The sequence below is a fragment of the Prionailurus viverrinus genome, chromosome E1 (assembly GCF_022837055.1).
Source record: "Prionailurus viverrinus isolate Anna chromosome E1, UM_Priviv_1.0, whole genome shotgun sequence".
Lineage (NCBI taxonomy): Eukaryota > Metazoa > Chordata > Mammalia > Carnivora > Felidae > Prionailurus > Prionailurus viverrinus.
Window position 1 is genome coordinate 668,766 of NC_062574.1, and position 68,370 is coordinate 737,135.

Genomic DNA, 68,370 nt, shown 5'->3' on the forward strand with positions numbered 1-68,370 from the left:
TGCTCCTGAGGTCATCTGGTTGTGCCTGCCCAGGCACTGGGCCTCCTTCAGGTGGGCCTGGCCTGGTAAGGAGAAGCCTAGTCAGGAAAAATTTCTGTGCAAAAGGTGGGATGTTCCCATTTTTAAACAGTAAAAAAAAAGTTTTTAATGTTTATTCTGGGGGGGGGAGGGGCAGAGAGAGGGAGACACAGAATCTGAAGCAGACTCCAGACACTCTATGCTGTCAGCACAGAGCCCAAAGCGGGGCTTGAACTCCCGGACAGAGATCATGACCTGAGCCTAAGTCGGATGCTTCAACGGCTGAGCGCCGGCCCCACCCCGGGCGCTCCTCCCATTCTCAATTTAAGTCAGTTTACAGTTTACAACTACAGGAGAGTATCTTTGCCCATCATCCTGTCCTCCTTAAGGCACAATTGTTTTCATTCTTCCCTTTCTTGTGATGGGAGGGGGGCAGGGACCAGACAGTTCTGGGACTGCTCCCCCCCTCAGGTCTCCCCGACCAGTGGGAGAGTTCCCACCCCCAGCGGGACCGGGCCTTGCGGGGGAGAGCCCGGTGACCCACAGCCCACGTCAGTGGTCTCCGGGGTAAAGTCCCCTCGGGGGCCGCAGCCTCTCTCCAGGCCGCACGTCGCTCCTCTGGGGCGGGGTCAGGGGGCTCTCGGACCCCGCGCTCCCCCTGCGGCCCCGCCCCACCGGGCAGCAGAGCCCCGCTCTCCCCCTACGGCGACTCCCCGCCCCTCCCCCCACCGAGGCCCCGCCCCTCTCGGTGCCCGCCTCTCCCGCCTCCCGAGACCCCGCCCCCGAGACCCCGCCCCCGAGGCCCCGCCCCCGCGCGGCGCCCAGTCGCGGGGCTCGCGGGCCCGCCCCCGCCCTGTGCCCGCCCCTCCCGCCGCCAAAGGCCCCGCCCCCTCCCCGCCCACCGCCCTCGGCCCCGCCCCCGCCCGCCCCTCCCGTCGCCCCTCCGGCGAACCCGGCCCGGGGCGGCCAGTCGCGGCCCGGAGCTGCGGAGCTTGGCTTCTCTGCCCGCTCGGACGGCGCGCCCGCTCGGCCATGGAGCAGGGCCCCGACCCCGAGGAGGCGCGCACGGTGCGCGAGGCGCTGGGCCGCTACGAGGCGGCGCTGGAGGGCGCGGTGCGCGCGCTGCACGAGGACATGCAGGGGCTGCAGCGCGGCGTGGAGCGGCGCGTGGCGGAGGCTCTGCGCCTGGCCGGCCCGCTGGCGCGCACGGTGGCCGAGCTGCAGCGCGACAACCAGCGGCTGCAGGCGCAGCTCGAGCGCTTGACGCGGCAGGTGGAGGCGCTGGGCTTGGCGACCGGGCCGTCCCCCGCGCCCGGAACGCCCGGCTCGCCCGGCTCGCCCAGCCCCCCGCCCGCGCCCGGCGTCCCCAGCCGCGCGCCCCGCCTGGGCACCGCGCGCTTCGCCAGCCACGCCACCTTCTCGCTGTCCGGCCGCGGCCAGGTGAGCCTCGGGGCGGGGGACGCGGGCGCCGGGGGCGTGGGGCCGCGGACGCGGGGGTGCTGGGCTGGGGGCAGGGCCTCTGCCGGCCGCGCGGGGACTCACTCCGGGGTGGGAGAGGGCCCTAGAAGCCTGCCCGCTGCACCTGTCTCCGGCTCCCGGCCCCCTCCTTTCTTGGGAGCCAGGCCCTGTCTGCCCCGAGTCCTGACTCCCTCTCCCCTTTGTCCCATGACGCTGAGGGCTCGGGCGCTGAGGTTCGGCCCCTGACCGGTTCAACACCGCCTGGGCCTCGCCGGCAGCCCCCGACTCCCCCACCTCCATTCATGCGCCCCCTGCGTCGCCGCTTCACTGAGGCCTGACGGCTCTCGTTATTAATTAACCCAGACTGAGAACTCAGGCCCGTGTGTGGTGTGTGTGTGTGTGTGTGTGTGTGTGTGTGTGTGTGTGTGTGTGCGCGCGCGCGCGCGCGCGCGCGCATGTGAGGGGAGGCCAGGAGGACGCAGTGTGGTCGGGGCGGCAGCGTTTGGGAACTCGCAGGGGGTAAAGACAGATGGGAAACCAGCCTGGAGCAGTCTCCAGCTTCCTGGGGTCAGTGACCCGCGTGGGGGTGGGGTGGAGGCCGGTGTGGACCAGCACGCCCAGCATGGGGCCTCCTGGAGAGGCAGGTTAGAATGTTTCCATGGTGTGCGCAGTGGCCTTAGGTGGGATTTTCCACTCTGCTCAGGCATGTGCTCTGGGGTGCGGTTTCCAGGGTCCGGGTCTGAGAGCTTTGCACCTGCTGCCCCTCCTTGGTTCCATCCGTCATCCGTGCAGATCTCCTGTGTGGGCTGGGCTGCACCTCGGGGGCCAGGAGGAGGGGGATCCCATCAGCCCCTGGAGGTCCCAGCCGGGTGGGAGGTGGCCCCAGACAGAGCAGTGCCAACAGTGTGGGCAGCTGGACCAGATGTTGGGCCCCAGTCCCTTCCAGGTGGGTGTCCCGGGAAGGCTTCTGTGCGGGAAGCCCAGGGCTGGCTGTAGCTGCTGCTGCAGGTGCGGGTGCGATGGGGACTGTGCACATGCAGGCTTGGCGACGCTTTCGGGGGGGGGGGGGGGGGGGGGGGGATGGAGAGGGGGGCTGGTGGGACTGAGAGGGGAGGGCTGAATTGTGAAGGCCCTCTGGGCGCTGGCTAAGGGAGCTGGGCTCTGTCCCTGGTGTCCGGTGCTCCGTGTGAAGGGTCTGGAAATGTGGAGACACTTAATTCTGTGCCATGAGCACAGCATACTACACATCCGTGGTATAAAATCGCCACGGTGCGGTGAGCTCACACGTGCCTAATCAACTGTGTCATCGGCTGTTTCTGAAGTTGGGTTTTAACACACGTTTGCTACTTGTCTGCTCACGGAAGCAGCTTCCCAAGTGTCCAGAGACATAACGTCCCAGTCATATGTGTGTGACTGCAGGTACGCACGTGCGTGCTCATGCATGTGTGACAGGAGGCTTTCCCGTCATCCAGCTGTCTCGGTGGGAATTGGCCGTTCTCACCTCAGGTGACTTAGTCATCTTGCGTATCACGGGGGTGGTGGGTGAGGGGCACTGGGCAGGGAGGGACAAGGTTCTCCTTGTTCCGCAAGGTCCGGCAAGGATGGATGACGGGTTGGAGGGTGGCTGGACACGGGGTGGGTTAAGTGGGATGGTCCAAGGAGAGGAGACGATCTTCAAGGGGGAGTCGGCAGGGAGGCACAGACAGGAGCCGTGCCTGGGGAGCTGTTGGGTCACAGATCGGGGTTGGGGAGGATGCCGGGATCTGTCTGGGTCCTGTCCAGTGTGAGGGGCTGCGGGACATCCAGGCCAAGCTGTCCCAGAGCAGGTGCAGTCCCTGATTTGGCGAGCCAGGAGGAGTCAAGGCTGGACTTCAGGGAGACATCAGGGCAGAGCCTACAGCGGAGCCCTGAAGCGGGTGAGGTGTTCAGGTAATTGTGCAGCAGGACGGGGAGGAGCTGCTGGGCAGCTAGGGGGGCCCAGAGAGCCCGCCCCTAGAAGTCAAGGGGACAGCACTTGGAGGAAGGGGTCAGGGATGCCACGGCTCTTTATGGGATAGGGTTGGAGTCACGAATGGGAAGTGGGTGTGGGCTTCAGAAAGGTATAGATGGGCACTTGGGTGGGGGATGGCCAAGGTCTCCGGGGGGGTCACAGGTTGTGCAGCCCCCTGCATGGAGGCAGCACCCCCTCTGCTGGCTTCAGAAGCGTTGTCCCCACTTCTCCTGCAGCCCCCTCTCAGGAGCGCCGACGGGCGGCCTCCAGCCAGTTTCTGGCGGCAAAGGGGACTGTGGAGACATCTGTATGTCCCCACTCTAACAGCACACGACTGGGTGCTTAGTCACGACCTGGGAGTCAGGGCTCCAGGCTGGGCCCCAGGGTGGCTGGTTCTGTGTTTCATGCCCCGGGTCTGTGTCACAGCGGGGAGGGGCCAGTTACAGCCGAGGTGAGGCCAGCGGGGCCCTCTGTAATAAGCGGTGAGATTTAGAGAATCTTGGGGTTTCTGCTGTTTCGAACTTGGGGCTGTTGGAAGTGCATCATACTTAGCACGTAAATGGGTCCTGAACTCCGTGCAGAAAGAGTCGATCATGGAATCCACTTCTGAGTGCACAAGCCTTGACCTTGCTAAGTGGTAAGGAGACAGAAGAGTAGCCAGGGCGGCTCCAGGAGGAGGGAGAGGGCAGGGCCATGGAGTGGAGAAACCGAGGTGGACTTCCTGTAGGAGGCCCAAGTCCCGAAGCAGACAGGAGCTGCTTTTGTCATGTTTGCTGTGAGGCCTTGGGAGCACCTCCTCAAAGGTCGACCTCAGTTTCTCAGGATCTAAACCAAGGGGGATCGGGCCAGGCTGGGTGGGCCCCTCAACTCTGAGCCGACTGGGTCCTTGTAACGGTGACATCAGCAGGGTCTGTTCACAAGCATCCACAGAGCCGCAGCCGTGGCCTCGCAGGCAGAGGGAGCCCGCGGGGGCCTGTGGTATGGCGGCAGCCTGAGGCCAGGCCGGGCCTGGAGCGTGGCCCTTGGAAATGTCCTCGGCTGGGCTGGAGGCCCCGGCCCCCCACTGGCGAAGGCCCTCAGGGCCGGCTGCCAGGAGCTCTGGGTCGAGGCCGGCTGTGAAAGAAACCAGACTCCCTTATCTGCCTTCCTTTCCCAGACACACTGTGTGATAAGAGAGGTAAATGCTTTAGGGAGATGTTTGGGTTGAGTCTTGAAAGCCGAGTGTGAGTGGGGGATGGGCAGCAGGCTCAGGACGGGCTTCTGGCCCCTCCCGGGCTCCTGTGCCCACGCGTGAGCCCCCACGCGTGAGCCCCCACACGTGAGCCCGCGTGGGGCCGGCAGCACTGAGAATGCCTGAAATTTTCCCACCCTCCCGAAGCGTCTGCAAAGTTCCCAGTGAGAGGATCGTATCTCCCGTAGTCCCTGCAATCAGACCTGTGTCACCCCGCGCCTCCCTCGCATGCTCTCAGGCCTGGGCTCCCTTATGCGGGGGCGGGGGCAGGGGCGGGGCTCTTCCTAAAGCCCAGATGGGGACCGTTCTGTGCTGGTTCCCGTCCCCAGGGCTCGCCAGTGATTTCTGCCCCAGCACACAGAGGCTGCCCCGCCCCGGTTCTCTTCCTGGGGGTGAGGCAGCCCCCTCCCCCATGCCGGGAGACGCTGGGAGAGTGTGTCTGAGGTCCCAGGGTGTGCTTGGGGACCAGGACAAGTCCTTGGTTTAAGGCCTCTGTTCTGCAAAGGTCCTGCTGGGGAGGTTATCCCCTTGTTAACCCTTTTCCTCCCCCTCATCTGGCTAAGACAGGTCTGGCAGGGGCCAGGACCCGCCCTGCCCCAGGTCCCGGGGGACACGTTTGTCCTGAGCTGTCCTCTGTTCTCTGGAAGGCCAGAGTGCCTTGTGGACAAAGTCTCAGGTTGGGGTAGGCGGGTGGTCTCCCAATGACCCCTTGGCCTGAGGGGACAAGGGGTAGTTCCAGTCGAGGGGAAGTGGCAGTGGGGGGGGGGGGGGTGGCGGGCAGGAGACCCAGGAATCTGGCTGGTCCAGAACCTACTTCCTGTCTGGTTGTGGCTCCTGGTCCCCTGGGGCGTCACGGGGGTGGGGGACCTGCTACGTGCAGGGGCAGGCGTCTGGGGGGCCCCCATTCCTGGGAACGTGGTTTCACCATCACCCTGTCCCTCCAGGCCCCTGCCCAGACCTGTGGCACCGGTTGGGCCAGAGTAGGAGGGTGGGGGGACATGGAGACCCCAGGCTGAGCTGGCCCCGGTGACAGGTAGGGGCTGGGGTTCAGGGTGGACCGGCTGTTTCTCCTTCTGCTGCTGATTTGGCTTCAAGTTGGGGGTGCCCGCAGGGGCCCCCCTTCTCCACAGCCTGGCCCCTCCCTCTCTGTCCTCCTGAGTCAGGACTTGAGGGGTCCCCTCCTCTCCCAGCCCCCCCCCCCAGGGCTCTGAGTCCTGTCCTTTCCTCCTTCTGCGGGGACCCACACCCCACAGAGGGACAGCCCCTTCCAACTCCTCCCCTGTCCTCCCAGCTTCTCCCCCTTCCGCCCTCTCCTGCCCCACCCCTACCTCATTCAGTCCCTAAATCACCCGCCGGCCTCTTCTTTGCTAAACCCAGTGAGCGCTGTTCAGATCTCATCTCGACCATTTCCTTGACCCGAGGCCACCTCTGGGCGCCCCAGGCACGCCTGTGTTCTTCCTGAATGTGTCCACCTGCCTCACCCAGCCTTCTCCAGGTTTTCTCCCTGCACCTCTGGCTGCCCCTCTGTAGACCCCTCTTCTCCCCCCAGGCCCCTTCCACCCCTGGCCACCTCTTGCTCTGGGCGTATGCTGAGGACACAGGACTCCTGCTTGTCCCTCATTGTTCCCTCCATCCTTCTGTCCTGTCTCTTAAACTGTAGACCCAAATACACAGCTGTGTCCTGACCTCACCTCCTGGATTTCCCAGGGGCACCTTACACTCCATGTGGCCCGAACTGAAGTCCCTGTTTTTCCACCAACGCCCCTTCCTTCCCCCTCAGGTCACTTATACCCTGCAGTCGCCCATCAGAACGCGTCACAACTCCAAGTCGTCTGTCTGTGCAGACGCTAGTTGTCCCCTCCTCATCCACCTGGCATACCCTACACCCGGCTTGGGCACTGCTGCCTCTGGGGGGCCCTCCCTGACCTGCTGGGCTGGACGCACTCTTGGGCTCTGCTCGAGGTCCTGGCTCCCCCGCCAGAGCGATCCCCCCATGGCGCAGTGGCCACCCCTAGCACTGGCTGAGGGGCCGCTGAGCCATCTGGGGCCAGGGGTGGTCTTTAGTCATCTCGGAACCTTGCAGGCAAGAGCCAGCCTGGAGGTGTCTCGGGAGAGGTGTAGCCAGCCTCCAAGTGGCCCTAGTACTGGGGGGTCTGCCCCGATCCCCTTCCCGCCAGGCAGACCCCGCCAGCCCTGTGGACACGCCAGGCCCTCCCCACCTCCCTCGCTTTGGGAGAGGCAGGAGCTTGGTGCAGGAGGACATCCCTCCTGGCCACAGATCACAGGTGATTCTCACGTGTCACTGTGGACAGGACACCTCTTCTCGGAGCCTTGGGCTTTCCCTGCCGCGTGGGGGTGTTAGCACGCACCTGAGAGGACGGAAGCACATTGGCGTAACTGGTGTGGCCAGAAAAGGGCCTGATGCTCGATGGATGCTCTGCAGTGTGCCTCCCTTGTCTCAGACGGGGACACTGAGACCCAGCAGCGGCATGACCTGACCCCCGGCTCCCCCAGGGGCTCCGGTATTGGCTCCACTGAGGTTCGGGGGGGCTGGAGGGCCCTGGAGCCAGTCAGACCCTCGTATCCCGGGCATCCAGGCAAATCTTGTGACCACGTCCCATGGAAGGTCCTCAGCACGAAGGCCCCAGTGCCTTCTGTTGGCCCAGAGAACCTTAGGGTTCTGGTTTCAGCGCCCCTACACGGGCATCCGTGTCGGCTGGCCACGCGGGGGTGAGAAGGGCCAGGCTCTTGCCGGAGCATCTGGTCCAGGCAGGGGAAGGGTGGGCCACTTTGCGCCCTGCCAGGAACCCCATTCTGATCTTTGTCTCTAGTGCTTTTGGAGTCTGGGGTGAGCCCGGGAGAGTCGTTTGCCTGGCAGGATCGTGGGGGCTCAGCAGCCGGGGCCGGGTCCACGCCAGGTCGCTGTGTGGCCTGTGCCCAGTACCGTATCTCCCAGGGGCTGTCTCACACGGCAGTGTTACTTGTCCCTAGAACTGGGGGGGCCTCAGACAGCAATCTCGGGAGGGGGCAGCCGGCCCTGCCTGACTGGGCCCCCCTGGTGCGTGTGTCTCCGTAGAGCGTGGATCACCAGGACGAAGCCAGCGAGGTGGACACAAGAAAGGCCTCAGACTCGTGCATCGTTGAGAACGGGCACCAGCCTGGGACAGGTAGGGGCCGACGGCAAGGGGGGCCGTCCCGCGGCCGGGAGGGGACGTGGCCCTGAACCCCAGCAGGCCGACAGGCTGCCCGGAGGGCGGCTTCACTCGGGGTGAAGTAGAACTCTGTCAACGCAGAGGCAAATGGGAGGTCTCGAGGGGATGGACTTCCCTGTTTCCAGAGAAAGCAAGTGGGCCCCGAGGAGATGTCCACGCAGCGGACAGCACAGCGTGGCCGACAGGCTAGGTAGTATTTACTGAACTGATGGTGACAGCAGTTTGGAACAGACATAAACTTCGGTTGCATTGAGGTGTCCCCAGAAGAGGGAGGTCAGGGAGGCCTTCCTGGAGGAGGTGGGAGGAGGGTTCACAGAAGCTAGAGTCCTACTGGGGGGGGGGGGGCGGCCTGAGGCCCCTGCAGATGCCTTGGCTGACTCCCCCCACCTTCCCCACTGGCCTCGTGTTTCAGGTCTGGGCGATAGGTCCCCAGAAGCCGCTGGAACCTTACCAGCACCAGAGCCCCCCAGGCCTCGCCCCGTGAGCCTCTCCCTGCAGCTGCCTCACCAGCCGGTCACGGCCATCACTCGGGTCTCGGAGAGGTTTTCAGGGGAGACCTCGGCCGCGGCTCTCTCGCCCACGTCTGCCGCCATCCTGGGGGGGCCCCAGCCCGAGCCCCAGTGAGGCCACCGCACCCCGGACTCCAGTTCCCAGCGGTAGGAGCGGGAGAGCATAGCCTGGGTGCAGACCCCACGGGGGTGGGGGGCTGGCGAGAGACTCGGAAAACCTGGGACCGAGCTGCCCACCTGTGCCCGGTCCCTGTGACGCGCCCTTCCCTGCCTGACTCCTTCCAGAGATGCCGTGAACTGGCGGGCTTCCCTCAGGGAGACCGTGGCTTTCATTCCGGGTCAGGCTGTGGTGAGGACGTGGCTGGCACCCTGCGCACTTGGCTGGGCTCCGCCAGCCTGCTGTGGGCCTGTGGTCAGGGCCTGTGGTGTGTGCTGGGGTGGGGCTTCCAAAATGAGGGTCTGGCGACAAAGCGTGCTGCACCCTGGGACCTGTGCTCCCCAAAGCAGCCGGGAACACCTACAACACCTTTTATGTCCGAGCTCTGAGCTCCTAGCCCCTCTCCCTCAGCTGTTGGCCGTGGGGGGCCAGCCTGGGGGGGGGGCTGCCCATCCAGGGAGCGGTGTTGGGTCAGGGAAGGGCGCCGGTGGCTGGCCCTCCCCAAGGCCGTGGCTACTTCTGTTCCTCTCCTTGTCCTGCAGAGAAGAGTCCTTCCGCCCCGAGGTTGAGCTCTGGCTACTACAGGGCAGCATCGGCCGGCAGGAGCGACAGGTGCGTCAGGGTGAGGCGGCCGGGTGGGCTGTGCTGTCCTGGGACTTGGGCTCCCTGTGCTGACCTGGACCTTGGAGAGCCGGGCAGCGGGTTGCAGGGGAGGCCGGGCCGCGGGGCTCGCTGGACAGCCTTGTTTGGAGAAATGTGGCCTCGGCTGGCTTCTCTGTGGACCCTGCAGAGCGGGTCTGTGTGGAGGTGGGAGGGGGTGTCTCCATCCCCACAGAGGAGGGAGGGTGGGAGGGCCTCTCCATGCGGGTGCCCAGAGAGGCCCTGCCCCCCTCGTGGTACAGACCCCCTCCCCCAGCCTGCAGCTGTCCCCATATTCCCCCAGGCCAGCTGGCTGGGGGTGGGGGGCTCGCTTGGCTTTTCTTTTAATAATAAAGGAAAATGGTGACTTTCTGGCAAACCGTTCAGGAGGAAACAAAGAGGGTCTTATCTAGTGGTGGAGAGGGGCCTGGTGGGGCTGGTTCGGGGTCCACCTTCTGCCCCAGGAATTGACACCTGCTGAGTGGTGATTATGCCAGGCATTGGGTGCCCCCTGCAGCGGGCCAGACCTCTCAGTCAGAACCTGCCCAACAGGTTGTGCCTGGTGCTGCCGTGCCTCCTTTGTTCCTGCCTCGGTCACTGGGGGGAGGGGGGCCCTGGGCCCGAGTGGGCTGGGATATTCCTGACTCGGTTCTCTCTCTCCTCAGCCCACCCCTGGTGACGCCTCCGTCTCCACCAGCCACCGCCCAGGCCCGGCGCCGGGAGCTGGTCAGGTCGCAGACGCTGCCCCGCACGTCCGGGGCGCAGGCCCGGAAGGCCTTGTTTGAGAAGTGGGAGCGTGACACCGCGGGCAAGTACGCACGCTCGCGCCCAGACCCACCCGCGCAGGAAAGCCGGCCCAGTCCTCTTCCCCGGGGGCCGGGCGCAAGGGCAGGGCCCATGATGAGAGCCCCTCGCCTGCCCTGTTCCAGAGGTGCCCCAGGCCGCCCTCCCCGCCTCGCCTGGCAGGACGGGGAGACCACAAGGGATAGTGGGTTAGGATTCCCAGGGTGGGGTGGGGGGGGCTGTGGGGTGACACCCTGCCCCCCTTAGGGACAGGGCTGGTCTTTGAACAGGGATCCAGTCGTCAGCATGACACCTGCTGGGTGCAGGGTGGGGTCCCAGCCTGTGTGGTGAGGACGCCCCTAGCCCCAGCTTCCTGTGACCAGTGAGGGAGACCTACCAGGGCAGTTTCCCCGCTGAGCCAGATCTGGGCTGTGTCCTTGGGGCCACCAGGGGGACCACCCTCCCGGGGCTAGGAGGCTAGGAAGGGAGCTGTCAGTGAGGGTTACATCTGGGCTGCTGGGGCGAAGGGAAGGGAGCAGAGGGCAGGGGCCTGAGGCCACGTGGGCTGCGGTCCCCTGTCCCAGGATTGCCAGGTGACCCCCGATTCCCAGTGTGGGAAATGGATGCGGGCTGGCGGCCGGAGGGAGGGTGGTCCTGCCAGCGGGGCGTCTCCCCGGGGTGAGCAGAGCAGGCGGTGTGCGGGCGGTGGGGACCCGCGGCCCCACAGCAGGCAGGCGCTCTTTGCACAGGGGGAAGGGCGAGGTGCGGGCCAAGCTGAAACGGTCGCAGAGCTTCGGTGTGGCCAGCGCGAGCAGCATCAAGCAGCTCCTGCTGGAGTGGTGCCGGCAGAAGACGCTTGGCTACCAGGTGGGCCCAGACCCCGCCCCGGCCCGGGGGCCCCTGGTCTGCTCTGGGAGAGGCTGGGAGCATCTGCTTGATGGGTTAAATTGGGGGGGGGGCGCGGAGGCGGGACGGGACCCCCGCTCACGCCCCTGTGTTGCCCCCGGCCCGCCGGAAGCACGTAGACCTGCAGAACTTCTCGTCCAGCTGGAGCGACGGCATGGCCTTCTGCGCCCTGGTGCATTCATTCTTTCCCGACGCCTTCGACTACAGCACCCTGAGCCCCGCGCAGAGGCAGAAGAACTTCGAGCTGGCCTTCACCACGGCCGAGTGAGTACGGCGGGTGCTGAGCCCCGCTCCCGCCCGGGGGAGTCGTCTGCAAGGGTCCTGAGGCCATCCCACGGCCTCCTGTACGGATGGGGAGACTGAGGCCTGAGGGGCCGCCCACGCTCGGTGCACCTGCCCCTCTCGCTGGGTGCCTGGCCTCCGCTGTGTGGTCTGGGAGGCCAGCCGCGGGCTGGGCGCGAGGGACTGCGGGGCGGGCTCTCCCGGGGCACCCAGCCTGTCCTCTCAGGGTTGGTGGGGAGACACTGTTGCTTGGGCAAGCAGGACGTTGAATAATGTCTGCCTCGGAAACATTTTTAAAAATTCTCCACTAAGTAGGTTTTGCTTCCCTAAATGTTGTCCTAGCGTGTGCTACGAAATCGTCTGTGTTCCTAAGACTGGCTCCGGGAGGCGATTGGGTGGGGAGAGATTCTGGGATTCCCTTGGCACTCGGGAAGCCAGTCTGGGATTTGGCTGGTGGCTCAGGGCAGCCCCTGGGGCATCGGGGTTCTAGCTGGGGTCGGGAGGTGGGGGTTGCAGGCTGTCCCCTGGGGCTGGTCGGCCTGACGTTGTGGGGCCCGGAGAGCAGCTGTGTGGGGCGGGCTGGCTCACGGGCTGTGCGTGTGGGCAGCGGCTGGACCAGCTCACGGCGGCTGGCAGGGAGCTGGGGCAGAGGGCCTCCTGTCGGTTGGTCACAGTCCAGAAGCAGAGGCTCAGGGGAGCCTGGGGGCGGGGCTCAGGGGATGCTCAGGGGATGCTGGGGGCGGGGGGGGAGGAAGGTGTCTCCTGCCGCAGCCTCTGTGCCTGGACGTAAGCCCGTGAGCAGCGCCTGCCCACCAGGTCTGCATCCCCGCTGCCCTGACCAGGGGGAGGCCTCGCTCCAGACCTGTGTGCCCTCCGCACTCCGTTCCTGGACCCCAGCCCCGGCCGGGGAAGGGGTCGGAGCCTACGGGTCAGTCCTGGGGGCAGAGGGGAGCCGGCCTGAGTTGTGGGAATGTCGCCGTTGCCCCCGTGCAGTGGTCTCAGGTGACATGCCGGGACTCTCGGCCCCCGCGGGGTCACAGAACTCCTTCTCTTTCTTGGCTGCTCGAGCTAGCTGTCTTCCTAATCGCAGAAACAGCTCTGGTTGGAGTGTGTTATGCAACTGGACCCAGACGGCGGTGAACCAGAGCCAAGGGGGACAGCACAATGTCGGGGAGGGACACCTCGCAGGGGGAGGCCCGGCTGCTCGGGCCTAGAGACGGTGGCTGTCAGAGCAGACTGAGCGTGCGGGGCGGGGGCTCTGGTGTGGGCACTGCACCCCAGGACCCACCCCGGAAACTGGGCCGGCGAGGCCCCACTCGGGCCCCTGGTGTTTTCTTCCACAGACCAGGCTGGGCTGGGAGAGGGGGCCCTGGGCCTCAGGGTGGTGGCCCTGCTTCCCAGATGGTGGGGAGCACAGCCCCGCCCCGACAGCCAGAGCCAGATTGCTCTGTGGCTGTGCTTTCCCAGACGTGGGCACCTCCAGTCTCGGAGCACAGAGCACGTTCCTTCTGTTCCTAGCCTGGAGGGTCAGGGTGTGTGCAGGCCGCTCCACATTTTGCCTCCCTCCTCCCCAGAGCAAACGGTGGGGTGGGGGTGGGGGGACTGAAGCCTGGCCCTGCCTCTTTGTGGCCTGAGTATGGCTGGGGAGGGGAGGGTGGTCTGCCGGCTAGGGGCCCAGGGCAGGCCTGTGTGGGGAGCTTGTTTGGGGCCTGGGAAGGGACCTCCCCTGGGAGTCCCTGGGGGAGGTGACCTCGCAGATATGGGGGGGAGGGGTAGGAAGGTGGCCTCCTAAGAAGACAGCAGCTTGGGTCACCTGGCTTGCTCCCGGGACAACAGGCTGGAAAGAAAGCACAGGACCCCTGCTGGACGGTTCTGGCTACCAGTTTCTTAGCAGACACTCCCCAGGTTTGCCAGCGAAGGTCCAGCAGACTCATGGGCCCGCAGGCGGCAGGAGCAGGCTGTGCGGGGTGACAGGGGCCTGGGCTCCATGGGGTCACAGCCTTTGCACAGGAACAGAGGACAGACAGGCCCCTCAAACAGGGGGTTCACCCCCCCCCCCCCCCCACACACACATCAGGAAGGAAACGTTTGCAGACCCTTCTGCGAGCGAGGGCCTTAAAACCACGAAGACGCACCGGGAACTGGGTGGCGTGAGCCGTGTGCTACCCGCCCTCCCGGGAACTCCCGGCCCCGAAGATTCCCCGCGGCCTAATCTGTGCGAGCAATGCGGTGTTGACAGCAAAGTACGAGCCCTTGTTGGACAGGTGTCCCGGGCTTGGAGAGCGGGAAGACCGGTCCTTTTATGGAAGGGGTGCGGCGGTGCGCGGGGGGCCCTGCCCTCCGCGCCCTGCGCCCCACATCTCCAGGCCGAGCGCCCGCCCAGAGCCGGACGTGTGGCCTGAGGCTCCCGCTTGCCCTGCAGGGAATGTGTCCTGCTCTCGGGTTACGCCCAAGCAGAAGGGGCTTCGGGCTATTTGTAGTGTCCATGTGTCTCTGTCTAAAACCAGACTGGAGGCTGTAGTCCGAGCCTGGCATCTAGTTTAGCGAAGGCTTAAACAAATAAAAATAGCCCCTTGAGCCCCTCCTCCCTCGCCCTCACAGGCCAGCCCCGTGCCGACCGCAGACCGTGACAGAGCCGGGGCAGGAGAATCCTCGGAACCTCGCTTTTAAGCCCCAAGCAAGGTGGGGCTCAGTACGTTCACTCAGAAATGATGGCACACAGGTGTCACCCCGGTTCTTGCTACTCGGTGCCATTGAGGTGCCTTGCGCTTTTCCCTTTGGGCTGTTTCGCGGCGCGGGAGTTACGCTCCTATCGCTGTTACAAACGCACTTGCTTCCTTTTTTTTTTTTTTTTTAATTTTTTTTTTAACGTTTATTTTTGAGACAGAGAGAGACAGAGCATGAACGGGGGAGGGGCAGAGAGAGAGGGAGACACAGAATCGGAAACAGGCTCCAGGCTCTGAGCCGTCAGCCCAGAGCCGACGGGGGGCTCGAACTCACGCGAGATCACTCGAGATCTCGCGAGATCGTGAACTCACGTACCGCGAGATCGTGACCCGGGCTGAAGTCGGACGCTCAACCGACTGAGCCACCCAGGCGCCCCACACCTGCTTCTTTTTAATTTGAAAGGCAATGGGGTGTGTGCCCAATAGTGTTCTGCCTTAACCGTACCTCAACTCTTTAAAAAGGGCAGCTGGGGCCTCTAATATTTTGAGACTTGAGTATTTTTATAAAAGTCAATACTGACCACTTTCCTTTTCTCATACCCGGATTCTGAAGTTTCATTCAACCCGCGTGTGCAGCTTTTAGGACTCGTGAGGTTACCGTTGTAGCTGCTGGGGTGGGGACTGGGAAGCCAGAGCCTTGCCCGCGACCTCTCGCCTGGGTTGTAGGGGTGACGGCGGGGTAAGGCCTTAGTGCCCACCCTGACCGCGGCCCTGAGGGCGAAACCTCGCTGCCCAGGCAGGGATGCCGCGGGTGGGAGCCGGTGCAGAAGGGGGTCAGCGGACCCTCCCTGCGCGGGTTGGAACATCCTAGCCATTGTGGGCGGGAAGAAGAAACCAGAAGCAGGCCACAGGAGAGGGTCCCAGGTGCCCTTTGGAGGCCCAGTGAGGGAACCAGAGAGATGTGGTGTCGGGGAAAGACGTGATAATGAAGATTCTCTTCCAACGCGTGAACGGCTTTGGTGGGGAAGAAATTAGGCAGAGAACAGACTTGTGGGGCCATCCGTAGAAAGCACCCAGCGGCAAGTGAGCATAGGGAACAGGAGGGAAACTCTCCTGGCCAAGAGCCACCTGCAGAGGGATTTGACCGCGGGGCGCTGGGGCCCGTGGCCTGAGCCTGGAGAAGAGCAAGGCCAGGCCAGACTCCCCCGTGTCTGCAGGGTGCGCTCGGTTCTCTTCCGAGGCCGAGGTCAGGGCTTTAGTACGGCCCTCCTCTAACTTGGGGACCACTGTGGCCAGCGTCGGGTAGTGATGGTCTGGTGCACATGCATGGCCCGCCCACACGCACCTGGTGCAAATTCGGGCCCGCCCCCAGGCACCTGACCCGTACGTGGCCCCGCCCACACACACCTGGTGTGTAGGAAGGGCTCACTCACACACACCTGGTGCACGTTCAGGGCCCCTGCAGGGCACGCTCACACGCACCTGGCGGTTGTGCAGGCGGCCCTGGGAGGAAGGCAGGAGCAGAGCGCAGCAGGTGCTGACGGCTCAGAACGTGAACTCAGGCCGGAGAACTTGGATTTGCAGCTCTTCGCCATTAACAAAGCACCTTCCCATGCCTGCCCTTGTCAGAGCTCGCACTTCCCTGACCCCGAACCCGGCCCTGGCCCTGGCCCATCTGGGATGCCAGGCCCCCGTCACCTCACAAAGCCACTGGATTCCGCCATTGGCCACCGGCTCCAAACCGAGGGGGAGGGGGCAGTGGGACCTGGGACAGACGTCCCCATTTGCCCTGACATTTTGTTAGTGATAGGACGTCTGGCACATGGCCAGCGCAAGATCCACCTGCGAGATCTGGCCGGCAGGCTCTGGGGTACAGGCCACAACCTTGGAGGTGGGGGTCTGATCTCTGCTGAGGACATGGCTAGCAGACCCAGGATCTGAACTCCGCTGTTTAGGTCCCAAATTCTGACGAAAATGGCAACCCCCGGGGACGTGTACTGATCTCTTTCCAGGCACAGAAGCGGTGCGACCTGTGCTCCCACCCCGCCCCGTGCAGGGGCGATGATTCCACGTGGGGGACCGGGAGCCCGGGAGAAGCCAGGTGTCTTTCTTGCCAGAGTCAGGGAGGACGGGGCCGGCCGTGAACCCTGACACTCATGCATTTGTTGACAGGGGAGGCGGGGGTCCCTGGAAGCAGGGGAGTGCCCCGTGCTCGCTGCTGAGCAGGGGTGGTCACGGACCGGAGCAGGTGTGGGAGTTTGTTCCCGGCTGGGTCCCCCAGGCCCGCCGCTCTGCGCCCTGGGGAAGCCCTCCTCAGCCTCCGGAAGGACACCCGCTGTTATTTCAGGGCGTGGCGCTGACCCCTGCCGCCGTGGGTGCCGCCTCGTGGGTCGTGGGAGTTGGGGCAGCGGGGGAGCCGCTTTCTTTCCAGGGCGGTGTCTGCACGCATGTTTCCCAGAGCGCGAGGCACAGGCCCAGGGGTCGTAAGTGGAGGTAGGCAGGTTTCTAAGCTTGTGACCCGTCAGCAGGTAGTGACAGCAGGTGAGTGTTTCGTGACCAGCGTTCAGGAACAAGTGTGGGGCAGGAGACACGACACGCCACGGAGGAAATCTCGGTGGTGAGACGTTTGTGAGCGTTGTCCGCGTGCACGTGCTGACCTGGGGTGAGAAATCGCCAAGGGTGCGTCTTGGAAAAGTTTTAAAAGACGGTTTGAGAAGCCGTGTGGGTGACTTTTATGTTTTACTTCATTTTACATTTATTTTTCTAGCTCGTGCTGATTTCCCACAGGCTGCCGACGTACGTCGAAGTTTTTAGTGAAATTTAGTTTTTAAATTAAACTGAAATTTGACTAACAAAGTTTTGACTCGCATTTACTTTTTAAGTGGATTTAGTGAAAAGTTCAAAGTGAAATTAAATTTCGCTGAAACTTGCAATAAAGTAAGTCTACTTAAGTCAAAACGTTGAGTTGTCGCAGTGGTTCCTGGACGCGGGGGTCTGGGCAGCCCGCCTCCGAGAAGGCGACTCCAGGGTCTCAAGGGGTTTCTCGGGGTCTGCTGGGGTCTCTGGGTGTCTCCAGGGCCCTGCTGGGGACTCTCAGGGTCTGCGAGGGTCTCCCAGGGTCTGCTGGGGTCTTCAGGCATCTCTTGGGGGGGTCTCCTGGGCTCTCCCGGGGTCATGGAAGGCCCTGTGGGGACACCCCTCCTCTCTCCCCAGGGTGGCGGGGCTGGCCGGTGGCTGGGACCCTGGTCCTGACCCAGCTTCTGTGTTTCAGGAATCTGGCCAACTGTGAGCGCCTCATCGAGGTGGAGGATATGATGGTGATGGGCCGCAAGCCGGACCCCATGTGTGTCTTCACCTACGTCCAGTCTCTGTACAACCACCTGCGTCGCTTTGAATGAAGCCCGTGGGGGCTGGGTGGCCAGGGCGCAGGCCCGGGAGGACACTGTGGGGCGGCCCCACGGGAGTCGCGTGCGTTCTGGTGTGAGCGCGCCCTGGCCGCTGTGTCGCTGATGTGCCCCCCGCGCGCAGGGGCTCCGAGGAGGAGGGAGCGCGCTCGGTGCTACATGATTATCTCCCTGCAAATAAAAGGCTTGCCTGTGGATTCTGGAATGTGAGATCCCTTTTCCCTTGGGCGAATTTGATACATTGGCTTCACGGGGTTACACTGGTTACCAAGTGTGTGTGCTCAAAATACCCAGAGTTTTTTTTTTTTTTTTTTTTTTTTTTTTTACTTTCTCACCGTATCTTGGGTTCCCTTCCGCCGTCCCTGGGGCCTCTGCCGGGAAGCAGAGAGGACGCCCCAGCCCAGCCTGACGCGGAACCGTTCAGTCTCCCCCAGGTCCTGGGCGGCAGATGACCTTCAAGTTACCCTGGCTGGCTGGGCGGTGGGAAGGCCGTCACCTGGTCCCCAAAGCTCCCTGTCTCGGGAAGTTAAGGCTTTGGGGGAGGACGAGGCCCTTTGTGCATAGAGGTAGATTTTATTCACATCTTTTTTTAGGGGATTTGCTGAGATATTTATGAAAAGTAACTATGTACCATTGGCCGTTTGTACATAAAAAGATGTGTCAAACTTCGCTTTGGATTGGTTGTTTCTGTTTGGGACACCTGGGGCCTGTGGACGACAGAGTTTGCATGCATTCCAGGTGAAAATCTGCTCAAATCCCCCCTTCTCTGCTTCTGCACCTAGATCGCTCCCTAGGAAGTTGACAACCACGTCCACGTACTTGTCAGTCGGGCTCCCTCGTCCCTGCTGCCGGGGGACGTGGTCTGGGACTCCCCTCGGGTTTCCAGGGGCCTCTGGGCCTTGGCTGCTGGGTCTGTGATAACGGTGGCCCACGTGTGGAGGAAGCCCACCTCGGCCGCTGCTCTATAGTCACGGCGATTTGTGCTAGGATTCTAACAACATCTTTAGGTCCTGCCAGGTGCAGTCTTTAGCTCCTTCAAGAACCATTTTCTTTCTTTTTTTTTTTTTTTAATGTTTATTTATTTTTGAGAGAGAGAGAGACAGAACATGAACGGGGGAGGGTCAGAGAGAGGGAGACACAGAATCCGAAGCAGCTCCAGGCTCCGAGCTGTCAGCACAGAGCCCAACACAGGGCTCGAACTCATGAACCGTGAGATCATGACCTGAGCCGAAGTCAGAGGCTCAACCGAATGAGCCACCCAGGCGCCCCTAAAAATTTTGTTTAACGTTTATTTATTTTGGGGGGGGGAGGGGCAGAGAGAGAGGGGGACACAGAATCCAAAGCAGGTTCCAGACCCTGAGCTGTCAGCACAGAGCCCGACGCGGGGCTCAAACTCAGGAACTGCGAGATCATGACCGGAGCTCAAGTCGGATGCCCAACCGACTGAGCCTCCCAGGCGCCCCAAGAACCATTTTCTAATTCGGTTGGACTTCAGTCACGCGCTTGCAGAATTCCCCTTCAAGCGGCTAGTATGTTCTTCAGCTGGTGCAGTTTGGGCTCCTGTGACCGCCTGGACGCACACGCGTGTCCCCCGTGTGTCGGGAGGGCAGGGGAAGAGCTCTTTGGGGCGTGAGGGGGAACGTGTTGGGGTTTTTTGGGGGGGGCAGATTTGCTTCTTCGGGACAAATTCTTGTTCCTCATTTTGGATTTCCCCACAGCGGGAACCAGGAGAGGGGCGGGGAGCCCTCTTGTTAGCAAAGACGCAGGGCCCGTTTTTTATCGTATTTTGTTTCTTCATACTGCAGCTTAGGGTTTCAAACCTAAAGCCGATGTGGGAACACAAGAGCCCTATAAAAATCATTTCTATACGTGACTGAGTATTCGCGCGTGTTAAACGGAACTCTCCGGAATTGCAGAGGTGGCCGCACACCTTCGCTCATAAAACAGAGCAGATCCTGCCGGGACAAGGAACGATTTCTCTTCAACGTTCAGAACGATACAGACCGGGTACCGTTTAAAGCAGGGTCTGTCTGTGATGATCTCGTCTGTGGTCTTCAGGGAGATCTCGGATACCTCAAGGGGTTTCAAACGTCTTTACCTCTAGGACAGAGCCTGACGGTTCCCGGGCTTGGGCAGAAAGTGCAGGAAGGCTGCACCACGGCAAGACATTAGGAAACCATCGTTTTAGGTCAGGGTTACTTAGAAGTTCCGTCTGCGAAATCCAATTTCAGGTACAAATGGCTTCACGTCTTTTTTTGTTTCCCTCCCCGGAGAGAATTACTTCTCAGCGTGCCTCTAAGATGCTCTCGCTTTTCCAGCTAGATTCCTTCACCTGGCTTTTGTTAAAATGTATCAAGTCGGACCAAACTGGCTTGTGTCTCCCTGACGTGAACGTTTCGCCAGAGCCAGCATGGGCTCTAGCCTTTCTGACAGCTGATGGGTTATTTCTCAAGGCAAGTGAGAGCTTATAAGCACTTTCTGAATATGATACAGCACATGCTGCTTAGCAGAGCACGTACAGGCCAGGTGTTTGGGGAACAGTTTGTTAAAGCCAATGAATTTCGCAAATGGTCGAGAGGATGAGAAGTTCTCCGCGTCCCAGGCCACGGTGCTCAGGACTCTGTAACCAGAGGAGGCGAGCGGGGGGCGCTATTTGCTGCAACGCCGGGTCTGTCGGACTCCAGGCGATTGGGTGGCCAGCTAAAAATGCTGGTTAAGTCGGTCAGTTGTGGGTGGGACATCTCCCCACCCAGCCGACGCAGCTCCAGACTGGGATTCTTGAACTGGTGACGGCTGACGCTTCTGTCTCCCTTCTCTTAGCCTGCTCTCAGGCTGCTGCTGATGGCAAATGTTCCGGTGTGACTGTCCGTCCCATTTCCCTTGCTTCTAGCGCCTTTGATCCCTTATCTCTTGGTTCTTCGTCCTGCTTTGACATCCAACAGCCTCCGTGGTCCTTTGAAGAGCACATTAAAGATGCCTGGGCAGGGGCACCGGGGTGGCTCGGTCGGCTAAGCGTCCGACTCTTGGTTTTCGCGGTTCCCGAGTTTGAGCCCCGTGTCGGGTTCTGCACTGTGCCGGGGACCCTCTGTCTCCCTCTCTCTCTGCCCCTCCCCTGCTCACTTCCTCTGTGTCTCTCTCACTAAATAAAGAAACTTTTTAAAAAAATGCCTGGGCATGCCTCTTCCCTAGGAAGCAGCAAGCAAGGGAAAACACCGAGGAAGGAGGGAGCCGAGAATTCTGGGCTCTCCGGGGCATCCAGGCAGCCTCCGTGGGATTGGGCCGTCTGGCCAGGTGTGATAAAGGGCCGCGAGGGGGCCCCGAACAGTAGGGCAGGTGACAGGGCTGGTGGCAGCGGAGAGATGCATCCAGACCGGCCACGGCCATCCCTCCACCGGGTCCAGTGCTGGCACAGGGCGCGGGGGCAATGTTGGACCCTCTTCCTGCCCCCCGAGGCCTCACCCGCACCTCCAGGTCCCCCGTCTTCCCGGCCTCTGTCGTGGCCCCCCTGCTCTCATCAGTGTCCCGAGGCAGAGAGCCATTAAGTTCCCAAGGTTCTGGTTCAGAAATTCACGGAAAAGCGGGAAGACGAGGTCGGCGGACAGGTGTACTCCTTTCGTGGATTGCGAGCACCGTGCCACATTCCTGCTTGCCGAGCCGTGGGTAGGATGGCACAGAGACCGCGACGCTCCCGGCCGAGCGCTTGGACATCCACGGAGACACCCACGTCCTCCCGCACGCGTGTCTGTTAGCACACTCCAGAAACCAGACGTTGATTCACCTGATGTACAGCCTGTTTTCAAATTTCTCTGATTGTCCCCACATGCCTTTCATGGCTGTTAAAAAACTGAAAAACCCCAGGGTCCCGTAGAAGTTCACGCGCCAAGTTCCGTTGTTACGTCTTTTTAACGTCTTAATCTAGAACAGTCTCCCCACTCTCTGCTGTCTATTTTCCATTCGATTCTTTTCAAGAGCCCGGGCAGGGTGCCTCCCCGGCCGAGCCCCAGTCTGCACGTTTCTGTTTCCTCCCGACTAGACGTGGACGAGACGTGTTCGGCACAAATACACCCAGCGTGGTGGCAGGTGAGGGGCTCGCGCTGTGGGCTGGCCCGCCCTCCGCCGTGGGGGGGTTCGACTGCACACGGCGCCTTTAGGGTCATCGAATGATGATTTTTACCTGAATCTGTAATGATGCCGGGCGTTGACTGGTGATTTATTTTTTTATTTTATTTTTTAACGTTTATTCATTTTTGAGACAGAGAGAGACAGAACGTGAACAGGGGAGGGTCAGAGAGAGGGAGACACAGATGCTGAAACAGGCTCCAGGCTCTGAGCTGTCAGCACAGAGCCCGACGCGGGGCTCGAACCCACGGACCGCGAGATCACGACCTGAGCCGAAGTCGGCAGCCCAACCGACTGAGCCACCCAGGCGCCCCAGACTGGTGATTTTTAAACTCCACTTAAACTCACGAGTTCTTTTATTGTTTGTTTTTGTTTCGTTTGGTGGGTTGTAACCACAATGGTCCAAGGCCGGCCTGCCCGCTGGAAGGGGTCAGCTCTGGGGTCCCTTTGACGCGTCCCCAGGCATCTCCGGGCACCTCCTGCTTTGGGCACAAGGTGCTCCCAGCTGACTTTTGACTTAAACTTGGAATCAGTCGTTTCCTTGAGAAATCCGGCCTCTTTTAGAGGGGACTCAGATTTATCTATCAAGATTCGGAAGCTGGCTGTGTTCAACGCAGGACGTGGGCGTCCCGCGGTGGTCACGGCAAGGACATTTTGTGCAGAGATGCCCGCAGAGGCCACAGTGCCTCCCGTTTAAATCCTGCACCGCACGACTCAGCCGACTGGCCTCTTTTCTTCCATTTCCTTTTCTCTGACCCTTCTGATTCCCCACGATGTCCATATGTCCGCACATTTCTTCCTCAAGACACAGACAACACTGCCGTGGTTTTACGCCGATGCCACTGCCAGTAACAGGCCACTAAGTGAGGTCCCGGAGGCCTCTGGGCGGCCCAGAGAACAGGTTCAAAGTTACGGATTGGACGCACGTTACCTTCACTTGTTTCCGCCTGTGTTCAGTCGAGGGTTTGTCTCCGTCATTTTATTTCATTTCCGTGGATCTGAAGTTCTTCGGCTAATTCAGAATCACGACCAAACGAGGTTTATTTCCTCGTCCTCCACCCAGCCCTGCTGTGCTTGTCGCCGGTCCTTCCGTCCGTCCTTCCTTCCCCTCCCGCGGCAGGAAGCAAATGCAAACCATGCCTCTATTTCCCGTCCTGTCTTACACAGCAGAAAGCGTGGCACATACTCTCTGTGGACTTTGCTTTTCATTTTTGTTCACAAGTGAAGTTTGGGGCACCGACTCTTGATTTCAGCTCAGGTCGTGATCTCACGGTTTATGGAATCGAGCCCTGTGTCGGGCTCTGATGCTGGCGGTGTGGAGCCTGCTTGGGTCTCTCTCTCTCTCTCTCTCTCTCTCTCTCTCTCTCTCAAAATAAAAAATCTTAAAAGAAACAAGTGCAGTTGTCCCCGCCCCCGGACAGCACAGCCGCGGGGCCCTCCAGCCTGTGCGCGCTGAGCTTTACTCGGGGGCGGCCGGCCGCCGGCGCCAGGGACTCTGCTGGGGAGCTCTCGGCTCGGTGCGTGTGCTGTTCACACTCGTGGGGACGAGTCCTCGGGGTGAAAGCCCAGGCATGAGATTGCTGGCTGGAAACGCCGCGCGGGTCTCTGCGGAAACGGTCAAATCTCGCTGCACCCGGTGGTGCCACCTGCACTCCCACCGCCAAGGTGTGAGGACACCAGTCTCCCCGCAAGGGAGCGTGCTCAGCCTCGTGGACTTCCGCCATTCCCCGGGCGACAGGGGCTGTCAGCGTTGTGTCTGTTTTTACTTGTCGTGTGAGCGTTTTTACATACATGTGAACCACTCCTGTGTCTTCTCCTGTGACCTCCCTCTGTTCACCTCTCTTGTCCATCTTTCTTTTATTCCTCTTGATTTTTAAGAGCTCTTTATATACGAGGAGGACTTCTATATCTCTTTGTGCTGGTTTCTCCGTCCCCTCGGCCCCGGAACCGTGTCTGGTTTGTATCACTTCTCACTCGGATTGTAATGACCTCCTAACCGGCTTCCGGACCTCCCCCCCTCGGCCCCCGTTGTCTGCACCGCCCCCAGGAAGAGCCTCTCCAATATGTGTCATCATGTCACCTCCACTGAGTGGATTCTCACGTCCTTGGGACAAGCAATTCCTTCACGGGGCATCGGAGGCCATCTGGGCATCTGGGTCTGCCCGTTACCGACCACCTCATTCGATCACTAGGCCGTGAGCTCGGGAGGACAGAGGTGCCTGGTTTCCTCGGGGGTCCCCGTGGCCTGACACGTGCTTGACACATAGTGGCGGCTCCAGGAGTGTCTCGGAGGGGTGGCCAGGCTGTGAACTCAGTGCCGGGTGAACACGGGAGGAGCTGGCTGAATGGAGCCGTTGTTCAGGCCCGTGGACCCGGCCCAAGTTTCTGAAGGCTGAGCGCTTCCTTTCGGAATTAATCGGGTGCCATTGCCTTTCTCTCCAGTGGGACGTTCTTGTTCGGGAGGGCTTCAGCTCCGCTCTCGGGGGGCTCCCGGATGCCGGGGAAGGCGGCCCGGGGGTCACAGCTGTGCTCCCGTGGGTATCTGCTTTACTCAGCAGATGTTCATACGTGAGGCCGAAGGTAACTTGACTGGGGCCCCGCTGGTTCACGTTTCCGTGCCCAGGGTGCAGCGTCACGGCCTCGGAAGAGGGACAGTTACTAGCGTCACGGGGCAACCACCATCTCCTGGCCATTATCCCCAGACTGGAAAAACATAAAATCACCTTTGGTGAGAGCCCGGGGGGACCCCGCCCTCTGGGGCTGCTGCACTCAGAACACAGGACCCCCGCCGCCCCTGCACCCGCACGACGGTCTGGGGGCCGTGCTCCCCGAGGCCAAAGCGCCCAGCAGAGTGAACAGTCGGGCCTGTGGCGGCGTGGCGGGGCCACGTGGATCAACCACCCTGCGCGTGCGGAGTCCCGGCGAAGGCTCTGGAGCCACTCGGTGCGTCCACGTGGGCTCCCCAGGGGCCGAGGGCGCTGTGTTGGGCCCAGCTGGCCGCAGCGGGCGCTCAGTGGCCCTTTGACCTGGTCTGCCCACCTGTTGACCTTGTGCCACCGTCACGGCCACGCTCGCACGTTGGGGAACTGCGGGGACACCGCTCGCCAGGCCACCCGATCGCTGAAATAACGGAGCTGGTTCCGGGGGGTTCGTGGGCTCATGGTGTGTGGAGGGTTAAACGGTTCGCAGCGGCCTCACGCTGGTGTTTCCTCTGCCCCCGGGGGGGGGGGGGTGGGTGGGCTCCAGGCGGTTTCCCTCCCGGCGGAGGCCGAGGAGTTCTATTTCAGAGGAGATCTGTGTGTTTCTTTGTTACTTTATCCACGGCTCACCCGCCCCGAGCAGGGTGACTCAGGGGAAATGGGTATTTTCAGCCAGGGGCCACCACAGCTGCTGCATCAAGTGTCTTTGGACCGGCCGGTTTCACGACAGGTGTGTTTTTATTCAGGAAAAATAATGCACTTAATTTAGAGGATGCACTTCCCTTCCAAGAACATGGCCCTTCCTCTCTCCCCACCCACCCCTCCCGCCCGTAACCCGCGGGAGGGTGACCTCGTGTTCCCAGTGCAGAGGCCGCCAAGCCCCCAGCAGGCAGACGGGGCTTCCAGTCTGCACCGTCCCCTCTCCCGAGTGGGTGGGGGCCCGCCCTGCGAGCCTGGGGGCGGGGGGCTGGGGGAGGCCGGACGCTGGGGTCCTTGCGGGCCCAGGCGTGAGGAGGCACACGGACGAGGGGGCCCGTGCCATATGGGTGTTCTATCCTAAACCCTTTTAAAATCAGTCTTACCGAGGGGCGCCTGGGTGGCTCAGTCCCGACTTCAGCTCAGGTCATGATCGCACAGTCTGTGGGTTCGAGCCCCGCGTCGGGCTCTGTGCCGACAGCTCGGAGCCTGGAGCCTGCTTCGGATTCTGTGTCTCCCTCTCTCCCTGCCCCTCCCCTGCTCATGCTCCGTCTCTCTCTGTCTCAAAAATAAAAACATTAAAAAAATTTTTAATCAGTTTTATTGAGACAACATCCAACACCCTCTTAAGAGGGTGCTAATTCTGTTAGCAAAGTAATACTTGTGCAGAGAGGAAATGGTGGGAAAGATGCCTTCGCCACCCCCCCCCCCCACCCCGACCCCTGCCAGGAGGCCTCCTCACGGTCCCTTTTCCGTGGGTTCCCTTCGTATTTGCCCGAATCTCTAGCTGGCCTTCTTTCACCTTTCTTTCTCGATTTTCCCTTTGGATGCATCCACGGATTTCCCACGGTGGGGGTGGGGGCCGCGCTGTCCCACTCTGTGGCCCCCACACGTCCCCCCCCGTGTGGTCACCTCACGAGTGTGGGTTTAAGTCACCGTGAGAGCCTGTGCGAGTCCGACTCAAAACATCCCCCGGCTGAATTCTTCTCTTCTTCCCCAGACCTGCCGGGGCGACTTCGGAAGCGTTCACAAGTTCTGTGAGTCCACGTCCATCAGGAAGGGAAACTGATCCCTGCCCTACCGAATACGGTGACTGGATTCCAGGGAAGAGACGCGGAGGCCGTGCTGTGTTGCTGCTGGGGCTGGGGCATAAAGGCCACGTGGCTTCTCGGCGCGTCTGTGCAGCCCGGGGCCACCACGTAAGGAGTCTGGCCACTCTTGAAGGCACCACACTCAGGAGATCGTGGGCAGATACTGGGGCAGGGAGGGAGGGATGTCCAGACCCCTGCTGTCCAGCCCCAGCTCCCGGGATCTTCGAGGGGCCCCGGCCCCAACCGCCAAGTGAGACACACGTGGCCGAGCCCAGTCAACTGCTAGAACCACGCGCGTTAATAATAATAGTGTGATTGTTGTCGTTTTGTGCTCTACGTCTGGGCTGGTTCCGCAGTCGGTAATGGGAACGTTGATCTGGTCGCCTCACTGAGGGCAACTTTATCCTTCCAGACCGAAGCCTGGGAAACATTTTTGACCCCATCTTTCTGCACACGTCACCACTAGTATGTCACGGAATACTTGGGCTCGTCCTTCAAGTCCACCCCAAACCCAGCCACCTCGCAGGGCCGACAGCTGGTCCGAGCCCCATCGTGTCCTGCCCCGGAGCACGGCAGTGGCCTCCTACCTGCACCAGTGTCTTGCTCCCTCCTTCCCTGGCTTATTCTCAACACAGCACGTGAAATTTCCTGCCGACAGGTAAGTCAGGGCAACCCCCCCTCTCCCTGCAGCAGCTGAGTCCCTGTCCCTCAGAGTGGGAGCCTGTCCTGGCCCCTCCTAGCCTGTGACATCATCCCCTGCCCCCCCTTCATCCCGCCCCCTCCTCCTAGAACACACTGTACCTCAGGCCCTTTGCACAAGCCATGCTCGTCATCTCTTTCCTGGAACCAATAATTACGGCTGGCGTTCTACTTGCCCAGTGCTCCACGCACCATTCGCTAATTTCCCAAGTGCTTCAGTGTTTCTGGTGCTGGTGCCACAGGCATGCTGTTTTCTCCCGTCCTTTGGGTGGTCTGTCTCCAACAGCGGTCACCCCGGCATTTCCTGTCGGTGCCCGGCTGTGTGGAGCCCGTGAGTCCCCTCCCACAGCCCTGCGCTCCGTGCACTTGCTCACCCGGCGGGCACAAGCAGAGCGCGTGTGAGACGGGCATGCCGCTCCCCTGCCTCCCTGGTCACCTGGTCCGAGCGAGCCGGAGCAATCGGTCCGTAGCTCGCTCTCACACACGATGGCGGGGGCCACTCCCCTCGCTGTGCGGTGACTATTGAGACACCGGCTGCCACCCTGGTCTTCAGAGCGGGTTTCTCCCTGCAGATCTTGCAATTTTTTTTTAAACATTTATTTCTTCTTGAGAGGGCCTAACATCGGTACTTCTCTGACCGAATTCTTCAAGGGATCTTGGCGTCCACGTTCTTTTCCTGTCCCTGCACGTGTCTCTCCTCCGGGTCCTCTTTGCTGGCCGTGGGTTGGGGGGGGGGGGTGTCTCCATCTTCAAGCTGACCCCTGGTGCTCTGGGCCGTGCACTCTTGCCTGAGCCCGACCTCCTGGGCAGGTGAGGGAGGCCGGGGGCTTGTCTGTGGGGGGAGGGCCTGCACAGGTGACCTCAGAGCTGGGACCCTCTGCCCCGGGGCCGTGGGGGGCCGGCAAGGCTGCTGGAGGCAGGAGGAGGTAGACACAGCCTTTATCCCGATTTTAGGGCCAGGCCTCCTCGAACGTTCCTGCCTCCTGCGGATCCTGGCCTCCCTTCTCCGGACCTCGGGCTCCACAGGCTGGTCCTCAGGCCTCTGCGTCCTCCAGGCACCCGCGGGACTCGTCCACACCGTGCCTTCAGCCATCGTTCCCTCCAGGTGTGCACACGCGTGTTCACTTCTTCACCGCGTCCTGGTGACGCTTTGCAGGCGGAGTGGGCAGCCGGCCACGTTTGCTCACACCTGGGTTGCCTTTAATTTCCAGAATTTGTGGGGCGCCTGGGTGGCGCAGTCGGTTAAGCGTCCGACTTCAGCCAGGTCACGATCTTGTGGTCCGTGAGTTCGAGCCCCGCGTCAGGCTCTGGGCTGATGGCTCAGAGCCTGGAGCCTGTTTCCGATTCTGTGTCTCCCTCTCTCTCTGCCCCTCCCCCGTTCATGCTCTGTCTCTCTCTGTCCCAAAAATAAATAAAAAACGTTGAAAAAAAATTAAAAAAAAAAAAGTTTATAATTTCCAGAATTTGTGTTGCTCAATGAGAAGGGAGGGAACTGGGACACACAGTCCGCGTGCAGGACGTGGACCCTCACTCAGGGCGCGTCCTTCCCCGGGGGGCCCGCACCTCCCACCCCTACACGCGCCTGGCACCCACCCTGCGGGGTCTAGGAAGTAGGGGATGGGAACAGGTGGTGCCCCCGCTGAGGGTCTGGGAAGTCGGGGGGAGGGTGAGGACAAGGTGACGCCCCCCCTGCAGGATCTAGGAAGTTGGGGGGGTGAGGACAGGTGGTGCTTCTTGGAGCCACGTGTGTCGTGAGAATGCTGGAGGGCGGGGCTCACACACACTAGTATAATTTTGGGGTGTCCTTGACTAGAGGCGCTGGGGGTGCAGTCTAACTGCCCTGAAGCAAGAGGCAGGCTTCCGGGGCCTTCTGGGAAGTGCGCCCACCCGGAGGGGAGAAGGGCATTCCCTCTGGTCTCGGACCCCCTGGTTGGGTGCACAGCAATGACACGCAGGGCGCCCAGCTCAGCCTGGAGCTTTCCCTCTCCCCGCAGGAACCCGTCTCTCTGCAAACGGCCGTTCTGCGCCCCCTCGCCCCCCTTCTAAAGTGTTCTACCCACTCCTGCCCGGATGCTTCTTTTTCAGCACCGAAGTCCCCGTTACGTTTGCCACAGAGACACCCGGGTTCCAGTTCTGTCTCTGTCACTGATTGCCTGGAAATCGCTTCAGTTCAGGACCTAGACCCGAGCGGCCCAGGCTGGAACCCCGGCCCTGCGCGAGGCCCGCGTCCTCCGGGGCAGGCAGGCAGTCCCCAGGGGCAGCTCGGCGGGCCTCCCGTCTGTCCCATGCTGAGCTCCGGCCTCCGGGGCTGGGGAGGGGGCCGCGCCCAGGCAGGCTGGCGGTTGACCCGGTTCACAGGGCGCCAGCCGCCCCCTGGATCATCCTCCCCGCTGGAAACCCTGCACGCTGGTTTCTCCGGCGCCCAGGACGCCTGGCGGGTGAGGCTTCGCAAAGGGCTGAGGCAGAGGAAATGCGATCTCGCTGAGTGTTTGGTCTCCCGGGACCTCCTAGCAACGGCAACATAGCAACCGGGGGACAGCCCTTTTGTTCAAGACGGCCGACTGCATTGAAAAAAGTGTCGTTCCGCCTTGAAACCACTTGACTCGTCCTCTGCCGTGCGCACGCCCCTGTGGCAACCGTGGGCTTTGATCTTGTCGATCTTGTCTCTGTCACGGCGGGCTGTCTCCCCCGAATCGGTCCAGGAGCTGCCAGCTCCCCGCCTCCTTCCCGCCAGCCTGTGAGCTCGGAGGCCGGTGACCGGCCGCCCACAGCGCCCTCTCGTGGAACAACGGTGTCCTTGCGCTTAGGGCCTCGCCTGGATTGTGAATAGGACCCCGCTGAGTTATTATTCGGAACATAAGGCCTATCTCAAGATACAGCGTATCCACACGTTTCGCAAAACGCTTCTAAAAATCACCCATTATTTCATTTTCAATCCTTGGACCTGTGGGGTCTGCCTTCACCACCTAAGATTCTGCCTGGTGGCCCTACACGCTGGCACAGTGCAGAAGACAGGCCTCTCCAGAGCATGGGACAATTGTCCTGCACGGGAGCTGCGGTGAGAGCTCAAAGACGCTGCCTGCAGTCACTTCCTGTGCCAGCCCTGACCGCCCTCTCCCGGGCTGGGCGAGCTGGCCATGTCGAAGGGGGCCAGGAAACGCCCGCCTGACATAGGCCACTTCGGCACAAGGGTTATTTTGAGCTGAAGGTAACTGAGAATCAGCAGGTCAGGAACAGTGTTTGCCCTCCTCTTATCTGCCTAAACGCAGGGCATTAATTTTCCTCTGAGAGAGGTCCCCTCCACCGGGAGAAGGAGATTGTTATCACGAGATTGAGGGTCACATCAAGGTGAATCCGCACGAACAGACCTTCCTACAATAGTCTTTATCTTCCGTTAGTTCCCCCAGATCTTTTTTGCTCACTTTCCCACAATTTACTGCCCTTTCCAAAAATGGCATTAAGTGCCCAAGTCTAGCCGCTTCTTTGAGTTTTTGCTTCTCTTTGGTGAAGCCCCCATCGTGTGAAATATTAACATCAATGAAAATGGTATGCCTTTTCTCCTGCCAATCTGTCATTGCCTATTTAATTTGCAGGCCCCAGCGACTGATCTTAAGAGGATAGAAGATCAATTTTCCCACTCCTACGATCCCGGGTGTGGACCTAATTGTGCAAAGGGCGGGAGGTGGGTCAGCAGGCTTTGCTCCACCCTCCAGGGGCATAGCTTGCAGTTGGTTCAACTCCTGAATGTCACCGCTTTATCCAACTCAGCAGCCTCAGCCGCGGTGCCCGACGAATGGCCAAAGGCAAGAAACCAACCACACAAAGAGCGCGGTGCACGCTTGGCGTCACCTCATCTTGACTTTCAAGTGGCTTTATGTGCTCTGTGAAATGTTAATCCTCGAGGGTGAAATCCAAGCCGGTTTATCCTCAGGGCTACCAGTGCCAGTGGTGATGGTGAGCATCGAGGCACGAAACTTCTTCTCCTAAAACACAAGGGATCTTTTCAACACACTCACCGTTGCCGTACAAAAAGCCATTCTTGTGTCAGATCAACAGAGGGAACTGGTCCAAGTGCAAAGACAATTTGAGGCTTATGTTCTGTTTCCTGTGTCCTGTTTCCTTCCCCGGGGGAAGACCACCGGTCGGACACAGCAGGGACCCCGAAGGTCCAGGTTTCTGCAACTCGAGTTTTTATTCGGCAGGTCCTGTGGCGGGGCTGGGAACCCACAGGCCTCCCCGGTGAGGGGGTGGGTGGTCCTGATGCCGAGGCCTGAGGGCCGCCCACATTCCAGAAACACGCCCGTTAGAACTACCAGGAGCCCGAGGCCAGACACGGTCGTCAAGGAGTAAATATATTTACAATTTCCAGGGTTTGGCCCACGCAGACTTTGCCTGGCCCACGTCCACGCAAGCAGAGGGGTATTTCTCAACAGCGAACGTGCCTGTGGCTTCCTGAACTGTACTTTGAAATAGAACATGAAGAGACAGCCATTCCTTATGCAATTCATAATTCCACAGTTGACATTTAACACCATCAACAAGGAATAATCAGCGTCATTTTTACTATGCAATGCTCATTTAAAAGGATCTCCTACAGCTCACGGGATGGGGCCAGGCTGCTCCGACTTCTGTGGGAGGCCTGGCTGGTGCCTGCATCACCACGCTTTTCCTCTCCTGGGTCCCGGGTCCCCATGCGATCGATAATCTCATTGTAAAGAACAGAGACAACCGCCGTGTCTGGATATACTCTGCCGCTTAGGGACCTGTTCTTTATTAAATCTGCTAAATACAAAAGACATGCGAATCCGAGCCCTCACACTTTCCTTTCCTTGGAGAATTCTGGTATTTTCATTAGGAAATACCATCCTGTGTAATCACATATTTTTTAATTTTTTGGAACTCATGTATTTTTAAATATATATATATACATATATGTATATATTTTTAACTCTAATGTTTATTTATCTTTGAGAGACAGACAGACCACGAGCAGGGGAGAGGCAGAGAGAGAAAGAGTCACAGAATCCGAAGCAGGCTCCAGGCTCCGAGCCGTCGGCACAGAGCCCGACGCGGGATTCGAACCCACGAACCGCGAGATCATGACCTGAGCTGAAGTCGGCCGCTCAACCGACCGAGCCCCCCCAGGTGCCCCGAGAACTCATGTCTTTAAATAGGAAGGTTGCTGAGTGGATATTTTGTTCCAGGGGCTCTTCTCAGTCTCACCCAAACTTTAAAGCGATTTTCAGGGAATAGAGAACACACTGATTATGTGTCGTACGGTTTCCCACGACTAATCTAAGATGGAATAAGTTCAAAAGCAATTAATTTGCAGAAGTCTGCCTCCTTCTCCCCCGTGCAGGGAGCGGGAGGAGAGACCTGTGTCCTCTTTGCTGCTGGACCCCGGGGGCCAGCCCTGGTCCAGCAACCCCAGGGCAAATGGCAGAGTCGTGTTCCTGTCCTCACAAGGCCTCTGCCCGCCCCCGCGGCTCCTGCGAGGCCCGCCTGGCCAGCTCCACACCTTCCTTAATGACGCGCCGGGAGAGAACTTTACAACGTCCAACAAAATAATATGCAACAGTCAGTGTGTTTGGTGTCTTCTTACCAAATAACTTGGCAGAATATACACTGTTTTCGCTTATCTTAGATGCACGCTACAGTTTCCCAGTGAAATACTTGCTTTTTAGTAAAAACTGAAATTCAAAATTCCTCGCAAGATGGACGAAAGGATTTTAAGAGATTAGAATGACTTTCTTCCTGTGAAGGTCGCTGGGCCTAAATCTTCATTCTCTAGATAAACAGGGGATCCATCTGAGAATTAAGTAAACGCGGAAGATATCTTTCCAAGGGGCGGGCACCGAATCCTAACGAATGAAAAATAGGAAATTCCATCAGAGAAACGGAAACTTTAAAAAATCACCAAGTGGCGGAATCCTAGCACTAAAAATGAAATATGGGAAATGTGTAAAAATCATGGGATGGGCTCACAGCAGCATGGAAATGGAAAAAAGAACACAGAGAAAAAAGTTTGGGAAAAATTGGCGCATGTCTTTGGGAAAAATGAACGTTCTGCGGGCGGGGATAGGGAAGGGGGCGGCAGTGGGGGAGTTTGCCTCTCATCGCATATCTTTTTTTTTTTTTTAATGTTTATTGATTTCCGAAGGAGAGAGAGACAGAGCGTGAGTGGAGGAGGGGCAGAGAGAGAGAGAGAGAGAGAGAGAGACAGAGAGACACAGAATCCGAAGCGGGCTCCAGGCTCCGAGCCGTCAGCACAGAGCCCGACGGGGGGCTCGAACTCACAAACTGTGAGATCATGACCTGAGCTGAAGTCGGACGCTCAACCGACTGAGCCACCCAAGCGCCCCTCATCGCATATCTTTTTTATGCTATTGTTTCCTAAATTACAGTTTTCTCAAGTTTATTTTTTGGAGTAATCTGTACACCCAATGTGGGGCTCGAACTCATGACCCCAAGATCAAGAGTCACACGCTCTTCCAAATGAGCCAGCTACAAGCTTTCCCCCGCTTTTATTTTACATTTATAACTGGAAATTTGTACCTCTTAATGCTGATCGGTCGTAAGTCTGCATTATTGTTCTAACAGGAAATAAATGCGCGCTGTATTCACGCACCCAGCCCTGCGCTGGTGATTCTGACGGAGCTGGTCCGACAAGCACTAGTAAGGAAAGGTTTCAGGCAGGTGCTGATATGGACGGCTGGTTACAAGTTTCTGCCCCCCCATATGTGCTGTTTGTATCACTTGTTTCATACCATACGCTGCCTTGTAAGTGATGTTCCTCTGAGCGCGTCCACACACCGAGCACCTGACACAAAGTATTTACTGATCATCTCCTACGTGACGGCTCTTTGCATACATTCCGTTTAACGCACATGGTGCCCGATGAGGTAGATACTATCGTGCCCTTCGCTCACAGATGAGGAAACCGAGGTGCAAAGAAACAGGTATCCCAGATCGCCCAACCGGTATCAGCGTGAACTGGATTTTGGTTTTTGTCCTTGTCTGAGTTTAGCGGACACGCAATGGTACGTTCGTTCCGGGTGCACAACACAGTGACTCACCTCTCTCATGTGATGTTGTGTTCACCAGGGTAGCTCCGATCGGTCACCATCCAAGGCTATGACGGTATCATGGACTGTATTCCCTATGCTGTGCCTTTTATTTCCGTGGCTTGTTCATTCCCTGACTGGAAGCCCGTGCCTCCCACGCCCCCTCATCCATTCTGCCCACCCCCTCCGCCCTCTCTCCTCTGGCAGCCTCAGCTTGTTCTCCGTGTTCACAGGCCCCATTCTGCTTTCTGTTCACTGATTATTTGTTTCTTTTTATTCCATGTACGTGCGATATCCCATGGGGTTTGTCTGTCTCCGTCTTATTCCACTTCGCATAATACCTTCTAGATCCATCCGTGCTGTCACAAACAAGACACAGAACCCCAGGGGCGCCTGGGTGGCTCAGTCGGTTAAGCGTCCGACTTCAGCTCAGGTCACGATCTCGTGGTCCGTGAGTCCGAGCCCCGCGTCGGGCTCTGGGCTGATGGCTCGGAGCCTGGAGCCTGCTTCCGATTCTGTGTCTCCCTCTCTCTCTGCCCCTCCCCCGTTCATGCTCTGTCTCTCTCTGTCCCAAAAATAAATAAGCGTTGAAAAAAAAAAATTAAAAAAAAAAAAAAAAAAGACACAGAACCCCAACCAGGCTCCAGGCTCCGAGCCGTCAGCCCAGAGCCCGACGCGGGGCTCGAACTCACAGACCGCGAGATCGTGACCTGGCTGAAGTCGGACGCTCAACCGACTGCGCCACCCAGGCGCCCCTCTTTTTTTTTTTTTTTAATGCTTATTTATTTTTGAGAGAGAGAGAGAGAGAGGATGTGTGTGAGATGGGGAGGGGGACAGAAGATCTGAAGCCGGCTCTGAGCTGGCAGCACAGAGCCCGACGCGGGGCTTGAACCCACAAACCGTGAGATCATGACCTGAGCTGAAGTCAGACACTTAAGTGACTGAGCCACCCAGGCGCCCCTGTTTCTCGTCTTTTTAAAAATGTTTATTTATTTACTTTGAGAGAGAGAGAGAATTAAAGTAGTCTGCGTGCTCAGTGTGGAGCCCCACCTGAGCCTCGATCCCATGGCTGTGACATCGTGACCTGAGCCGAAATCAAGGGTGGGACGCGCAACCGACTGAGCCACCCGGGCGCCCCACCTCATCGTTTTCATTGTAGCCACACTGCCAGGTACGAGGCGACATCTCATGGTGGTTTTGATTTGCATTTCCCTGGTGATTAGAGCCTGAACTGGGTTTGAACTCAGGTCTGACGGCAGAGGCTGGCCGCATGCTGCCCATCCTGAAGCATCTAGAACGGCGCTATGCAGCTAGCGGAGTGCAAAAAGGCGGAGTGCAAAAGGGATTTGTTAAACACGTGTGTAAATAAGGTAAGAAGTTTTCTGAACTGCAGGCATGTAATTACTAATTAGATGTTCAGGAAAACCACAAAATTTCTATCATTATTATGGCGGGGACGCTTCTGGGGCTGCACCCAACGACAACAACAAATAATTATTAGGAACCGGAATTTCAAGGGAATCCTGCACATGCCGGTTATGGAATGGCTTCACCAAAGCAGAAATTGGATTTCCACTCTCTTTTCTGGAAATGACCGAACGCAGTGACTCTGTTACAGGACTATCTGTCTTGTTCCTACTGTTCTGTGCTCAGCTTTCTTTAAACATTTAATTATTTTTGTGAAGGTAGTACATGTCTGTGGTTCAAAATCCGAAAGACACAGAAGGGTATTTCGTGGGAGGCCTCCCGTCCACGGCGGCCCCCCCAGCTGCCTACTTTCTTTTAGGGCCGGCCCGCGTCACCAGCTCCTGGTGTATCCTTCCCGGGATATTTATGCATTTACAAGGAAACGTGTGTATGTTTTTGCTTTAGGAAAAGAGTCGTCTTTCCTCTCACGTGACTGCTCTCACGTGACTGTCACCCTCACAGCACCGCTGATGCCGGGCCTGTGGGGTTTTTCCCACGGCAACCAACTCCGCGACACCAGCCGGGCGTCCTTCGATTTAACCCAATTCTGACCCTGTCCGCCCAGAGATCGCGCCAGGTCGCGCAGGTTGAGGGCTCGGTCCCACGAATCTGCCCCACTTCAGATGCCGGTGGGAAGGACTAGGTCCCCCGGTTACGCGCAGCTCTCGTCCGACTTGGCTACAGATCAGACGTTCTCACCACCTCTTTCCCCTTGGACTTGATGAGTTGCTCAGAAGGCTCGCAGAACTCAGGGAGGCCCTTGCTTCTGTTTGCCAGCTTATTAAGGGTCGTGGACGAAGGCCACCGGGGGGCGGCCAGACGAAGAGACGCACGGCGCGAGGTCTGGGAGGGTCCCCAGCACGGAAGCCCCTGTCCCCGCGGACTCGGGGGGCGTCACTCTCCCCGGGGGGATGCGATCACCAGCCCGGAGGCTCCCCAGCCCCGACTGCCGTGGTTTTACCGGGGCTTCCCCGTGTGGGCGTGGCCGGCTATGAACCATCTCAGGCCCCTCTCCCCTCTCCGAAGGACAGGGGTCTGAGCTTCCAGTCCTTCTGCTGACCAGTCCCCGTCCAGGAGCCCAGCCAGAGTCGCCTCAGTGGAATGAAAGAGGCACGAGGTGTTCTGTCACTTGGGGGCTCACGAGGGTTCCGGGGGCCCCGCGCGAGGAACAGGGACGAAGACCAAATACAACTCTCTTATCATAAATCACAATATCAGTTTCCTTCCCCCCGTTTCGTGCGCAAACGATGGCGTCCGATACCAACAGGCTCGCACCTTGATTCTTGCTGTTTGTTTCCTCGTTGAACATTAACCCTCGGAGAGCCTTTCGCTTCCTTGCTCTTACGTTCACAGTTCACAGTCGTAAAGACCCCACGCTTCTTTTTTTTTTTTTTTAAATTTTTTTTTTTTCAACGTTTGTTTATTTTTGGGACAGAGAGAGACAGAGCATGAACGGGGGAGGGGCAGAGAGAGGGAGACACAGAATCGGAAACAGGCTCCAGGCTCTGAGCCATCAGCCCAGAGCCCGACGCGGGGCTCGAACTCGCGGACCGCAAGATCGTGACCTGGCTGAAGTCGGACGCTTAACCGACTGCGCCACCCAGGCGCCCCATGACCCCATGCTTCTTTAACAAGCCCCCTGTCGATGGAGGGCTCAAGTTCCCGGTCTTTACTGCCGTCAGTGTTGTGAATGCCACCGCGTGCGGGCCTCGTCCCCGGAGCGCCCGGCGGAGCCCCGAATGTTGGACGTGTTCCATCTTTGGTTTGCTCGCCGGGACAGCAGCCTGGGGCAAGCGCTGTGGGTCTGATCAGACACACGTCCCCCGAGCGTCTCCGAAGCTAAACCCAAAAAGGCCGGAAACAAAAGGCGTTTCGTAAGAGTTGACCCAGCAGTTTTGGAGACGAGGGACACGCGGCCAAAGCACCGCCAAGACTCGGCCGTGACTCAGGAGCCCAGGCGTCGGGCGGCAGGACGGCCTGAAGCAGGGCCCCTGCCCGGAGGTTGTCGCCGTGCGAAGCAGCCTGCACGACATCTCCCGCGGTGACGGGGGCTCTCCCGGGATCACTCGCACAGCCCACTCTTCTTTAAGGGAACCAGGACAGCACACGATGAGGGACGTGATAGGGCCACTCAGCTCAGGTTCCAGAAGGCAGATACGGGCTACACGCCTTGCCAGATTCAGGAAAGGTCTCCGTCAAGCCTCGGGCGTTCGACTTGGAGAAGGCCACCTTGGACTACCTCGGAAATGACCGGCAGGTCCTCCGGAGCACGCGAGTGACTGCAGGGCTCAGACGACGGGCTCAGGGGTTAGGGTTACAGGCTGTAGCGTTATGTCCTTGAAATCCCAGTTTTTGGCTCAGGTCGGCTCAGCTAAAAAGAGGTGGCACTGGGATTCCAGTGACAGTACCGTATCAGCTTCCACATCTATTATTTCTCTTTATTTTAAACAGTTAGGGTCGTCTGGGTGGCTAGGCCGGTTGAGCATCCGACTTCAGCTCAGGTCACAATCTCGCGGTTCATGAGTTCGAGCCCCGCGTCAGGCTCTGTGCTGACAGCTCGGAGCCTGGAGCCCGCTTCAGATTCTGTGTCTCCCTCTCTCTGCCCCTCCCCTGTCCAAATCTCTCTCTGAAAAATACATAAATATAAAAAAATTAAATAGAACAGTTAGCTGTATAATAATGAGAAAATCCTACAGATAAGTGGTAGCAAATGACATTCATTTTCTAGACTTGCAAACCCAATATATTCTTCAGCCAAAAACTGACCCTGAGAGAGACCATGTGAGCAGGGGAGGGGGCCAGAGAGAGAGAGAGGGACAGAGGATCTGAAGTGGGCTCTGTGCCGATAGCAGAGAGCATGAGGCGGGGTTTGAACTCATGAACCGTGAGATCGTGACCTGAGCTGAAGTTGGACGCTTAACGGACTGAGCCACCAGGCGCCCCTGAATAGACCCTTCTTAATGAAAAACGCTTTTAGATGTAGCACTCGGCTTTTGGGGTCACATAGTGCCCTCTTTCTCAGATTAAAAATGAGGAACAGGGGCACCTGGGTGGCTTAGTCAGTTAAGCATCCAACTCTTGATTTCGGCTCAGGTCATGAGCTCATGGTTCATGAGGTCAAGCCCCGTGTCAGGCTCTGCGCTGACAGGCCTGCTTGGGAGTCTCTGTCCCTCTCTCTCTCTCCCATGCTCATGCTCTCTCTCAAAAATAAAGAAACATTAAAAAAATTTTTTTAAACACGTAAAGTTTGTATCCATGGATGGAAACTACTGAAAGGACTTACCAGCACAGCAGCCCAAAGGAGGACTGTCTTGGAGGTGATGAGCTCCCCGTCCCTGGGCATGATCAAGCACTGGGCAACAATTTGGCACGGATGTTGCAGAGGACATTTCCACGTCCGATTGGACCAGACAACCTTTCAAGTTCCAAGAATCAGATTCTCTTTTTTTTTTTTAACCTTTATTTATTTTTGAGACAGAGAGAGACAGAGCATGAACAGGGGAGAGTCAGAGAGAGAGACACACAGAATCTGAAACAGGCTCCAGGCTCTGAGCTGTGAGCACAGAGCCCGACGCGGGGCTCGAACTCATGGACCATGAGATCATGACCTGAGCTGAAGTCGGATGCTTAACCGACTGAGCCACCCAGGCATCCCCAGATTCTCTTAAAAGATATTCCAAAAATCCCAAAGTAGACCCATAGATTTATTTTATTTATTTATTTATTTTTTAACTTTTTTTTCAACGTTTATTTATTTTTGGGACAGAGAGAGACAGAGCATGAACGGGGGAGGGGCAGAGAGAGAGGGAGACACAGAATCAGAAACGGGCTCCAGGCTCTGAGCCATCAGCCCAGAGCCCGACGCGGGGCTCGAACTCACGGACCGCAAGATCGTGACCTGGCTGAAGTCGGACGCTTAACTGACTGCGCCACCCAGGCGCCCCTAGACCCATAGATTTAAAAACTACCAAAATTGCTTTCCAAAGTTCTTTCACGTGAAATGAAATAAAGGGGAGGAGAATTCTGGCCCCACGTATGCTGAGTGCTTAGAACGCTTGAAGGACCAGAACTATATTAAGCCGGACCTAAGCCATCAGAAATGTACATCGAAACCAAAGGAGCCAGGACATGCACAGGCCCCAAAAAGGTAACCACGAGGAATGACAAAATAACACAACCTGTGTGCTAAGGTGTTGAAGTATATTTTAGTTTTTGATGATTGGGATTCATAAATGTACCATATTATTTATGGCTACTCTCTATAATACGAGTGATACTAATTTTCCCTTTACGATGGTGATATAAAGCCTCCTTTTAAAATAATTATGCTTGGGGAGCCCGGGGGGGATCAGTCCCTTAAGAATCCGACTTCAGCTCGGGTCATGATCTCATGGTGTTTGAGTTCAAGACCCGCGTTGGGCTCTGTGCTGACAGCTCGGAAGCCTGCTTTGGATTCTGTGTCTCTCTCTCTCTGCCCCTCCCCTTCTCGCGCTCTCTCTCAACAATAAATACACATTAAAAAAATAAATGAAATAATTATCCTTACATGTAAAAAGGAGTATAGTTGAAGGAAAACCACAAAATAATTTTATGGGTGGTACATGGAAGGGCCAAAATTTAATAAATTGGTACCAGAATGACTCAAGTTTGGGAAACACGGCTTTATTCCAACCAACGAAAACCTCAAAATCACTTAAAGCTTCAATACACCTTGCCTGAATACTCTAGTTTGTAAGCTTTGGCTGCTTGCTTGTTAAGTTAGCAAATTCTAAGCCTTGTGCTGGACGTGTGCTTTATAGGGTCCATCCAGCCCGCAGCCGTGTACCAGGCCCCCCTGAGCAATCAATCGGTGATCAGTCCTTCCAGGCTTCCTCTATCGGGCTCATTCCTTTGCTGGCTTGTGCGTGCAAAATAAGGTGTTTCTTCCGAAAATGTTTTCAAATACTTGCAATTATATTGGAACTCCAGAATAAATAGCTGGAGAGTCAGTCCTTTCTCCTTTTTAAGCACATCGAGAAATGCAGCAGAGTTAGGCCTTTGGAGGGCGGACCTCCAGCGGAGGGGGCCGGCTTCACTTCACCCCTAGCGTCGGTTCTTGGGTGAGGGTCTCAGGTTCTTCTAGCCCCCTCCACCCGGTGGGGAGGGCGAGGGTTACCTTTGCGCATGGGTGCGGATACAATGGTGACCTACGATCATGATTCACAACTCATTTCATGTACTTCTGCCCATTCTACGCTCTTTCCAGCACTCCTGGGAAGCCTCGGGGTCTGCAAACTGGGGACACCCCCATGGTGGGTGGGGCCTCAGGCCCACCGGCTCCCAGGACACCGCCCCCTCCTTTCGCCCGCGTGCGTGAGTCCAGCACACCCGGGAGCCACACGACCCCCATCCGTCCCCGCGCTCGCCTTCCGAGCGGGGAACCCCACCACACAGACAAAACACCCGGTTTCTCGCCGGGACACTGACCGCAGGACGCCCAGCTCGCTCCTTAAATAGACGCTTCTCGGGGGCGGGGATATGAATATACAATATCAGCTCCCCAGGATGCCATTGGACAGCAGCTGCTTAATATTCATGACGCTTCGCGGGACTCCCGGCCGCGCCGAAGGCTCGCGAGACGTAGGGGGCGGGCTTCACGAGGCAAAGCCTCCTCTGATTGGTTGTTTTTAGAGGGAGGTTGCCTTCGATTGGCTGGTGTCAAGCGGTAAAGTAGTCCGCCTCCTGGCCGGGAAATTTGAATGCCCATTTTCTGGGATTCGGGCTGTGTGGACGAGGACCATACCGCATTTCTCCCCCAGCTGGGTAACTCGTTTATTTTCTGTTAGTGCGCACATATCCCGAGCGCTGTGCTCTCATTCCATAGCCGGGCAAGCTGCCCCCGACCCTCAACCCCCGACCCTCCCGGCTGCCAGTGCCTGCGCCTTCTCCCGCGGCCTCGGGTCCCGGCCCAACCCGCTGGGCCCCAGGGGCGCCGCGGCAGGGCCAGGCCAGGCGCAGGGCTCCCCACCCCAGACTCGGAGCTACGGTCGCTGTCCCCTGCCTGGCGCCCCACGCCGGGCGTGGGAGGTGCGCACCGCCGAGCCCCCGGCCCACCTCCCCAGCCGCAGCTAGGCCGCAGGGTCCGCGCCTGCGCAAGCTTCCCGGCCGCAGCCCCGCCCCCTTGGCCTGGGTAACGCGTCCCCGGTTGCCGCGGAGACGCGCCGTTGACCGGTAGGTTTTGCGGAGCCGGGAGCTGCAGGTGAGTGAGGGCGCCGCCCGGGAGCCGCGTGATCGGTGGTTCCCGGAGGTGAGTGCAGGGCGCCCACCCTCCCTCCCCGTCCGGCCTCTTGTCCATCTCCCGGGGGCTGCTTGGATGCACCGAGGTCTTGGGGTGCATTTCGAGCCCGCATCCGGACGGACTCGGGGGGCCGTGGGAGGGTTGGAGGTTCTGGCCCCTGAGGGCCGTGTGCGGACAGGTGTTCCGGGGGGTGCTGCGTGAGGAGCAGGTGTGGGGGTCGGGGCGCTCTGGCCCCCGCAGGCCGCCTTCTCCCTTTTCTTTGTCGAGCGGAGGAGGGTCTGTTTCTTCCACCTGCCCAGCAGGCTCCAGACCCAGCTGTCTGGGTGCAGATGTCACAGGTGTTGGCTTGTCCAGGGAACGGGGCTGGGTTCCTCTGCGGGCAGAACATACTAAAAGTGAACACTGCCCAGGACCCAGCCATTCTGATGAGTCTTTAAAAATGCATGCCCGGGGTCGCCAAAGGACACGTGTGAGAATATTCCTGGCACACTCCAGATAGCCCCACGCTGGAGCCCCAAACCCCCAAACACAGTAGAGAAGACAGATACATTCACGGCGTACTGAACAAGCCACTCACACAAACCACATCTAGGTGAGCGAGGCGGGTGAATCTTACAAACATAAGGTTACGCGGGGGCGGTCAGATGTCAAAGGGTACACGCTGTCTGACTGCACCTATGGCACGTTCAGAAACACCAGAACGTTTCTAGAGTGGAGTCAGACTACTGGTTGCCCCGTGGGAACGCGGGTGAAGGACAGTGACCCGCAGGGAGCGTGAGGTGCGTACAGGTTATGATTTAGGTGCTTTTTGGTATGTATGTCACACTTTCATACAAAGTGACATCAAAAAAAGGACAGATTGCTTTCTACGAAACTAAAGGAGGGTCTGCCTTTGTGGTCAGGACTTTGGGGAGCTGCAATGGCCAGACTTCTGCAACCTCCGCCCAAGTTCCTGCCGGCAGAATGGCACATGGCGAACGAGAACCAGTACCACAGAGCGGAGGCCGAGAGGTCCCGCTCCGAGCGCCTGGTGGCAGAAAGCCAGAGGCTTGTGGAGGAGATCGGAAAGACCACAAGAAAGTCTCAAAGCGACGTGAACAAGAAACTAGGTAAGGCAGGCCACGCGCCGCGCTTTCGCACGTGCCTGAATGTGGCCGGCGAGGCCCAGCCACGGTGCCGTCTGCATTGGGCGCTCGCGAGTGGCAAGGGAGTACCCTGGAATAGCGGGGGAGACACGCGTGCTCTTCAGCTTCCGGCTTTAAGTTCACGGCCCCAAGACAGAGGCCCGGTAACCTAGCCCGCTTTCCAGCTCTCCGGTGTCCATTCCTCTGTGGATTCCAGGCACACTCACTGGGCGCCTAAGAGCATCAGACACGATTTAAAGGGTAGTGCCCTTAAACGAGCAAAACTCACATAAACATGAAATGAGGCAAAACCTCCCAGGTGCCAAAGAGGTGACAGCTGGAGGGAAGAGGTGTGGCGGGGCCGCGCCCTCCCGGCGGGCTCTGGGGAGTAGACACAGCCCTCCACCTCCCACCTCCGCTGTCGGTGACGTCCCCTGAGTGTATGTCTGCGTCTTCTGTCTTGTCTTTGTGTGGGGACAGCAGTCCTACTGGCGGGGAATTTGGTTGCACCTGCAAAGACCCCGTATCCAAATCAGGCCACACGCACAGAGTACTGGCAGTTACATCGACCCACAGGTGCCTCCCGTCGTGTGCTACATGTGTCACTGCAGGACCTCACTGAGGGCACCCCTGCCTCCGTGCATCTTTCACACTCTGTCTGGAGAGACCTTCTGAGGGCTCAAGTCTAGAGGTCAGAGCAAGGGGCTCGTCAGTGCTGGGGCCTTTCCTGACCCCCAGCCTCCCTCCTTTGAGCCTCCACTGTGCTTTTTACGTGGTGAGAGAGAGTACAGACTCACTGAATTGAAACTGTCTGTTTTCGCGTCTGCCTCACACACGATGTCTTTCCATTGTGTCTCTTGGACAGGAGTCCAGGAGATAGCGTTCTGAGCGAGGAGGTGGCTCGGACGGAGCCATGAAGGCGGGAGGCGTGCAGCACTCCTGGTGTGCACACAGCGGGGTGGAGGGAGGCTGGCCCAGCCAAGGACGGCCGTGGGTTTGGAAGGCCCAGTTCGGTGGGAAGCCAGTTAGATGTGGGGGCAGAGGTGGCGGTCCGGGGTCATCACAGGGCAGAAAGGGGAGAGCCAGGCCATGCTGTCATGGCCAAGGAGGTCTTCCACTGTGTTGGTGGTTGTGCAAACATCAGGGAGGCTGAGAGCCGGACGAGCAGGAATTGAACCGGGGACCTGTGGGTAACAGCTCCAGCGGGGCAGCGGCCGACGCAGCGTGAGGGTGGTGGTCAGGTATAAGCAGGCGCCGGGGGACATCAGGGCACGTGGTGGACACACGCGTTCGCCTTCCCTCCCTTTTAAAATTTCAACAAAGTCGGGGCGCCTGGGGGGCTCAGTCGGTGGAACATCTCACTTCGGCTCAGGTTATGATCTCACAGCGCGGGAGTTCGAGCCTCCTGTCGGGCTCTGGGCTCACAGCTCGGATCCTGGAACCTGCTTCGGATTCTGTGTCTGCCTCTCTCTCTGCCCCTCCCCTGCTTGCACTGTCTGTCTCTCTCAAAAATAACTAAACGTTAAAAGGATAAAACTCCAACAACGTCATGTATGGCATTGATGAAGAGTGTGAGAGCTGGTGGGGGAAGGGAGTGAAGTGGAAACGTTGTGGAGAGAAGATTCTGGGGACAGAAAGCAGAAGGTCCAGGCAACAGGCGTAGGGACTGCAGGAAGCCCGTGCAGGTGGGGACAGGAAGATGCTGGCTGGGGCCCATAGCAGATTCATGCTGTGGACACTGTGTGATGCTTAAAACCTAAGCGTCAGTTACCTCCGGCTCTGGACGTCCAGGGCAGAACTGGAGGCGAGACTGGTTGGAAGAGTTTACAAAGAGCCCCTTCCCCACTGTGGCTCTGTCTCCCCCAGTGGAGAGTCACAGGCCTCAGTCCGTGCGAACACCAGCAGGCCCACAGGGGGCATCTGCGGACGATAGGGCCCGGGATCGTCCGAGGAGAGAACCAGGTACGGGGGCGGACAAGCCCTGTGCCTGCAGAGAGAGGTTCCAGCCAGGATTTCAGTCTCAGACGTAGTCAGCTGAGGGTCAGCCAACACGACATCTGCCTAACACGACAAGACACTCAGGCAGACGGATGGTCAGACATACACAGGGCCAGAGAAGAAATTATACCATAAAGTCTTCAGGAAATTTGGAGAAGACACTGTGTCCATAGACCAAGGAGAGTCTTAAAAAAGAACATTTGGGGCACGAGAAAGTGTTCTTGGGAACTAAAAATATCAGAGCAGGACATTTTTAAAAATTAAAAGAAGGATTGAAAGAGAAAGTGGAAGAATCTCCAGGATATAGGGGAAAAAACAAGACAGACAGTTGGATAACAGGAGAGGAGGGGTAAGAACTTGGGGACCCTGCGGGGAGGCTCTGTCTCTGACAGGGATTCAGAAGGAGCACGGAGAAGACGCAGGAGAGGAAACCACCTGTGGGGGGCCCTAGGAAGTTCCCCAGAACCGGAGGGTCTGTTTCCAGTGTTGGGCATACTCGAGTAAGGCCGACACTAGGGGAATAGGGAAGGAACCTGGGAAAGCTTTCGGGCCGCACACAGAGAATCAGGAATCCGGAGGGCTTCATTCAGACTTCTCCGCAGGAGCTCCAGACCCTGGAGGGAAGTGAAGAGACGTCATCAAAATTCTAACGAAAATCACAGCCTGTAGTCTACACGTAGCCAAAGTCAAACGATGAAGGTAGAACCAAGGCTTTCAAAAATTTCCGGTCATGTGTCCCCGTGTCTCAGGAGGGCTTGCTTCACCTGTGGAGGGGTGTGAACAGGAGGAGGAGACAGATCGGACAGGGCTGCGGCAGGTGCACAGTGTGGGGGTTCTGGAACAGACAGCTGGGGGGCTGTGGCTATGCTCAGGGTAAGGGGTTCTGGAACAGACAGATGGGGGGCGCTGTGGCAGGTACACAGGGTGAGGGGTTCTGGAGGAGACAGCTGGGGGGGTTGCTGTGGCAAGAGCACAGGGTGGGGGGTTCTGGAACGGACAGCTGGGGAGGGGGCTGTGGCAGGTGCACAGGGTCAGGGGTTCTGGAGGAGACAGGCATCGCCGGCGAGCAGGCAGGCAGAGAAAGCACTCCGGGCAGAGGTCCTGGGGAGTAAGCAAAGCCGTTGAGTAATTGATGGGTTTGAATATACCTGTGGGTCATAAATCTGTCAGAAAGTTGAAGGAAAAGTTAGTAATGAGTGTCTGGAAAGTGAAACAAAAACACAACTAGCAGCCCCTCCGAAAACAAACAAAAAACGTGTAAGAGAAGAAACTGATATTAGCACGCCGCCTGGCTCAGGTGTAAGTACCATTCACATATTTGCAGTATCATAAACACGTGTGAAATTGTTGTTTAACCAGAAGCCAATGCGGCCGTATCGGGAAGACAGGAGGTCAGGGACGTGTTGTGTGAGCGCAGATCCTGGTCTTTTCCACCACAGGAAACTGACCCACGTCGTTGAAAGTGATCCTGAACAAGCAGCCGTGTGAGCAAATGCAGGAGGAAATTCTAAAAGCATTTAGAAGGCAGTTGCTTCCAGAAAGCGGGATTGGGTGGGGAAGGGTCTGCAAAGCTCGGTCTGTTTGACCTTTCAAACACCGTAGGTTTCCAGCTTTGATCAGATTAAACGTTATGAAAAACACAGGTATTGAAGAGTTAGAGCGACCCGCGTGGATGGTGTTTGCACGAACTCCACGTTGGTTTTGTAAGAAGAAACCCCTTCCCTCCCTCCTGCCGCCCGACCCCGCCCTCCCCCAGTCGGCACCTAACAAGGACCCGAAGGTGCCCCAAGCAGCAGAGAACGTGTCCCGGCTGGTTTAGGTCTCTAATCCCAGAGCCGGTGGCCCCGGGAGCGGGCTGGCCCCCGTGTGACTCCGTGTCCTCTCTGTGTGCCCAGAACAGAGGCTCGAGGAGGTCAGGTTCTGGAAGAAGGAGCTGGATGACAAGCTGGAGGAGCTGGTGTGCACCACCGAAGACCTGCTCACCTACCGGACCAGACTGGAGAACGCGCTGGAGAGCCTGAAGGAGCCCCTGCACATCACCCAGATGTGCCTGGAGTACAGGTGGGCGGAGGGGGGGCTCCCCGAGGAACCTCTGCTGGGAGTCACCGGGTGCTGGGTGGCGGGTCGCCAGGGGCAAACGAGGACATGTTCTCTCGGCCTCCCGCGGTGGCGGGCAGCTGGCGGGCCGCGGAAGGAGCTCTTGTCTGCCTTAAGTTAAGTGGAAGTTAGGGCTGGGTTTGTGCACGGCAAAACGGTGCTGCATTTAAATAGGGTGGTTTCTGTCTGTCTCACACTTAGGGAGTCTGCAGACGGCGCAGGCCTGGCACGGTGCGCGCCGTGCTAGGCTCCGGGCGACTGCCGTCCCGTGCTCTGCCGCATGCATTCATCCCCCCAGGTTACCTCGTGTCGCCAGACGGCAGCCGGCGCTCCAGCCATTTCGTCTGTGTTCCCGCAAGGAGGAATAATTAGGGCTTGGTATTTGCCATTTCCACCTGCATCCCACTGACCAGAGCTTAGTCACATGGCCACGGCAGCAGTCTAGCGTGGATGCGCAGGGCAGGCCCAGCTCCTCCAGGACGGGTTTGCTCCCGCGCACCAAGCCACACGGGAGCATTTTGTCACCCAGAGGGCCCTGTGCAGACATACCTCTTACTGTCCCTTTGCTCCTACCAGTCCTGGGAGTGGGCGGTGCTGTCTGCTCTGGGGAGACACTGTTCCAGTTTTCACGGGGCCCCCCTGGGCTCACAGTCCTCTCCCTCCAACCCGATGCCTCCAAGATCAAGTGGCAGCTCCTTGGCCAGAGCCCCCAGGGTCCTAGCGACCGAGCCCAGGGACCTCTCCGGACCCTCACCTCACGCCCAGCAGTGGGGTGGGCTCAGTCGGGTGTGCAGAGTTCGAGACCTCGCGGCTGGAAGAGGAGGGGCCTTCCCGCCACGCACGGCCATGCGGGGTGGACCGAGAGATCGGCAGGGACGGGTCCTTCTGGGGGGAGAAATGGCGGGAACGTGGCGTGACACTGGGTGAGATCCTTGCTCTGAAGCGCCGTTTCCTCGAGTTTGCTGGAAAGGGCACGTCACAAATCCCCTTGAAAGGTCGGCACGACACCTGTGGTGTCACGGACGCCCAGCGTGGGAATAGCGAGCTTGCGTCGTGGTTACTATCGAAGGGCATCTTTCTGGATTCAAATCCTTGGCAACAGTCAGGACTGGGTCCTGTTTCCAGGAAGGAAACAGGCGTGTTTGGAATTGTAAGTCAAAAGATGATGTTTTTAACGAATGAGTAAAAAAGGAAAAGGCTTCTGAATGAAGGCGAAATTGAGGGGACGAGTGTATCCGTCGTGAGCAGTGAGCAATCGATCGTCTTGCTTCCTTGTCGTCTGGATATTTTGAAGTCTCGCAGATACGGACCCGTGCACGTCCCGACCACGCCACCCAGACGGGTCTGGTCGTACTCGAACCCGTTGTCCGGACAGACGGCGTGTCCGGCGTCCCCGGCCCGTTGGATGAGCAGCCCCTTCCTCTCGTCCAGGGAGAAGCGGGTCGGCATCGACCTGGTGCACGATAAGGTGGAGCAGGAGCTGGTGAAGGAGGCCGAGATCATCCGCGGGGTGACGGCCTTGCTGACCCGCACCTTGGAGGAGGTGTCCGAGCAGATCAGGTGCGTCCTTGTGGCCCGCCTGCGTCCCCCCGGGGCGTGCCCAGGAAACAGGCCCCAGGCGGCCCGAGAACACGCAGAATCAGGCCTACGTGACAGCCGCCCCCTGGCCGTGGCTGGGGACGGGGTGGGGGGCAGGGATTCACCCCAAAGGACACGGAGCCGTTTCCCGCCAGCGCTCAGCCCTCACGTTCCGCACTCTTCCGCGCTGACATCAGGAGCCGTCCCGGTGGGACGGAGGGTCTGGAAGGCCAGGGTGGGTGACCCAGTGGTGAGCGTGGTGCCGGGGGCGGGCGGGAGGGGAGCAGGCACCGTGTCCTGCTCCAGGCTCGCGGTGGCTGGTGTCCCAGGGTCTCCGGGGGCCCGCGGGTGCCGCCTGGGCGTCGCAGAGGGAACCCCGCTTCCTTCTTCCTGCAGGCTGAACCGCTCGGCCAAGTACAACCTGGAGAAGGACCTGAAGGACAAGTTTGTGGCCCTGACCATCGACGACGTTTGCTTCTCCCTCAACAACAACTCCCCGAACATCCGATGCTCGGAGAACGCCGTGAGGGTGGAGCCCCAGTGAGTGGAGGGCGGCCCAGGGCGGGGGTGCGGGCGCCTCAGGGGCGTCTGATACAAAATCTCTAAACAGTGAGAACTTGTCCTGTTTTAAATGTACGGGGGGCACGTTAATCACCCCCTTTCCGGCCCACACCCGCGGACACAGCCCGAGTTGGGTGCGCGTTTGCAGCGCCCGGCACCAGAGTGACACAGGTGGCCACCGAGGGACCGCTGCTGGCTCTTTCTGGAGAGGGGGGCTTCCTCGTGCTCCCGACCCGGGGGGGGGGGGGCAGGCCGAGCTTCCGCGGATCCGCGGGGCCCCGTCGCCCGTGCGCACCCCCTTCCGCAGCCCGACGCGCCGCGAGTGAGCGCGTGGCTTCCGTTTCAGCTCCGTGAGCCCAGAGGACTGGCTGGAGTTCTCCAACGCCAACGTGGAGAAGGCCGCCAAGCAGAGGAGCAGCTCCCTGGCGCTGAAGGCCCTGGTGGACCGGATCCTGTCCCAGACAGCCGGCGACCTGCGCAGGCAGTGTGACGCGGTGGACGCGGCGTTCAGGGACGGGCTGCAGGAGACCAAGGGCGCCAGGGACAAGCTGGCCGCTCACCTGGCCAAGGTGAGCCCCTCGGCAGGGGGAGCTGGAGGCTCGCCGGGGGTGGGGAGGGGCGGGCGGTGGGACCAGCCTGGCCCCCGGCCTGTGCTTGTGGTCTGTAAGGAGGAAGGCTGTTCGGCCCCCCAGCTCGGCCGCAGGGCTCGGCTTCTGGGGTCGGAGGGGACTTGGCCCCGTTCGGGGCCTCTGCGTCATCTCTACGAAGAGCAGGCCGTCTGCCTACCCTGGACCTCGGCTCCGCTCGCGTGCGAGGTGGCCACATCCTTCGTGGCTCCGAAATTCCATGAGTTCGTCGGATGCCGCCGATTCCCCAATCCCCGCCGGAGTTTCAGGATTCGGGTGCCGCGTGCCTCTCGGTCACCCGCTGCTGGGCTGCTGACCTGGCGTTCGGGACAAATTAGAACTACGGGGCCCTGACTTTCAGCATGTGCCGGTTTCTATGGTGTAAGTACTTGAGGCCGCCTACGTGGCAGCGGGCCGGCAGAGTTGCACTCGGACCTTGAACCCAGGCCTTGGCCGTCAGACAGCTCAGCTGCGTGAGGAGCCACACGGGCAGAAAGCGGGGTTCATTCAGCACCGCGGGGTTCAGCCAGCACCTGGTGGGATTCAGTTAGCACCGTGGTGTTCAGTCAGCACCATGGGGTTCAGTCAGCACCGCGGGGTTCAGTAAGTACCCGGCAGGGTTCAGTCAGCACCTGGTGGGATTGAGTCAGCACCGTGGCGTTCAGTCAGCACCACGGGGTTCATTCAGCACCACGGGATTCAGTCAGCACCACGGGGTTCAGTCAGGACCGCGGGGTTCAGTAAGTACCTGGCGGGATTGAGTCAGCACCATGGCGTTCAGTCAGCACCACGGGGTTCAGTCAGCACCTGGTGGGATTCAGTCAACACCGTGGGGTTTAGTCAGCACCTGGCAGGCTGCAGTCAGCCACATGGGGTTCAGTCAGCACCTGGTGGGGTTCGGTCAGCCCCTGGCGGGATTCACTCAGCACCGTGGGATTCATTCAGTAACACGGTATTCACTCAGCACTTGGCGGGGTTCAGTCAGCACCGCGGGAGCGAGAAGAGCCTGGCGGGTGAGCGTGTGGACCCTGGACAGATGGAGCCCGTGTGGTGCTGGGGAGCCCCCTTAACGTTTGTGCACTTTTTTGACGGACCCCCAGGTGCAGCAGCCGGGGAGACACAGCTGACGAGGCCCACGGGCCCTAGAGGCGGACGCCCGCTCAGGGTCGGGAGGAGACGCGGGTGGCCGGGGCCCACGGCGGGTGTGAGGGGCCCGGGCTTCCTGGGGTTTCCTGGGCAGACGCGGCAGGGCCGACAGAGCAGCTCGGGACCGGCCCGAGTGATGTGAGAGGTTCTTTGGGCCTCGGGGGCGTCCCTGGCACCTGGCCCTGGGAGGCTGAGGCGGAGAGATACGGCCCCCCGGGCTCGGGGCGCACAGAGCGGGCCGAGCCCCAGACCATGAGTCTGCCGGCAGCGAGCGCAGGCCGGCCCCTTGGCCGTCGCCAGGCCCTCCCCACCAGGAAAGGTTTGTGTTTTGATGGCAGAACATCAGAACATACAGAAAATTGACAGCGTGCGCAATCCGCCTGAGCCCCGTTGCTTATCTTCCTCGCTGATAAAGTAGGGAGCTGTCTGGGTGGGTCAGGGTTACGCCAGACAGCCCCGGCCAGACCCCCAGGACGTGCCACACACGAGTACACGCGTTTACGTACGCACGTGTATGTGGCTCATACGACGTATCCCCGGTACAAATTGGCGGCCGCCGCTGAGAGTGGTATTAACGGCCAGGGAGCAGGAGGAGGCTTGGTGGGGGCCCCGGAAGGAAGGCGGGTCTGAGGCAGGAAGGGTCGTGGCCCCGGAGCTGAGGACCCGGGGGTGCTGAGTCCACAAGGGATCCAGCCGTCTGGACAGGCTGGGGAGTCCGGTTCAGTGAGACCCGGCAGACCGCACAGGGCGGCCTGGGGGGCAGCAGGTGGGGGTGGGGCCTCAGCCGCAGGACTGCCGCCAGTACACGCGACAATGAGAGGGGCAGCGTCGTGGTCCCTGTCTCTGAGGTGAGGACACTGAGGCCAGAAAGGTTGACAGCTTTGTTACGGCCCCGGGGCTCACGGGCTCACGGGCGACAGCCCCGGGCGCGGAGCCCGGGCCGGGTGGCTCCCGTCACTGCCTCCCGTCACGGCGACCGCAAAGGCTGTGTCTCTGCCGACCCCATGCGTGGGAGGGATGGGCGGGCACGTGGGGGGTGACTGGGTGGCACAGCCGAGGGGGTGGGACGCGGGCCACGTGTCACAGGAGGCGACCCACACGCACCCTGCAATCGTTCCGATGTTCACAAGAGTCGGCACGGGGACTGTCCCCTCTCCTATGGGCGGATCAGAGACAAGGCTGCTGTGGGGGTTGGTGACCTCGCCCTGGGAGTGGCGGGTCAGGGATCCCCCAGGTCAGGGAGCGGAGGGGTCGGAGAACGCAGGGCCAGGGAGCCATGGGGTCCGGGAGCTCGGCGTCTGGGAGCCTGTGCCCTGAATGGGTGACTGAGGCTGCCGGCACCGTCTGGCTCTGAGAGGAAGGCCTCAGGCCCAGCCGGGCAGCTCACGGGGAACAAGACGGACCGTCCGAGGCACGCGCCTCGTTCCTCGAGTGACCATCGGTGGGCTTCTAATGCGCTTAGCGCTTCAACCCTTCTTGCAGAAGGACCGAGGGTCACCAGCAAATTCGCATCCTCGGGCCGCCCTTCCTCAGCTGCCGCCATCGAACACGACCTGATTAACTCGCCCTCGGTGAGCGGCTTTCCCACGTGGCTGACGGAAGGGCTGCTCGAGCCTCATTCGGACCCTCAGTTTCATTTTTGTGAAGAAATCCCGCTCCTGGGGGCGGGGAATGTTGCGCCCTGTGGTGCAGACGTCCGGCCCTGCTGTGCAGTCTCCTTGATTAACAACCCCCCCCCTTGATGCGCCTTAAACGTGCAAAACGCAAAGGCTGCTTTCCTTGTGTTACCGTAACGAGCGTGCGCTGGTGTACCAGGTAAGGTGGCAGTGCGTGGCCACAGAAGTCGCGCCGTCAGGTCACGACCGTGGCTTTGGGGTTTGTGATGTTTGGGGCAGCGCAAAGTGATGACAGCCCGGCCCGTGCCGTCTGTCAACCCGCCACCATAGTCCAGAAGGAGCCACTGTAATGAATGCGCGTGGCTGTGTTCCAGTAAAACCTTATTTATGGGCACCGAAATTTGAATTTTATATAATTTTCACATGACGTGAAATCTCATTCTTCTTTTGTTTTTTTCAACCACTTAGATACGTGAACACCTGTCTTTCACTTTTTTTTTTATAGTATACTTATTTTCGAGAGAGGGAGAGAGTGTGTGTGCATATGAGCATGTGTGAGTGAGGGAGAGACAGAATCCGAAGCAGCCTCCATGCTGCCAGTGCAGAGCCCGACGCCAGGGCGTGACCCCATGAACCGTGAGATCGGGACCTGAGCCGAAAGCAAGAGTTGGACGCTTCACCGGCTGAGCCACCCAGGCGCCCTGTGAAAACCTTCCTTTAAAGAGAAAAGATGGGCCACAGACTCGGAGAAAAGACGTGCAAAACACACGTCCGATAAGGGACCAGTACCCAAAATAGGCAAAGAGCTCTTAAAACTCACCAAGAAGGAGACAAACAGACCAACTGAAACATGGGCAAAAGACGTGAAGAGACACGTCACAGGAGGAGACACGGGTGGCTGAGCACGAGGAAAGAGGCACCACGTGGTAGGTCACCAGGGAGGTGCCTGTGAAGGCAGCGGGATGCCGTGCGCACCTGCAGAAAATCCAGCAGGTGGACGGCGCTAAACACTGGCGAGGAGGCCGAGCAACGGGCTGCCAGTCCATCCTGGTGGGAGCCGGGAGGGCAGCTCGGCAGTCTCTTAGGAAACCGAGCGCGCGCATAAATCCAGCGGTCTCGCTGCGGGGCGTTTGCCCAGATGTGTTGAAAATTTATGTCCACACGAAACCCTGCATCCGAACGTTCGTAGGACTTGACTCATGATCGTCGAAACTTGGAAGCCACCAAGGTGTCCTTTGATAGATGAACGGACGGAGAGGCCGTGGTCCATCCACACGACGGAATGTTACCCAGAGAAAGAGAAACGAGCTGTGAAGCCACAGAGAGATGTGGAGGAACCTCAGCGATCGCTAAATGAGAGGCGTCCATCTGAAATCCAAGCCGAGCTAGTCATGTCTGCTCCCACCCACGTGATGTTCTGGAGAGGGCGTGGCTACAGGGACGGACGTCGCCGGGGTCTCCGTGAGGGGGAGGGGTGAACAGGAGGTGCATGGCGCGGGGGGGGGGGGGGGGGCGGGGGGGGGTGGTTAGGGCAGTGAAGTTATCCCGTGTGACCTGTGTCATCACGCATGTGTCCAGATCCACAGGATGTGCACAGTGAGCCCTAACGTCACCGTCGACTAGTTACTAACGTGTCAGCACGGTTCACCGATTGTGGCAAACGCATGACACCGATGCCAGACGCTGATGATGGAGAAATCTGCCCTCCAGGGAGAGGGGGTACTGGGAACTCTGGACGTGCGGCTCGTTTGCTGAAACCCTAAAACTGCTCTTGAAAAGAGTCTGCTAATTAAAAAGACAATTTTTTTTTTTAATTTTGTGTACAAACAAAAACAGGCATCAGACTGGGTTTGGCCATACTGCTGAGTCCTGACCTAACCCATGGTGACTAATTTTGTTTTCAAGAATCTGTGTGCATTTTGGGTATTTTAAGCATTTGCAAAATTTAAGAGAATGTAGCCTGCTTTTAAAGGATTATAACTTGAGCCGAACACGGATGCTTAACCGACTGAGCCACCCAGGTGCCCCAAGAGGTCTTATGTTTTAAAAACACGTACTCAACTTTTTAAGACTAATGTGATATAATATCTGGGATTTGCTTTAAAATGGTTGAGCGGATGGGCGGGGCTGGGATGGAAAAGAGCTGACCATATAGTGATTGCTGCTTAAATTGATGAGGGGCCCACCCGGGTCACTATCCTCTCTACTTCTGTGTTCTTCTGGAAATTTCCATGATGCAAAGTTTAAAAACAAAAAAGCTTAAGGAAGAAATACAATTTCAAACTAGTTAAGTATTCATCTAAAACCCCAAGTCACTTCTAAGTGATCTTTTCTGCGCACAAGCCCCCATCAAAGAGACCCTGAGGCAGCTCGTCCACTCTCTCCGGGCTTCTAGGGTGGACCCCGGGCCGGCGGGCAGACCGACAGGGAAACGGGCAGCTTTCTGCTCCCGGCACAGGGCACCCGAGGTCGGCGGGCAGCCTGCAGCCCACGCTCAGGGCGTTCTCCAGGGAATCCACGTGCCCGGGGAAGGACGTGAGGCGACAGTGGCCTCGTTCATCCCACCGGCGAGGTTCTGAGGGTCGGTGAGCCTCCTCGCCGGCCAGCTGTGCCCTCGGCAGGGAGGAGAGGTCAGGCACGTCCAGGGGCCCTGCGGGGGCGCAAGTCTGATGTCCCGCCTTGCTCACCTACGTGATCACAGCAGACGTGAGAGTGTGTGCGGCCGAGTGCTGAACGGCACAGCCCGCCCTCACTGTCTCCGATCCGCTTGCAAGGTCATGGAAGAGATTGCTTGCCAGGAGAAAAATGTCACGGTTCTCGAAAAGGCATCGCTGACCAGGAAGGACCCGCCAAGGTGGCTCACACGCGCCTGGAGACCAGAACGCACCGGCCTAACGTGGAGCTGTGTCGCGATGCCGCACAGTGTCGGCTGGTCAGGGAGGTCCAAGAGATCGCCCACAGCGTCGCCAGGTAGGGGACGGCCGGCACTCGGGGTGCACAGGACTGTGCATGTGGACTGTGAACAGGGCTGGGCAGAGCCACGTGGGCATGAGTGCATTTGCACCGGTGAAGTTCGAGGGCTCCCTTTCTAGAGGGCGGCCACTTGCTGTCACGCAGAAAATGGGTCCCAAGGTTTAAATTTTTCTGGAGCCCAAATCCAGACTTTAGGTAAAAATCCACAGTTGTTTTTTTAATTTTTTAAAGATATTTTATTTATTTTTGATAGAGACAGAGCACAAGTGGGGGAGGGGCAGAGAGAGAGAGAGACACACAGAATCCAAAGCAGGCTCCAGGCTCCGAGCTGTCAGCACAGAGCCCGACGTGGGCTCGAACCCACGAACTGCGAGATCATGACCTGAGCCGAAGTCAGACGCTCAACCGACTGAGCTACCCAGGGGCCCCCCAAAATCCACAGTTTTAAGCGTTGGCAGTTGGTGGGGGTTTCTGCCTTGGGAATCTGGCCCCTTTGAAGTCTCTGTGGGGAGGAAACTATCAATCTGGCTTCTGTCCCGAACACATGAACTCATCCCCCCCCCCCCCCCCCCCCCCCGCCTCCGCCCCGCACCCGGCCCCGGAAAAGCGCCTCAGGTTCTCCCTCTTCTCCTAGACTCAAGGAGACCTTGGCCCGGGCTCAGGCGGAGCTGAAGGGCCTGAACTGCAGGCAGCTGGCCCTGCAGGAGGAGGTCCAGGTGAAGGAAAACACCATCTACATCGACGAGGTGCTGTGCACCCACATGAGGAAGTCCATCCCCCGAGGGACGGGGCGACCAGGGCGAGTGGGCGGGGGGCCCCCGCCCCGACGCCGTCTGCTGATTGTGCCCACGGTTCAGATGCTGATTAAAGCACTTCACGATCGATCGGTGGCACAGAGCTCTCGCTTCAGGAGGCAGGACTGCGGTCAGAGACACAAGCTCTGGGCGGGGCCTCGGGGCCGAGGTTTGGGGGGCGGCTCCAGGCCGCTGGTTGGGCAGTGGTGGCTCCCCAGTTGCACCGCGGGTCCAATCGTCCATCACGGGACTCGGGCCTGGGGCCGAGGGGTCCCAGACGTTTAGTTCTGATTCCGCCCAGTGTGGTCCTGGATCCCCTACGCAGACTTGGGAGAGGGACGGACCTCTCTGGTGCCACCATCCCCGCTCCCTATGAAACCACGCCGGGGCTGCTGACTCAGACCCACTTTTCAAGCCTCCCAGAGAGCAGATGAGAGCAGAGGCCCTGGATCTACCCGCACCTGCAGGCGTCTCTCTGGGCCCCTTTCTGCTGGGAGACCCAAGAGGACGGAGGGGCCTCAGCTCCTAGAAAGTCGGCTGAGTACTGGGGCTTGAGGAGCCCGGCTGCTGCCACGTGGGGTCGTGCGGTTCGGGGGCAGGGGAGGGGTGGGGAGGACACCTCTGGTTCACTGGCCGGAGGGGTCGTTAGTGGGCGCGTCTGTTGCAGAGCCGGCCGTCAGGCAGGGCAGGCTGTGGTCTCAGGTCACCAGCCAGGGAGATAGAGGGCGCCTCCTTTAGCCCCCGGTCTCGGGAGGGGTTCCCAGCCTCCTTCCTCCCCTGGATGCAGATGGAGGGTGTGAGTTTAGTGACGGTCTCCAGACCAATGGATAATCATTTTTTCAGACTCAAGTAACAGTAAAGGAGAAAGGAAAAACGTTCCCCGTTTCTGCCGCAGATTCAAGCCTGTGTCTGGACGAGTAGGCAGCTCTGGAGACGCAGGGGGGCCGAGGCCCCCGCACTGCCCGCCTCGGTGGGGGGGGGGGGGGCACCGCGCGGCTGCGTGAGCCGCGGTGACAGCCCCCTGCCCTCACACCCGCGTCGCTTCTGCACAGCTGTGCTCACGGCTCAGGCGCGGTGAGGTATGACCTCTCTTCCCTCATGGTGGCTGCGGGGACTGGCCACCCGCCCTCGTTCTGACGTCAAAGGGCCACCTCGCAAGTGCGGGGCTCACGTCCAGGCGCCTTGCTCGGAGCCGCTGCCACGCTCGGTGCTCACACTCGACTCGGTGATGCGGGGGTGGGGGGAGGGCACTGGCCAGGAGGGCGGAGCCCCCGCGCCCAGGGTCAGCACCTGGATTCTAGTTCCCACATGGCCAGCCGAGCCCCGCCTCCTCTTAGGGCCCCCTGCAAGGTGACAGTCGGCCAGACAGCCCAGGGCCTTCCCGTCTCTGATGTTCCCTGAATCTGGCTGCCCAGCTCCAGACGCGGTGTCTTGAACAGTGTCAGACGCGGGCCCGACTCCCTCGGGGTTTAGCATCTAAGTGTTTCTTGGCCCGGAGCGTCTGTGCGGCTGGCAAGGGGTGTCCCTAACCTCTCTGAGGCTGAGGGCGTCTGCTTCGAGCCGACCTGCGCCGTGACCTGCCTGCCCCGGGGCTGCATGTCTCCTGCCGGGTGATGAGGAGGGACCCCCTCCTCTCTGCCCTGGGGACGCCCCGGGAGCTCCTCTGCTCTGGCTGGGAAGGGTCCGGAGCCCCTTCCCAGGTGAGAGGCAGGGGGTGTCTGTGCAGACTTGGGATTATCCCAGGGGGTGTGGTCAGCAGGTGCGAGGACTCAGCGGGAAACCCTTTCTTGTGAAAACAGCTCTGAGCGGCTCCGTGGTTCCTTGAGGTCACCACCTGGCTCAGGTCAGCCCCGTCACCTGCCTGGTCCCCACAGGTCCCCGGCTCCCAGAGTGCCCGCTGCCCCACAGGTAAACCGGGAGTAGTGAATCCCGACCAGTAAACCGGCGTGTGGTCGGAGAGGACTCGATGGGGCGGTTCCATCCACTGCTCCCAGTGTCCGTGTCATTGGCGCCTGTTCCCGCTGCTTAAAAAGGGTGGGGTCTCGGTACTCAGGAAGACAGCACGGGCAAAACGAGTCGCTCTGAAACCACTGGTTGTGCAAACAGAGGGGGAGGGCGCCTCCTCGCGATCTCACTCTCAGGCGGTCAGCGCGGAGCGAGCGGGTCTGTCTCCAGCCTGAACTCGGGCAGATGCAGAGGAGTGGGAATCAGGTCCATCACCCGAGTGCCAGCCAGGGAAGCCGCGCGAATCTCTCACCACGTGTGACGCTCAGCCGGTGAACACACAGGACTCTGCGACTTCAGCCTGCAAGGTGCCTCCTCTGGGGTGGCCGGAAGTGTGAAGGGGCAAGTGTCCACTGGAGAGGGGTTATTCTGTGTCTACAGAAATCGCTTCCATCAGGTTATAGTTGGCGACACTCTTTCTGGAACAGTGACATCTGTCATCCTAACGTCATGAAGATGCATTCCTATCTTTCTATTTTACTCAAAAAAAAAAAAAAAACAACCCTTAGTTCTCGGGGTGCCTGGGTGGCTTGGTCGGTTAAGTGTCTGACTTTGGCTCAGGTCACGATCTCACGGTTCGTGGGTTCGAGCCCCGCGTCGGGCTCTGTGCTGACATCTCAGAGACTGCTTCGGATTCTGTGACTCTTTCTCTCTCTGCCTCTCCCTCTCAAAAATAAATAAACATTAAAAAAAAAAACAAAAATAAACCTTGGTTCTTGAGAACTCCATCTTCCACGGCAGCATTTCTCAGCTACACATAGTAAAACGGAAGTTTTCTCTGATTCGTCCGAAGCTCCCATGCTCCAGAGTCGCAGGCGCTCCACATGTCCTTGCGTGGGAGGCAGTTGGCCAGAATGAAGGGAGAGGCTCTAAGTTCCGGTTGGCGTTGACGCATCTGCCTCCGGCACTTCCTGAGCGAGTGACCTCGGGCAGGTTACTCTTAAGTCCCTGTTTCCTGATCTCTGAAGGAGGGAGGATGGTGTCCACCTGCCAGGGCTGTTACATGGGTTCAAGGAAACCGTGACCCACACCTCGCACGCACGCACTGAGCACTCCGCCCCTTCTGGGGACGCCCCCTGTTGTATGGGGGTGGGGGTAGAAAGTGTCCCGCATTTCAGTCAGGGACCCTGGTGTCAGCTCTGCCACTAATTGGCCGTGTGGCCCCGGGACAGTCACCTCTTCTTCTGAGTCTGTGTTCTGTCATGCACATAGTAAATCCCTCACGGCCCATGGCCAACTCTGGGTCCAGGCGACAGACGTGGCCCTTCCCAGTTCCGTGCAGCCTCCTGGACCCCGTCCCAGCTTTATTTGCATGCTGGGGAGCTCAGCATGTCTGAACCAGGTACAGAACTCAGGGTCACACAGTCAGTGGCCGAGGGGACGGAGGTCACAGGTATCAGGACCCTTCTGCCCAGAGCTGAAGGCCCCTCGCTCAGTCTTCTCAGAAACAAAGCCTGCACTTTTGTTGTCGCCTTGCCTGTGGGTGGTGGTCTAGCGCCTCAGGGGACCGCGGTCCCGCTTTCCTCACGCATTTAGAAATTTGGAGGATTTGGCCCCCATCACGGTCGCCAGGGCTTCCTCTGCTGCACCCACAGCCGGGCGAGGCTCCTGTGCTCCGGCCAGAGGGGACAGGCGGGGACACGCGGCCGTGGCCCACGGAGGTCACAACCCTGTGGCCATCTTCATCCACCCCTGGGCCCTGAGCATGCGGGTTACAGACTGCGTGTGCTCTGTGTTTCCCCAGGGCTCCCCTACTCTCAGCTGGGGGTCCTGCCTCAGCTCCATGGGGAATGGGAATGTCTGTGTGGCCAAGGAAGTCCCGGTGTCCTTCAGACTGTCGTCAGGGGACCCATGGGTCAAACTATTTTAACACCACCACCAAGATGTTACATGTGTTTTCACTCATTCTCTCTGGAGTTTTCCAGAGGCTGCATGTCGTGTGATGTCTAAACAGATGGCAGAGGCAGGGATGAGAAACCCAGGTTAACTATTGAGCCAGACTTAAGATTGTCTGAACTGTAAACTGAGCCACACTTCTTTGGAAAACATGTCCATAAAATGTGTTCATGTGTTTTCTGTATGAGACTCCTCTACACTCAGATTCCATGTTTGGAGATGAAAGCAAGCTGTCCAAAACTGGTCCATGCCGAGAAGTCATTAGTCAGTCAGCCAGCCATCAGTCAACCAAGCAGCCAATCAGTCAACCAACCAATCAGTCAACCAAGCAACCAATCAGTCAATCAACGAGCCAGTCAACCCACCAGCCAGTCAACCAACCAGATGATCAGTCAACCAATCAGCCAGCCAGCCAATCAACCAGCCAGTCAACCAACCAGCCAGTCAACCAACCAGCCAATCAGTCGATCAACCAGCCAATCAGTCAACCAAGTAGCCAATCAGTCAACCAACCAGACGATCAGTCAATCAACCAGCCAGTTAATCAGCCAGCCAATCAACCAAATAGCCAATCAGTCAATCAACCAGCCAACCAACCAGCCAGTCAGTCAACCAACCAGACGATCAATCAACCAGCCACTTAATCATCCAGCCAATCAACCAAATAGCCAATCAGTCAATCAACCAACCAGCCAATCAGTCAACCAACCAGCCAATCAGTCGATCAACCAGCCAATCAGTCAACCAAGTAGCCAGTCAACCAACCAGACGATCAGTCAGTCAACCAGCCAGTTAATCAGCCAGCCAATCAACCAAATAGCCAATCAGTCAACCAGCCAGTCATTCTTACAGGTGGTCTGCATTCTAGCGGAGGCTCTCCTCACTGAGCTGGCTGTGCCCTTGTGGCTCCCAGGGCCCCTCTGGTGCCCCAACAGGGGGACCTACCCCCTCACCTGTGTTGGTCTATCCTGAATGCTAGTGAGACAGGAGCCACGGGGACCCAGCAGCTGCAGGGTGGTTCCTGGGGCTGTGGCCACGGAGGTGCTGGGACCTCAAAAACACTGGATCCACAGGAACTCTAACAGAGGCCTGGGCAGCTGCACAGATGCGGACAGAGCACACAGAAGGCTATGCAAATCAAGTCTGCAACGAGACCCTTGTCGAAGGTATTCTGAAATTTTATTAATTGAGGTCTATTGGGAAAAAAACCCTATATGCAAATATATGCACAAAAATCTCAAAAGAGCAGGATTAATACATGTCTGGGGCCTGGGCCCAAGGATTTGTAATCACTTCCTATTTAAAACACAGGAGACCACCCCCCTCCATTCTAAAAATAGCACACAGCCCTCGTAGAAAGTTTGAGAAGTGGGGTAAAGCATAAAAAGGAAAACAAAAACCACGTATAATCCCGTCACCCAGGGACGCTGTTAACATTTCTGGGGTAGCTCTTCTCTGCTTTCAAAACACCCCCCTACACACTTTACATGATTGATATCCCACCAAACATGCAGCTTTGTGTCCTGGCCTTCTCACCTAACACCGAATTAGGGATGTGTCCCCAGGACATTACAATTCTTTGTAAGTGGGAGTGACGGCCACAGCACCGCTGGCGTGGGATCACCGTGCAGGGGTCAGGGGAGGTGGGCCCAGTTCTGAGCGGCTGCATTTAAAAGCGGGAGTTTGGGGGCGCCTGGGTGGCTCCGTCGGTTAAGCACCGGACTTGGGCTCAGGTCATGTTCTCGGGTTCGTGAGTTGGAGCCCCACATCAGGCTCCGTGCTGACGGCTCAGAGCCCGGAGCCTGCTTCGGATTCTGTGTCTCCCTCTCTGCCCCTCCCCTGCTCACACGTGCGTGCTCTCTCTCTCTCAAAAATAAATAAAAGTTAAAAAAAACTCACAAGCGGGCATTTCCCCACCTCCCAGACGGCGTGCATTTCCAACCCAGCGCTGAGCTGGTGCCGGGGCTCCTGCGGTCACCAGGGACGCCAGGCTTTTCTGAATTGGCCAGTCGGGGGAAAGCATGGTTCTGTTTGCCCCCGAGGTGTTCTAGGTGTTCTAGGAGTCGGGCGAGGCACTGCTCTGTGTGGCTCCGGGCTCTCAGCTCCCGCCTGAGGCAGGCCATGCAGCCCACGCCCGGGGACCAAGGAGAAGCCAGCCCTGGGTAGTTGGTAAAGATAGCACTTTAAAGGCACATCACCAGCGGCCCCAGCCTTTGTTGGGGCGTCGGATGGGGTGGAACTGGCAACATGGACACGGGGGGGTGGGAGGGGGGGTTCCGGGCCCTTCTGTGGGAACCGGCGGGGGGCTCCGACGCCCTCGGAGAGTGCTCCCTACATCATGGGGTAAGCGATGACGAAATAGTTGAGCTCGGAGTCGATGAGTTTCCTGTACTTCCGGTGGATCTCACGCAGCGTCCTGTCCTCGTCGTTGGTCTCGTACCTGTTTGTGTAAATTCGCACCTGCGCAGCACAGAAACACGACACGCGCCCCGTGACTGCGCCAGGCCGGCCCCACGCTGGTCCCGGCCTCGGGCGCGCACGGTCGGCATCGCCGGGCACAGCCCAAAGCCAGCTGCTGGGGAGAGGGGGCTCTGGGCCCCCTCCCGTGCAGGTACCGCCGGGGACAGACCCAGGGCCCCACCTTGAGAGTGCGCAGGGAACACTGCCCTTCCTCCTGGCTCTTCAGGATCCGCTCCACGAACCTGACGTCCAGGAAAGCCCAGATTTTGAAGTAGAACAGCTTCCTGCAGGATGAGACGAGGAAGCACAGTTCCTCGTCCAGGGACTCGTGGTTGTTGTTGAACTCAAACGTCAGTTTCTGGAAAGGCAGTGAAGGGGGGATGGGGTGGGGGTGGGGGTGCAGTGGGCAGAGATGCTGGGCACCGGCCGGGTCCTCCCACAACACGCCTGCGGCCCGGCTGTGGGTCAGACCACCACGGTGGCCCCAGGGCCCCAGGTAACAGACGGGACGTGTGGGTGATTTCACCCAATCTGCAAGAGGCATTTGGAGCTCAGAGCCCGAGGCGCTGGTCCCAGCCCCTCAGCCTCCCGGCTGAGCCACCAGACGGCCACCCACACCCCCCCCCCCCCCCCCCACGGAAGGACAGTAACAGGCAGGCTTCAATTGAGTTATCGGCACTTAGAGGCCCTCGTTGGTGGTGGTGGTATTTGTATCAGTTGACCTCAATCGTCCCAGCCCCCCAGGAGGTCCTTGGAGGGACACAATGACCCCGATTTTACAGATGGGGAAGCGGCCAGGGGAGAGGGCCGCGCACGCCCCTGGGCTCCTCAGTGACTTGGTGGGTCTGGTCTGGAGTCAGACGACTGTGTGCTGCCGGGACCCGGTGCCGGGAGGAAGCGGCCTCAGACCCGCCCTCAACCTGGAGAGGCTCCGAGAGGGCACAGAGGGCTTTCCCTGCCGGGTAGCCCACCCGAAAATGCCTCGTGCTGTGCGTGCACAGGTGAGCAGTAGCTGTCACCCTCTGTGACCCCGGAGCAGGGGCGGGGGGTGGGGGTGGGGGGGGACGCGTAGTCTGGGAACATAGCCCGAGCGTCGGTCTGAGTGGGCACAGGCCCGGCCGGGAGCAGGCAGCAGAGGAGAGGCCTCTGCCCTGGGGGAGCCTCCCGGCCCTCGGCCCCCCTACCTGCAGCGTGTGCCGGAAGGTGGGCAGGAGATCCGTCAGCGTGGGCCTCATGGACCAGTCCGGGTCGCTGAAGTAGCAGCTTCTCAGACTGAGGCCCCGAACGGGGATCTCCTGCAGGAGGACCCGGGCCAGGCGCTCGTGCTTCATGACCCGCTCGAAGAAGAAGTTCACCTTGAGGTTGGAGGCGCGCCTGGCCAGCCTGGCCCAGGACATGCCCCAGATGACCTGGCCGTGGGGGTCGTGGACGTGGCACTTGATGTTTATGGTCCAGAGGGTCCTGGCGTTGTTCTCGCACAGGCCGTCCAGCAGCTCGTCCGAGATGCAGTTGTAGTTGAGGGTCAGGGACACCAGGCTGCGGAACGTGGCCATGGTCTTGCTGAACTGGGGGCTGCTGTAGACGGCCAGGTGGTGGCTGAAGTAGTCCTCGATGTTGAGCTGGGACACCAGGCTCTCGCCCCGTGAGCAGCTCAGGGAGCCGAGCACGGCGCAGCCCTGCTCCACGGTCAGCCTGGCCCCTTTCAGGCTGAGGTGATCCAGCTGCCTTCCCGCTTTCTTCAAGAAGAAGCTCAGGCTCTTGATGAGCGAGCCGCGGATGCTGTTCCTCCAGACGGGACGGTCCAGCTCCAGGTGCTGCACGGACAGCGACTTCAGGCGGTTGTTGTTCTTGCCCAGACAGGACAGGAGGCCTCGCATGGTGACCTGGAACTTCTTGGTGAGCACGGCATTGTAAGGGTTCAGAAACTTGATCTCCAGGTGCTCCAGATAGCGGCCAAATTTCTTCACGTACCAAAGAGCCGACTCGAACTCGGACGCGTGCACCCTGGAGGGTCTCCCGCTGAACGTGATGGTCCTGTACCGCCACAGGTCAGCCGAGTACATCATCTGGTTCCACTTTCTGCAGACGAGGGCGGCCCGGGACCTGTCCCTGTCTCCCAGCCACCAGAACACGCGACGCAGGCACACGTCGGGCAGGGCGGCCCAGCAGCTCTGGTCTCGGGGCTGGACGGCTTGGCTTTCTTCGTCCATTGAGGAGCCGGGGTGTCCAGAGCAGCCGTGCGGTAGGCAGGGGCTTCCAAAAACGAGGAAACAAAAGCGACCGCTCGTCTTCTGTGGGGAGTAAAAAGGAAGCACCGTGACCTGCCGAAAAGAAACCAGACCCCCTTGAATGAACTCGCAGCCCGGCCGCACGTGCAGCCCTTCCGTGAGGGGTGAGCCTCGCCGTGAAGGCCCGCAGAGACCCAGGCCGTCGGGGTCTCTCGGACACACGCGCACCGGGACCCGCGCCCAGCACAGTCCCAGGAGTGAGAAGCCTGGGGACAGGGCTGTTCAGAGGAGGCGGCATCTGGGAGGGGCTTCGCGGGCTGCGTGGGAGCCGCGAGGCAGCCCAGGTCGGCCTGGCGGTGCTGGAGGAGAGCGGACGCACTCTGGGCAGAGGGCACCGTGGCGCAAAGCCACAGAACTGGGAACGAATGGGATCTGTTCATGTGCGGGGAACTAAAAATTGTCACTTCACTGGTGGGGGTGGGGGTTGGAGCCAGAACAGGGGGGAGGTGCCGGGTCAAGGGGCCCCGGAGCGATGCAGACAGAGGCTGTGTCCTAGGGGCCAAGACTGGAATTCCGACATGCCGGGTCCCCTTCTGGGGATGGGGACCCTGGCTTCTTGGCACCGAATTGCCGATGGGGGTGTTTGCATTCAAAAGGTTAGCGGCACATCAAGGGTCACGGGCGGAGAGACTCCCGTGAGGCCGCTGGGGCCGGGCAAGGGCCAAGGGTCCTGCGTCCACAGGTGTTGTCAGTCTGACGTTAGAAACGACCCTCCAGGGAGGGGGAGGATGAATGGCCAGAGCAGACTTTGGGCTCCGAGCCTGGGGCCAGGGCAGCGGGACCGCGGGGATGCGTGGGTTTATGCGTTCTTTGCAGGACACGGTGACTGGGAACTTAGAAGTGGGGACAACCTGGCAGCCGGGCTGCAGGCGAGACCTCTGCGAAGCTAGGGAGGCCCCGGGAGGGCCCGGCCACCGCCCACCTGGGGTGCTGGGCCCTGGGACTTTCTACAGGAGCCATCTGCTGAGGTTTTCCTGACGGTTTGATTTCCACGTTTCCCTGGCCTGAAACTTCTCCTCTTTCCCTTTCCCTGTCTCTCCCAGAGGCCCCGCTCTTCAAGCTTGCGGCCCTGTGGCCCGGGAAGGCTTCTGCCGGCTACTTGACCAAGTGGCCCGAGATTATCCTCACGGCCCACGAAACCGCAGGGCCGGAGGAGCTCTGGGAAGTATGTCTTTACAGATGGAAACTGAGCCCCAGAGGGGTGAGGGCGCCTGCCTGTGGTCACACAGCCCTCAGGAGCCGAGGGACACGTTAGTCGCATTTCTCAATGCAGGACGGACATGTGTCTGCGCGTGAGCTCGTGAGCGTCGCTCACTTGCTCTCCGTGCCTGTCCCCGGCTGCATCTAGGATCCGCGTGCAACCGTGGTGGGCGTCCGTGCCACTCTCCTCTCGGCTCTCCCTGTGACGGACCCCCGGGCGCCCCCGACGGTGGTGACGTGTGGGAGGCTGGTTCTGCCGGGTCCTCTGGGGCCCGGCGCCCTCCCCCACCTCCAGATCCAGGCAGACCTGCACGCGGGATTTGGCAGCGGCCTGGCCCCGTCCAGGGTTCCCCTCTCGCCCGTGTCCGTCCCTGACGATGATCCTCGCCCCAACCTGTCTCCCGCGGGACTCACACACCCCTTGAGACCAGGGACGGCCTCATTCTTGTGAGTAGCACTTGCACACTGAACAAAGGAAGAGAGAGGGTCGTCTCTTTGTTCCCAGAACTGGGTCCCCATCGCTTTGCTTGGAGCTAGGCGCGTGAGAGAGGCCAAGCCACTCCCAGAGCTGAGCAAAACCCTTTGCCCTAGCAGTCACTGGGCGCAGGAGCTCTCAGACACGGAACCGCGGGGTGGTGTGGGCAGAACCGATCGGCGGGCTGGGAAAGCCAAAAGCCACAGTCGGTACTGGGCACATCCTCCCCTCCTAAATGACCTCGCCAGCCGCAGGCCGCAGAGCTCAGAGGTCGGGTCCTGGTTCCATCAGTTGCTAGGGATGACCTCGGGCAAGTTAAATTTCTCTGTGCCTCAGTCTCCACATCTGAAAACCAGGGATAATAGTGGTGCCTCTGTCTTAGCGGCGGGAGGATTAAATGAGCTGATCCGTGCAGGTGCCTGGTGCGTATCAGAGGCTATACCGCGTTTGCGCCTGGTAAGTGGAGGCCAAGGCGCTTCTGGGGGGGGGGTCCCTGCTGGGCGCGGTGAACACACCCAGTTTGCAGGTGGGGAAACAGAGGTGTTGCAAGTTGGGAAAGTCTCCCCGTGAACGCCCGTAGAGAGCGGGAAGGGATCGGATCCCACCCCAAGGGCTCACAGACCTGTCCCCCAGGCGGGGAGCTGCCAGCCCGGGAAGAAACCTAAGGAAGCCGCGTCACCCACGGCCCGGAGGTGCCCCGAGGACGCCTGTTTCCGGGAGGAGGCGGCAGGGGCCCCATTACCCGCTCACCGCGCCCCGCTCGTTGCGCCCGGTTTGGGCTGCGGGGACCGCTAGCCGCCCGCCCGCTCCCGCGCCGCCTGCGCTCCGACGCCGACTCCGCGCAGGCCTCCGGGACGCGCGCCCTCGCCGGCGATGAGCCTTTGTGACGCGCCCAGGCCTGCGGGCCTCCGCTGTGCCCTGGGCGCGAGGCCCCAACCCGGGGTCGCCAGGGTCCCCGCGGTGCGTGCGGGGGGCGGGACGGCCCCGCCAAGTGTCCCGGACCGCGCGCCGGGGTCTGAGGGGACCTGGTCCGGGGGTCCCGGGAGGGCGGGTTCCGTGCGCAAAGGTGCGTGGGTTCAGGCACCAGCGGGGAGGGGGCTGGAGAGAGTACTGGGGGCCGGGTCCGCGGGGTGGAGGAGGGGGGGGCGGGGTCTGGGCCGTGGATGGGGCTCGGGGTTGGGGAGGGCCAGAGGGCAGAGGGCCGGGGTCACAGAGTCGGAGGCGGAGCGCAGGGTAGGGGCGGGGTCCGGGCGTGTCTGGGGGCTGCGTGCGCGCGACCGAAGGTGGGCTTCCCTCTGCGATGGGGAAGAGGCTGTGCGGAGCTCGGTGCCCGGCCTGTGGGAGGAGGCGCTGCGCTCTGCCCCCCCCCCCCTTCCTTTCCCCAACTCGGAAGTGGTTCCCACGGGAAAGCCTTGGCCCACCTGACTCACCTAACACAAGGCGTGAGTGGGTGTCTAACGCACCCACTTTCCATGGCCCTCCCCTCCCTGGCCGCCCTAGGGTGTCCCTAAAGGCCAGGCAAAGAGGCGGGGGGGGGGGTGCATGTGGGCCTCTGACACCAGCCTCCCGGCTCCGGTGTGCGTCCTGAGCCCCGGCCTGCCCCCCCCCCCCCCCCCCCCCCCCGCAGCCGCATCCTCCCTGCCTCCTTCCTGCCTTTCCCTGCGCGTTGTCCCTTCCTGTCCTGCCCGCTCCTAGCGCCGCGTCTCTGACCAGGAAGGACCAGTGAGGAATCTCAGGAAAGGTGGACAGCTGCCAGAGAGGGTATTTTCAGTCTCCAGAGACAAGCCTGGGTTCCCCAGGTGTCCAGACTACAGCCCAGATGTCCCATCCACGTGCCTGACACCTGGGATTCCCAGGCCCAAGAGCCGGGGGGCCTCTCTCCTGGTTTCTCTGCAGCTGCTGGCAAACCAGTATCTCCGTTCGAAGGAAAATAGTTAAACCTTTTCTTGTAAGAGGAAAAAACCCAAGAAGAAAATCCTTCCCTTTTCACAAGGAAAGACTGCAAAAGGCGGGGGGGGGGGGGGGGGGGGGCGCAGGAAGACGGTGTAAAACGCAGTCTTCTTCATCTGCGTACCTTTTCTGTTCCAGGTTAGCGGGAGGTTCTCATTCGGTTTCCTTTCCGTGAAGCCGGCCGCCAGCATTTCTCCTGAAAAAATGCGTATAGAAA

General features: G+C 59.5%; 3 protein-coding genes across 7 annotated transcripts; 2 read left to right on the forward strand and 1 right to left on the reverse strand.

Moving 5' to 3' along the window:
• The first annotated feature begins 973 nt into the window (after positions 1-973).
• On the forward strand, positions 974-17,920 carry SMTNL2 (smoothelin like 2). The gene is given in 9 exon segments (XM_047831622.1): positions 974-1,458; positions 7,774-7,864; positions 8,322-8,506; positions 8,508-8,565; positions 9,118-9,187; positions 9,880-10,026; positions 10,747-10,864; positions 11,016-11,167; positions 17,123-17,920. Coding segments are annotated over 9 exon segments (1,356 nt in total). The 5' UTR covers positions 974-1,050; the 3' UTR covers positions 17,250-17,920.
• Positions 17,921-41,226: 23,306 nt separating this feature from the next.
• On the forward strand, positions 41,227-55,968 carry TEKT1 (tektin 1). The gene is given in 10 exon segments (XM_047834049.1): positions 41,227-41,300; positions 42,270-42,476; positions 46,385-46,550; positions 48,018-48,146; positions 48,561-48,704; positions 49,072-49,294; positions 54,888-54,936; positions 54,939-55,083; positions 55,721-55,876; positions 55,878-55,968. Coding segments are annotated over 9 exon segments (1,251 nt in total). The 5' UTR covers positions 41,227-41,300; positions 42,270-42,286; the 3' UTR covers positions 55,927-55,968.
• A 6,008-nt stretch (positions 55,969-61,976) lies between these two features.
• Positions 61,977-67,040, reverse strand: FBXO39 (F-box protein 39). Of its 5 annotated transcripts, XM_047833105.1 has the most exons (5): positions 66,954-67,034; positions 65,844-66,193; positions 63,425-64,531; positions 62,422-62,598; positions 61,977-62,240 (listed from the first exon to the last, which is right to left on the reverse strand). In XM_047833105.1, exons 3-5 carry the CDS (start codon positions 64,448-64,450, stop codon positions 62,112-62,114), a joined length of 1,332 nt encoding a protein of 443 aa, XP_047689061.1. In that variant the 5' UTR covers positions 64,451-64,531; positions 65,844-66,193; positions 66,954-67,034; the 3' UTR covers positions 61,977-62,111. The 5 variants fall into 5 exon arrangements, with proteins under 5 accessions (XP_047689061.1, XP_047689059.1, XP_047689063.1 ...); XM_047833103.1 differs by lacking the exon at positions 65,844-66,193 and having other exon boundaries at positions 66,954-67,040; XM_047833107.1 differs by lacking the exon at positions 65,844-66,193 and having other exon boundaries at positions 63,425-64,561; positions 66,954-67,040.
• Between the last annotated feature and the right edge of the window lie 1,330 nt (positions 67,041-68,370).

Coding starts and splice junctions, on each gene's coding strand:
- FBXO39 (XM_047833103.1), bottom strand. CDS start 64,450: ATGGACGAAGAAAGCCAAGCCGTCCAGCCCCGAGACCAGAGCTGCTGG. Junction 62,599..63,424: donor CCTTCCGGCACACGCTGCAG/GTAGGGGGGCCG, acceptor CTGCCTTTCCAG/AAACTGACGTTTGAGTTCAA. Junction 62,241..62,421: donor GTTCCCTGCGCACTCTCAAG/GTGGGGCCCTGG, acceptor TGTGCTGCGCAG/GTGCGAATTTACACAAACAG.